This window comes from Sarcophilus harrisii, chromosome 6 (genome assembly GCF_902635505.1).
Source record: "Sarcophilus harrisii chromosome 6, mSarHar1.11, whole genome shotgun sequence".
Taxonomy (NCBI): Eukaryota; Metazoa; Chordata; class Mammalia; order Dasyuromorphia; family Dasyuridae; genus Sarcophilus; species Sarcophilus harrisii.
This window is the reverse complement of record NC_045431.1, coordinates 99035262-99107350: the sequence shown is the minus strand read 5'-3', so window position 1 is coordinate 99107350 and position 72089 is coordinate 99035262. Positions and strand designations below refer to the sequence as shown.

The following is a 72089-nucleotide window of genomic DNA, read 5'->3' as shown; positions in this document are numbered from 1 at the left end:
TTTTTCCATATGAACTTTGTTGTTATTTTTTTCTAGGTCATTAAAATAGTTTTTTGGGAGTCTGATTGGTATAGCGCTAAATAAATAGATTAGTTTAGGTAATATTGTCATCTTTATTATATTTGCTCGCCCTATCCAAGAGCATTTAATATTTTTCCAATTGGTTAGATCAGACTTAATTTGTGTGAAAAGTGGTCTGTAATTTTGCTCATAAAGTTTCTGATTTTCCCTTGGCAGATAGATTCCTAAATATTTTATATTATCAGTAGTTACTTTAAATGGAATTTCTCTTTGTAACTCTGACTGTTGGATTTTGTTAGTGATATATAAGAATGCTGATGACTTATGTGGGTTTATTTTATAACCAGCAACTTTGCTAAAGTTGTGGATTATTTCTAATAACTTTTTAGCAGAATCTCTGGGGTTCTCTAAGTATACCATCATGTCATCGGCAAAGAGTGATAATTTGGCTTCCTCATTGCCTATTCTTATTCCTTTAATCTCTTTCTCAGCTCTTATTGCTATAGCTAGCGTTTCTAATACAATATTAAATAGTAACGGTGATAGTGGGCAACCTTGTTTCACTCCAGATCTTATTGGGAATGGTTGCAGTTTGTTTCCAGACATTTTCTATTAGTTAAAAAATAAAATGCAATTAAAACAAAATAAAACAGAATTCCAGGGCAGTGGGTACAAAATATTGCTAGTTGCGCTTTCTTACAGTGACAAAGCACAAAAAACTAAGGAGGTGCACAGAAATTAAGGAATGAACAAATCATGACACATAATGGAATATTATTGTGTCATAAGAAATGAAAGATATAATTTCTCAGTGAAGCAAGTAGAATCAGGATAACAATTTATACAATATCCACAACATCACCAAAACAAACAACTTGTATGTGTGCAACAAAATAACCAACAAAATTTTCAGAGAACTGATAATGAATCATGATACTCCCTTCTAACAGAAAGGTGATGGACTCATGATGCAGAATGAGACAGACGTTTTTGGACATAGCCAATGTGAGAATTTATTTTGCTTAATGATATATATTTATTCAAATGATTCTGTTTTTCTTTCTTTTTTCCCAATAAGAGGTCAATGTAGGTGGAGGTGGAGAGATATACAGACAGACAGACAGGCAGGCAGAGACAGAGACTTAGAGGGTTAGAGACAGAGACAGAAAGACACCTACAGACAGAGACAGAGACAGAGAGACAATGAGAGAGAATGAGATAAAGAGAGACAGAGAATCAATATTGGTCATTGTCATCTTTTTTTTTAATGCACAGAGAACAGAAGTCCAGAAGGAATCATAGACAGCTATGAAATCTATAAGATGATTTTAAAATTTAAAAGAAAAGCAAATAATTAACAATGTGATTTACTCTCTTCCCCTGTCTGGAAGAAGCTATTATGAGATAATTCTATTATTAGATAATTCCCATATTATCTAGGAACAAACTGTTTAGCAACCTCCATTGTCCATCCCCCAACCTCTGGGTATCTTCAAACAACTTTTTAAGATGTTGATGAGCATTTCTTTAGACAGGTCTGAGATCTGGTCTGCCAGGTACATTTAATCTGTTCCCTGATTCCCCCACCTTTGAGCTCTATAGCACTTCCTCTCCTCCTTGATCCTCCCTTCCTCCTGAATTCCCACTTTTACACTTGGGAAACCCCAAGGCTATATTTCCCCTATAAAGGATCTGCTTGTGATGAAGAGGTTTGTGATCTGTGAAGCGCTCTCTCTCTCTCTCTCTCTCTCTTTCTGTCTGAATACAATTGATTTTTTCTATAACTCTGATTATATGGAAATGATCATCTTATTTGATGCTTGTTAAATTCAAATAAAAACAAATATGTGGTTTTTGTTTAATGAATGGAATGATTCTGTTTTCTTAAATCATTTAATTTTGGTTGCTGAGATGAAAATATCTATAGATTGTTATTATTTTTTCCTTTGTCCCATGGGAAAAGGTGTTGGGTTAGACTGCAACAGGAGGATAAAAAGTGATTAAATCAAGACAAAAAGTGGGGAGATGTCATTCATGGAGACAAAAACTATTGTCTCAAAGTGTCTCTGGATAGAATGACAAAAATCAGTTGTTGTGTGGTTAAAAAAAAAGACTTAGGTATAACATTTAGTAAACTACCAACCGAATTGTGTGTTTTTTGTAATCATCAAGAGGCACCAGAGGCAGCTAGGTGGTATAATAGATAAAAGTGCTGAATCTAAAATCAAGAAGACTTGAGTTCACAACCATCTTCAAACACTTACCAGTTGTTTTATCCTTGGCAAGTTACTAAACTTCTATTTTCCTTAGTTTTCTCAATTATAAAATGGTGACAATGATAACATCTACCTCCCAGGGTTGTTGTAAGGTTCTATATTAAGTGCTTGTCGCAGTGCCTGGCATATAGTAGATGTTATATAAACGCTTTCTCCCTTCCCTTATTTAAAAAAAAAAAAACTTCTCTGAAACTAGTTCTCTCTTCATTCTCATTCATATTCATAAAAATTCCAAGAAGTTTCTTTCCAGGGGCTGGATGACTGGCCGCATCTGAATGTCATGTTACCAATGAGACATGTCTGCTTTAGCATTAACATTCAGCCAATATGAATACTTTCCAAACTGTGGGATTGATGTTTGAATTTAAATTGGATCAAAAAATTCTTGTCCCAAATGATTCCCTGGCCTTTGAACATGTTAACTTAGTTTAAAGAAAAAAGAATCTAAACTTGAGATTCTTCCTTTGCTCAGAGTTTTGTAACCCTTTTAGCAGGTATGAAGTAAGCCTTCTACTTAACCTCAAAACTGGATGTCACCTTCAGGCTTTTTAAAGAAAGGTTCTACCTTCAGTCTTAAAAACCAGACTCACCTTCTGTGATGTCACAGAACTGATTTATCATTATAATTGTTGTTATTATCATAATAATTATCATTATTGCATCAATTATTATAGGAATGAGTTCTTCATTCCGAAGGAGCTTAAAGTGTGCTAAGTCCCTTCACTGATGCAAAAAAGCAGTATATCTGCAATATGGACATTAGAAAATTGTCCAGGGTCACTGAGGTGTAAAAGTAACCTCTAATTTTTCACATCAAAAAACTGAGGATCAAGTAGGTTTAAGTGATTTTCTCAAATTCATAGTCCTAGTTAAGTAGAGAGGAGTGAAAATCCCACTCATCTGATTGCCCAATCAATGCATTTTCCAGTCAATGATCAGGTATTTACTATGTATCTACTATATGCCAGACAATGTGCTAAGTGTTAGGGAAATAAAGAAAGACAAAAGACAGTCCTTGAGTTTATGGAGTTTACAATCTAATTTCTCAAGGAGTTTATAATCTAATTTCCACCATCCTAGTCACAGGCTAGACTTGAATGTAAATATTTCCTCCTTATTCCAAAGCTGGCCCTCCATCTACTACACCATATTGTTTCAAGTACTTTACAAAAGTTCAGACCATCAGAAAATATTTTATTTTATTGCATTTATTTATATCTCATATTAATATGCAAAACACTCACCTTCTCTATAAATTCTTAGCACATACCTTAGTTTATTTTCTGAATACAAGAGAAATCTTTTTTTTCTCTACTTCTCTTTTCCTGTTTCATGTGAAATTTCTCCAAACTTTTCTTACCAGCAAACTTTCACTGTGTTTTTTCTCCTCGGAGGATTCTCATTCTCATGTTTGCACTCTATCATTACAAGTCTGTTCTTCTACAGCCTGAAATTCTGGTTTCGATAGAAGCCTTCAGACAATGTTAAGTCACTACAAGAACTGTGAGTGCATTCATAACAAAGAAGATGCAGCCATAAGCTTTCTGGAAAGGGGGAATTCAGAAGGAGTCACTTGGGGGTGGTTCATCTTCTGGCTGCTACTTCTACCTCATGTCTTGAAATCTCCTGACAAGAGGGAAAAAAGAAAAAATAAAATAAAATAAAATGAGGCTTTATATTTAGAAATAATAATTCTAAGATGTTTTCTTTTCCCTAACATTCTATAAACCAAGAAAAGATATATAGAAACAACTTGGCATAAAAGACTGACACAGGTTTGGGGTTAACTAATCTGGGTTCAAATTCTGTCCATCCCTTTTACTTTATTGGTGACTTTGAACAATTCAATTAACCACCTGGGGCCTCAGTTTCCTCACTAGTAAAATGAGATGATTAGGTTAGATAATCTCTGCCAAAGATCCATCATACTATAAAAATGAAATAGTCACCTGGATCTGAAAGAGTCGCACCATTCTGAAATGTACATACAAGTATTTAATGTCCACAGATTATTTTTTAATGGAAGATTTATTCTCCAAAGTTTGAACAGTAACTTAGAATTTCCCTCCAATATCAATTCTGAATGACAATCTGAGGTTTTCTGCAATGGCATTTGTCTCAGGGTTTGTCAGGAAAAGTCACTTCATTTCTTATGATTCATTTCATTTATATTTTAGTGTATTAGCTGGATACATTATTGATCCTTGCTCCATCCAATTTGGGCTTCTACAGAATAGACAAAAATTTGGTTTGAAAGATGACTGCTCTAAACAGCTTGCTCCCGAGTGGTGATGAGATCTAACAGAGTTACGGCAGTAAAGGGGATGATGTTAAGGGGAAAGAAAAAGAATTACACTTTCAGAAAGATCATTTGTCATACAACTACACACATTGTGTACACATATGTAAAATACAAGAGCTTGTAAATATATCCTTTCTCCAAACTGTCCTACATAAAGCTAATAAATTGATATTCCTAGGACATGAATTTAATCACCATTCCCTTACTGAAAAAAACTTCAGTAGCTCCCTATTGCCTCATATAAAATCCAAAATCCTCCACCCAATATTTAAAACCTTATATAATGTGTTTCTTGTTCTTTCTCATCTCATCTTCACATATCCCTTCCAAGTGGTCTATTAGTCATGGGCACAATATGCTACTTCCTGCCTATGCGGCTTTTCACAAGTTGCCCCACTCCCAACTCATCCCACTCCATGTCTGGGATGTAATCCTTCCTCCCCTCCATCTCCCAGTATTCCAAACCTTTAAAGCATACCTCAGGAACCTCTTCCAAAGAACATTCCTGATTCCTCATTGTTGCCTTAGGTGCAGTTATATCTCTTAACAGAATGCTGGACCTTGACACTTCCATTCAAATCTAGTTTCAGACTCTTCCTAGGTCTGTACTTTTGGAGGAATCTCTTAATTCTATCTAAGTTTCCTCAATTATAAAATGGGGCTAATAAAAGAACCTTATAGGGCTGTTGCAAAGATCAAATAAAATATCCGTAGAGTGTTAAGTACAATGTCTGGTACATAGTAGGCACTTAATAAATGTTTGTTTTCTTCTTGCTTGTTAGAATTATTTTGTACTTGGCACTTACTTCCTTGTATACATGCTCTATCCGTCCAGGAGAAAGTAAACTCCTTGAAGGCAGAAGCATCTTCATCTTTCTTCCTGACCCAATCACAAGTGCCTTAACCTCACAAGTGCTTAATAAAGGTTTGTTTAATTGATTTGAATACATAGATGAATGTATGGGTGCATATGGGGGGGGGGGGCCTGTCAAGACTGGTGACTTCATAGATATATAGAGTTCTTGGTTGTAAGGGGTTGTCAACCCTCAGGTATCTTTGAACAACCGCACAGAATGCAATTCAGGTAAACTGAGGGCATTTGACAAGATGGCGCTGGGAGGAAGGAGCCCCACCCTGTGGACAACAAGATGGCATTGAGTGGAAGGATCCTCTCCCCTGTTGCTTACATGGCATATCTGAGATGAGCTTCAGTCCCTGGTAGTTTAGTATGATTGGCTTAGAGAGCTCTTGCTTTGCTGGAATAAACAGACTTTTGCACTATCTCTGCTCCCTGCCTTTTCATTACTCACTATCTCCGCATTATTAGGCCGTGAGTTTCTGCTAGTCAGATTAAGTATGGGACCTTAAAGAGGGCCCTAATACTTGGTCAAGAGTCTCACTCTACCAATTACTGATCAGCATCTGATTTATAGCTTGGCGTTAATTTGAGAGAGTTGCCTGGGAGCATTAAGGCTAAGCAATGACTTGCCTAGGATCACATAGTCTATATGAGTCTGAGGTAAGATCTGAATCAGGTCATCTGACTCAGAGAAATTATCACTAATTACTACTATACTCTGTAGACCAGAGAATACAAAAGAGAAAAAGAGACAGCCAGGACCAGAGAGAGCCAAGGAGTCAGAGAAAGAGATCCAAAGCCAGAAACAGAGAAAGAGGGAGGAGGAAGAGAAGAAAGAGTGGGGAGAGAAAGAGAGAGAGAAAGAAAGAGAGAGAGAGAGGAAAAGAGAAAAAGGGAGAAAATCCAGAGGAAGGGAGGGAGAAAGAAAGGGAGGGAGAGAGAAAAGGAGGGACAAGGAGAGAAAGGGCAAGACAGAGAGAGAGAGAGATGGGGAGACAGAGAAAGACATACACAAAGACAGAGAAAAGAGGAAGAGAAAAAGGAAGAGAGAAAGAGAGAGAGAGAGAGAGAGAGAGAGAGAGAGAGAGAGAGAGAGAGAGAGAGAGAGAGAGAGAGGAAGATAGGGAGGAGAGGAGGGAGAGACAGACAGAGACAAAGGAAGAATTCAAGGTGCTCAGGTCTTATACAGTTCAGGTTAAATCCCAGGATGTTAGACCCAAAAGCATGGGATAATTTTTTTTTAATCTGACAATATTCTACCTTGAAATAAGTGCAAGGAAATTTCTGAATCGAAGCTGAGGTAGGACTCGTGTCTAGAAGTTTCCCAAAATGTGGATAACAGGATACCTACTAGAAGAACTCCTCAATATGCAATATAGATGTTATAAAACAGGGATTTTTTTTTTTTTGGTTTGGGGTTTTTTCTCCACCATTACAGACACAAAACCTTATAAACAAATTTAAAGAAAACAGAAAATATTTTAAATTAGCCCATTAGATTTATTATATTTCTCCCCACAGAAAATAAAGACAACTTTGTAGGATTACTGAACTGATTTTTCACTTACCACTTATACTTACTATATCTAGCATGTCATAAGCACAGAACAACTGGCCAGACAGTAGGTTTTCTTTAGTTGATCTTGGTACTGGTACTAACCTCTAAGAATCATGATGTTAAGGAAATCATCTTCTCCTGATGTTCAGTTGACACCTAAATCCCAAGCTCAAGAATTCTCAGATACATCATAAACCCTAAGGATTGACAAAAGTTTCTAATCCATACTCAGGAAAGGAAGAGAAAGGCAGAAGATGGCAGACCAAGTTTCAGAGTCATGTAGACATATCACACTACCACATGCATCAAGTTGGTAGGTTGAAGGAGAGAAATTCTTTCCCCATATTCTTCCAGAAAAGATAGGACATATTTAACTTGAAAAGAGGATCTCCTCTTGATTACCAGACACCACTTATCTTTGTTAAAGCCTGTAACTGGGAACCAGTCAAGAACCAGGATTTTATCAAAAAAAAAAAAAAATATATATATATATATATATATATATATATATATATATATATATATGTCTCACCAAAGGAATAGATGGTATCCATGAAAGATATTCCAATTTAGTAAATTTGGGGAACCTCCAATAATCTCAGCTTTCCTACCAAGAAAACAAGTCATTTTCTAGAGGGGGGAGGGGAAAGATTTAAAAGAAGGAATATAATTTCTTAAAACCTAAAAAGAAACACTTTTTGGAACCACTGATTTTTAGGTGTCTATGTGAATTAATCTTTTTTTTAATCCAAGAAGTTACTAGCAAACTTTGCGTAAGAATATTTTCTTATCGTTGATTTTTAACTCAGTCAAAAATCTGCTTATTTTTTCTGGGCAACCAACAGTTAATATGTGTGTCTCAGGTCCATGACATCTCAGTAGCAATTTGTTCATTCCACTAGAATTAAAGTACCAAGCAAAACTCTCCAAGGTGCCTTCAAAAAGTGATACTTGGAGAAAAAGAGAGCATTAATCAGAACATTAGACCAAAACAAAGGTATGGGAGGCCTTCCCCATCATTACTGTGAATGAGCCAGCTACCATATAATCAAAGCACCTGCAAATGACTCTAGCAGAAAATTGTTCCAAGTAATTAAGGAAGGACAATAGGATAATTAGAAAGAAACTGTAGGAATACCATTAAAGGGAAAGAATCTTGATAAAATTTGTATATGTGGCCCACAAAAAGTTCCTTGGGATCTTTTTATGACATAAAAGAACTTGGCGGGAAACAAAGGACTCCAAACTATTCAGTCTACAAAGTTAATAATTTTCCAAATCGAAACTGGACTGCTAACTGCTACCTACTGGTATCATCATCTGATTCCTCTGGGTATCATCCACTTCAAAGTAAGTCTATTCTGGGCCCACTTCAAAGTAGAGGCTGCCACTTCCTATACTCATTAACTGAATGCAAATAGCCAAATAATCTCTGATGCAATTCTGAAGTTGAGTGATTCCAGCATCCTCCCCTACAAATTCTTCCCATATAAAAAACAGGAGAAGCCTCTAAACCATATTATTATTAGGAAGAACATATTTGCAGCCAACTAGATTAGGAAACAATTCGAGAAGTGATTCACCAGTTCAAACATAGTTTGAACTCAAGGAGTGATCAGGTAGAAGCATTTCTTCAAGAGGAGAAAAATATTTTAAATATTTTTGGAGGATGAGGAAGGCAGGTAGTGCATTTGGGATAGAGGATCTCTAGAGGAGTTATGGGAGGCCGTACTTAAGAATTTTATAATATAAGAAAATAGGGATGGGATATGAGATAGATTGATAAGGGCAGCATCACATAGATGAAACAATAAGATCCATTCCAGAGAACTTGTGTTCAAATTCTCCCTTGCCTTGTGTGATATTGGGCAAGACACTTAGCTTTCCTAGTTCTCAATATGCTCAATTGTAAAATGATAGTGGTAGGATTGCATAGCTTCTGGTGTTTTTGAATCATCCTAGTGATTATTAAGTATTGAAATATTGAGGAGAAACTGATGGGTAAAGACTAGCTATCTGGGGAGGAAAGCATTTCAAGTTTGAACAGAAGGCAAGGGCTCAAGCAGAGGCTACTGTGTAAATTCCTGAGATAACATTCAGTTATTGAAGGAACAATCAGTTCCAAGCACAAGTGTCCTAAAGCAATTCTACGGGGTAAATATAGGCAGGATCCTGCTCAGAGCTCAGTCAATTCTCTCTCTGAAAGGAAGAGAAAAGACGACATCTAGTGGTAATAATCAAAAAATTTCACTTCCAATCTTTAATGTCTCCTATTTAAAAAACACCTGGTACTGGTACTGTCCATTGTTCTTGTTCTACCTGAGAAGTGCTTATGATACAGAGAGTTCCCCATAGACACACAATCCCACAAATCTGTTTTCTCATATCTCACTCTTTTCCCAAGAGCGAGTCAATGACTGTGCAGGGAAACAAGCCATTCAGAATCATAGACTTATAAAACAAAATAATTCAAACATTTCAAAGATAAGCAAACTAAAAGCCTAAAGACCTGAAAGAATATTCCATGGCCATATATCTAATAAATGGTTGTTCTTAGCTACAAACACTTCCAGTTATTTCAGTCACATCCAACTCTTCATGACCCCCTATGGGGTTTTCTTGACAAAAATACTGGAGAGCTTTATCATTTCTTTCTCCAGCTCATTTTACATATAAGAAAATTGAGGCAAACAAATACAGGAATTTTCTCAAACTCACAAGGCCAGTAAGTGTCCACGGCCAGATTTGATCTCAGGAAAATGTATCTTGCCAACTCCAGGCCTATAACAAATGCATTATGGCACCATCTATCTGTTCATGGTAGGAATACTTTATCATCCTATCCATACATAATCAGATTATATATTCATATATACTGAACACTACTGGTAGAAGATATACAACTATACTGTATTCTACCTAAAATTATGTTTTCTAATCTCAAACGGGATCCTCACTATAGCACAGCAATCCATCTGGTATTCCCTGTTTTGATTCTATCACAGTCCCCGCAAAATCTATTCCACACTTTTCCTCTCTAGTCACATATACCACTATTTCTCAGTGGACTATGTCTTATATTTGACTGATAAAATTGAGACCATCAGTCCAGATCTCCATCTTCTAAATTCTATTTCTCAAATCAAAACCTATTTTTTTCATCCTTTGCTCTCATCTCAAAGAAAGAGGTAATCCTCCCTGACAAGTCCAACTCTTCTGTTTATGTTCTTGATCTTATTCCCTCTTGTCTTTCTACTCCAGGGATTTTGCCCCTTTTATCATTTGGCTTCTTTCCTCCTACAAAAAGCATAGATAACTTCCATCCTAAAAAAAATTCTCTTGATTCTACCACCTAAGTTATGATTTTATATATCTCTTACATATCACCTCTATTTCACAGTAAAACTCATAGAAAAAGCTGTCTAGATTTGCTTCTTATTCCTGCTTTTTCATCTCTCACTCTCTTCTTGATTTTTTGAAATTTGATTTTCCAGCCTTAAACTCAACTGAAACAGCTATCTCTAAGTTCATCAATCATCTCTTATTTTATCTTATGTCCTTTTTTTCAGTCCTCATCCTTCTTGACCTTTCTACAGAATCTGATACTATTAACTATCCATTCCATCTGGACACACTCTCCTCTTCTTGGTTTTTGTGACATTTCTCTTCTCTTCTCTTCTCTCCTATAAGTCTCGCTACTATTAAATTATAAGCTGCTCAAAGGCAGGAAATGTATTTTGCCTCTTTTTGTGTCCACAGCACATTGCCCAGTGCCTGGCACATAAAAGACCCTTAATAAGTTCTGACTGATTTATTGACTGTTCTTTCTCAATCTCCTTTTTTACTGTATCTTCAACCATACCTCACCCCCAAACTCTTGATGTACCTATAATTCTGTTCTGAGGCTTTTTCTCCTTTATGTACTCTCACTTAATAACCACAAGCCACCAGGTTTTTATTCCCAGGGTTTTAATAATCATCTCTTTGCAGATGTTTCCCAGATCCATATATCCATTCCTATTATCTTTCCCAAGCTCTAGTCAATCAATAATAAATAAATAAACATTTTAGGAGTCTACTATGTGCTAAGCACTGTACTAAGCACTGATTATTTCAAAAGGCGAGACAAAAAAAGCCCTTGCCTCCAAGGAGCTTACTCATTACCCACAATGGACATTTCAAACTGAATATCACATGGACATAGCAAATACAATATATTCAAAAGAGAATGCACCTTTCCTCCAAAATTCATCCTTCTTCAGAACTTCCTTATTATTGCTGAAAACATCACCATCCTTTCAGTTACTCAAGTACACAACCTTGGTTTAAGCTCAGCTTCTCCTTCTCACTCATTCTACATATCCAATCAGTTGCCAAATTTCTGTCTATCCAATAATTCTTGTTTCCAGCTGTTTTCCTAAAGCATTAATCTGACCACATTACACTCTTTCCCCCAACTCAAGAAGCTCCAATGGCTGGTCCTATCTACATTTACAGCTTGATTATACATTATTCCCATTCACAAACTCTATGCTCCATTCCAACTGGTCTTCTCTTTCTATGTCTCTATATTCAATTACTCACCAAATATCTCTTCAACATCTTTCTCAACTATTCTCTACTCAAACCACAACCAACCTAATCTACTTATTCCCACTTTTACCTCAGTAGCCTCCTAGTTGGTCTCCATGTATCCAGTCTTTTTCTTCTCACATCTGCTCTCTATAACTGCCAAATTAACATTACTAAATCCTAAGTCACACCATGTCATATCTCTTCTCAGTCAATTGCCTTTTACCTTTAAATTAAAATATAATCTACTCTGTTTGTGTTGATTCTACATAGCTCCTTTCCATAGTCTTTACAATCCAGTCAAACTGGTCTACTTGCAGTTGTCCATTCTTGACATTCCAGCTCCTGGCTCCTTGACTTTACACAAGTTTTTCATCATTTCTGAAATGTTCTCCCTCTTTCCACCTTTTAGAACTCCTAAATTTCCTTTAAAGTTTAGCTGAAAAGCTTCTTCCTACAAGAGACCTTTTCTGATTGCCCAATTTGTTATTGTCCCCACTATTCATTGAGAATTTGTTTTATACATAACTTGTATTTGTTTATCTGTGTTTGTGTTGTACCACTCAGTAGAATGTGAATCTCCCTGAATGCTAAGATTGTCTCACTTTTGTATTTGTACCCCCAATGCTTAGCCTGACACATTAAGCAGGCACTTAACAGATATTTCTTGATTAATTTGTTGATTGTTAGCTCTCTATACATACTAACTCTCATATTGATTTCACTACCTCCCATGGGTTCAATTATCTTCTCTATGTAAATGACTACAATAACTACATTTCTAATCTCTCCTGAGCTCCAAAACTGCTTCATTTTAAATATATAATTTATATTTACCTGTCTATACAGAGTCACCACACACTTACAAGTAGAAATTAAAGGGTAGAGGGTGGTTTTCATTTTTTGTCTTTATTTCCATTCCCTAGCCTAGCACTTAATGATTGATGGATAGCTTCACTGATGTAATTGTTGGGCTTCTCTGACACCATTATCAAAGCATATGAAAATATACCTTCATACTAAACAAGGGGATGCTGGTCAGTGCTAATTCAACACACCAACGCCTCACTTACCTTCCCCTCCCTCTATTTTCTCCTCCCAAAATGCATAAAAATCGAGTTTCATCCAAGATAGGCCAGCAGGAGTCCTCTTCTTTAAAAGCAATAATATCACCTTGATACAATATAGCTTTGAATTACATAAAATCATAATATCAGAATCACAAACCATCCAAGAGGCAATTAAAAGACATACAGATTAATGATCAGATGGAAGTTGTAACATGTTAGTAGCAATGACTTCCAGGCAAAAAGTCCATGTGGGACTATAAAAGATTTTTGAGAGCCATCAAAAAAAAAAACCCAAATGGTACATGGCACGAGAGAGAGAAACAGACAGAAGATGTAGAAAAACAGAGGGGAGAGAAGGGGAGGTATAAGAAGGTACATAAAGTAGATTTTCTAGAACAGTGATTTACAAACTCAAATAGAATTGGAGGCCATTAAACAATATATAATGATGTCCATGGATAAATTTTGACTTAGAAAACTACATATTAACATTATCTATGTTTTAGTGTATTATTTTGTTAAATATTTCTCAATTACATTTTAATCTCGATAAGTTGCACTGGAGATAGTTGTAGGTCCCATGTAGTCCTGCCAAGTGTTTGACTCATCTGTGCTAGGAAACCGTGGACCATAGAAGAACTTAGGGGTAATTCAGAAGTCATAAAGTCTATTTCTTTCAGTCTCAGGTTCCTCATCTGTAAGATGGGAATAATAGTAGCACTTACCTCCTAAGGTTGTTGTAAGGACTAAATGAAAGAACAGATGTAAATCTCTATGAATCTGAAGCACTATATAAATGCTATTATTATTGCTGGCTATGGTGACCATAAGTATGTCATTTAATTTTTCTGAAATTCAACTTCCTTCTCTGTAAAATGCATATAGTAATACAGATTGTGAAAATTGAACAAGGTGACATAAAATGCTTTGTAAAATTTAATGTGCTATATGTGAGTCATGATTCTATGGTGTTTTATGGCAAAATGTGGACAAATAATTGTATAAAATGAGAAGGCATGGAGCTTTGGTCATTTGCATTGGTGTAAAGAGTACAAACATTAAAAAAATCATGGATCATCAATATATAAAGTGCCAAAGCACCCCAGCTGTTATCCAATCTGTTTCTCTCAAATACCCTGGCTACAATCGCCCTAGGTGGAAATGGCAGTGCAGTGGTAACCCCAGCTGCTCCCTCTGCACATGTACTGGGTAAGCCTGAGCTCTCCAACCCTTTACATTTCCTTCCCCTGACTCTTCTGAAATTATATAAATCTTTTAGTAATTAAATATTCAAAATGAGACACATATTTGGACATGGCCAATGTAGTCATTTGTGTGGATTTTTAACTGTATATGTTAACTATATATATATGTATATATTTAACTATGTATATATTGTTTTATTTTTCTTTATTTTTCAGTAAGGGAAGAAAGACAGGAGGAAGAGAAAAGAAATACTTAGTAATTTAAAAAATTTAATTAAAATAGCCATAGAAAAATTGTAACGAGCTTTTTAAAATAGTTATTTTAAAATAGTTTTATGGAAAAGTAAAGAGTAATCTTTTAGTAAGTAACAAAAAAGAATAGTCTTTTGTAATGCAAATAATCACACACACCCAATTTATATGCCTAGTATTTTGAATGCTTCATAAATCAGATCTTCTTAAAGTAGAAAACAATATAAAAGATAGTTAATGCCCATTCAATCCATTAGGAACCAAAAAGGCAAGTTAAGGCTCTCTTTTCTATTTTGATTATTAAGCATTCCCCAGTTCCTCACTCATTATCTGTAAGGATTTTCTTTTTCTTTCTCATTTACCAACCCTATAATTCCCTCTTCAATCTATTCTAAATTAGGCTCATCCCCTTTACTGCTGCCAGTCAAACTTCTGATTTCTTTTGCATCCGCTGCACATTTTGCATCAGGATTCCCAAGGTACTGTGATCCACTTTTAGCAGCTCATGAATTCTTCACTTGGTCAATAACCCTTAATTGCTTGAAACTCTCGGGAATCCCAGCACAGACTCTAACTTGAAAAATGTTACATTTGGGATACATTTTTTTAAACTGTTGTATAAATTTACTCATTTATTCAATATATATTTGTTCATCTTACTATATGCAAAAGGATTGTATCAGAGATATCAGAAGCCTGACCTGAACTCTGGGAATAAAGAACATTATGCTACAGTGTTTTCATAGTCAAATATTGTGCACTGAGAAAAACCATTTTCTGTTCGGGTTCTGTTCAGGTGGGGAAGTGGATAGAACATTGGACCTGGAGTCAAGAAAGCCTGAATCCATATCCAAACAGTGTCAAGAAAACCCAGAGAGGAGAATAGCCAGGAGAAAAAGAGAGTCAAAATGATGCTGAAGAGATTCTAAGTAGTATCAGGAAGAAACAGATAAAATGGAAAGTCCAATGTCATGGAATAAATAAAGAGCAGAGATTAGAATCCATTCCTCTGACTCCAAACCCAATATTCCCTTTACTGTAATTTGCTGCCTCTGTTTCTTTAAGACAATGTAGCAGGAGTGGGGAGTTGGCTGGGGGAAAGGATGGTCAAAGCATGAATTTAATTCAAACAATTGCATTCCAATAACTGAATGTCTCTATAAATATATAAATGCAATCGAAAAGTACTCGTATTACTTTGCTGAAAACTCACATTAAAAGAATTACAAGTATAACTACAAATATAAAAAAGAAGGATCTGCTTTAGACTGATAAGTACAAATAAAGCTGACAAATTAAAATGATTGATAAGGGAATGGTTAATAGAGTTGGGTGTTCAGTATTATGCCCTTGCAGAAAATAGCTTATTGTTGTGACTATATATAACACTCACACAATGAAAGGAAAATTGTCTTACAACCAAAAATGAAATCCTGAATGTTCTTTTAGAAAACTATTATGAAAACACTTTTTAAAAGTGAGACTTTTATAGAAACTATTAGAAATTCCTTCAGGCCATGTTTCTACTGAGAACCTCAGCTTTTGAAAGAAACAATTCCTCCTCATAACTGACCCAGAGGAACTCCTCCTTTGAACCTGGAATTGTTGAGGCTTTTTTAAAACTGATATTTAAACCTCATTGATGTCTAAACCTTGGCTGAACGTATGAAAGCCCCTGTTTCCGTAGTCACTGAACAAATCATTGCTATGAGAGTTTGCCCTTTGATCTCTCTCTCTCAGTGGTTTTCCACTGAATTCCAGGAGATGATTCCCTGAAATTTACCTTTTGGTAAATTAAAAGAAGAATTTCTCATGATCCTTAGGTAACACAGCTCCCCACCAAGAAAGGTGCAGCCTAGTACTGAAGTGAAATGTGGAAAGGAGAGATGACTTCTGATTGATTGGGGAAAATGCTGTGGACCTTCAAATTTGTGGTGGTTATTTAGTCATAGCAATTGTGTTCCACAATTTGTGACCTCTCTTAGGAATTTTCCTTGCAAAGAAAATAGAATGATTTGCCATTTCCTTTAAATGGCATTATACAGCTGACTTATACAACCAATTATATAGATGACTAAGTGAGGCAGGCAGAGTTAAGTGATTTGGTCAGAATCATATAGCTAGTAAGCATTTGAGGCCAGATTTGAACTCAGGAAGATAGGATCTTTTGACTCCAGGTCTGCTGCTCCATCCCTTGTACCACCTAGCTGTCCCTAGACCCGCATAAGTGACTTACTTAATTGGTTCCAGAGATTCTTTGGGACAGAAAAGACTACAGGGAAAACAAAGAGAAAGACTTTGAAATGACAGAGTTTGCTAGGAAGCCAGCCACATTATGACTCTATTTGCTTGAAATTCTAGAGCCTGCTAAAACAGATCTCTTCTTCATGAGAATTTTCATTCTCTCCCCTGATTTAAGCTGAGTTATCATTCACCTTCCACTTGAATCCAGCTGATTCACTCTTGTGCATTCATTGGTATATTCTGATGGAGATATATATATATATACATATGTATATGTATATATATATATATATATATATATATATATCTTTGCTGTTTGGATAAATGGATTTATTCACTATTGACTATTTGGAATGGTCTTTTATGTAAACAATGGAAAAAAGCTAAGTTGGCAAATATAAGCTAGAACTACCCTCTCCCTTAAGAACAATTTTGCAACATTTGCCCTAACTTTCATACCCCAAATTTAGGCAGATATTTAAAGTGTGGCAAATGGGTATAATTTTAGTGTGATACCTCTTCTCAGAAACTGGAGCCAAGAGCAACTGGACTTGGTTCTGAAATATACAAGGTGCTAACTCTTCTCCACAGGGGTGCGTCAAGCTTCAGTTCATATACATCCATGCAACCTGTGAGCTACATCTATATATTTAGACAACCCATATTTCCAAAGTCCACTCCTCTCGTTTTACAGATCAGGAAATTGAGTCCCAGGAAAGTTTAAATGATTTTCCTAAAGTCACAGATTATAAGCATTCGAGGTGGGAGTCAAGTCCAGATGTTCTGACACTGGATTCAATCAACTAACATTTATTAAGTGCTTACTTTGTGCAAAGCTCTGGGAACACAAAGAAAGGCAAAAGACAATTCCTGTCCTCAAAGAGCTCACAATATAACAGGGATTGAGAGCTCTGTTCCCTGTCTCACACTGCCCTCTATTGTGCACCCTCTTCACAAAGCCAAGTAAAAGCTTCTTCCAGTTATCCCACTACTCATCCTAAGAGTTATGTGTTTGGAATTGTTCCCTTCCATAACAGAAGAGCTGGGACAGAGCCAGGAGGAAGGCTAGGACACAATGAGGGAGATTCTCCATAGGGAAATAGTTCATCTAGTTACCATTTCACTATCACACACAGCAAAGAAACTCCTGGGATCTATGAATGCTGTGGAAAGTGAACTGAAAGAACAAGTTGCATGTAAGGGATGTAGTTTCTTCTTCTATCAGACCAAGATAGTTCAAACTATGGCCCAATGATCTATTTTTCTGGCAATTGGAGATTTTGATGATCAATCACCTGCCAATTCACCAGGAGCCTTTACTCCCTGCTCCACTAATTTGAATCAGCCCCAGTTTCCAATGCTTGATCCTGCTAGACCTAGATAAGAACCCTATAAAACATATCTAGACTTGACTGATAGAGGTACCCCACTGCCCCTGGGGCCCCAGTGGGATGCCCAATTTCAGTTCAATGGACTTGATCTTTTTTTTTCATTCTCACTAACTTGACATTATAAGTATGTCCCCTCTCAATAAAGTTGTCCTGCTTTGTTTTATATTGTGCTCCATATTTCCTTGTTCTGGACCTTGCTTTCCATGTCTTCCAGTCTGCATTAAGACAATTCACTGCAACTTAGGGATTCCTAGCTAGCTTCAGACAAGAGTTCTCATATTTTAATCTTTTGAGTAATATTTCATTCACATCCTAGATTAAATTGGGCCCTGACAAGTAAGGGAGAAATTTATCAAAGCTACTCTGAGAGTGCTGTCATACATGTAGGTTGGGTAGTAGATGAGCTAAAGGGTGGCAAGGAAAGGATTAGCCTTGGCATTTGCAAGCTGGGCACCTTCTAGTGGCTTGGTAAAAAAAAAAAAAAAAAAAAAAAAGAATTTTTCCAACCTGTCCCTACCACAAACTTTTAACCTGCACTATAAAGAAAATAGCAAGGTCCAGGTGGGTATCTCATATAGAATAATACCTGGGAGTCCATGAAGAGCTTGCTTTCTATAAATTGTAGTCCTTTGTTGAATAATCAGCAGTGTCTTGTGTAGGCTTAACGAAGGCAGCACATGGGCCAAACAAGGAGCCCATGTGAGGGCCAGTGACAAACTAGGAATATTTTCGCCTAGAACAAAAGGAATTGAGACAGAGTAATGGAGGAGGGGGTTAAAAAGGAGGGGAAAGCCCATTTCTGCATAGTCTCTATTGAATCCAATCCTTATAAAAACTCAGGATGGGAAAGGAGTTCAAGGGAATAAATAACAGCAGCCTATGAACAAAGACGACTGAGTCAGTCTGTCTCTCTGAACTCAAACATCTGCCACATTCTGATTATCATTTTCCTCCATGTCTCTGCCATTGCTACTATCCCTAGTGAAGGGCAAGGTTCTCCTGGGTCAATTCCAGGAAGGACATGCATTCTTGTCGATTCTAAAAAAACAGAACTATTTCCCTTCAATTGAATATTGGATATCAAAGAAAAAAATTAATACTACATTCTTAATTCAAGCACCAGACTTCCTAAAACAATTTTATTTAAGTTTAATCTAATTCTAACTTATTTAATCTTTTTGCTTTAAATAAGTTTTTATTGATATCTTTCAATCACTTTTACTCCCCGTAATTTCCCCCAGTGGACCTTCCCTTCCTCTCTCCTTTCCAGAGAGCCAAACCATATAACAAAAAATGTTTTAGAGACAAAAAAAGAAAAAGAAGCAAAAGAAAAATCAATACAAATGGTAAATACACCAAATAAGTCTGAAAATATGTGCAATATTTAACACTTGTGGACATTCAACCTCTGCCAAGCGGTAGGATGGAAGTATCTTCTCATATCGCTTATATTGAATCAAGTTTGTTCTTTATGTAACCCCATTTTCATAAGACTCTCCTCATTGATAGAAATTGATTACTTACCAATTCTTCCCCTATGCCACAGGTTACATTCATAATTCTGCAACATTAACTTTTGATTATTTTTGTGATTTTTCTTCACATTTCTATTACTGTAGTCATTGTGAAAATTGTTTTCTTGGCTTGGCTTACTTCACTCTGAATTAGTCCCTGTAAATCTTTATAGACTTCTGTGTATTAACCACATTCATTATTTCTTACAGCACAATAATATTCCATTATATTCATGCACCACAATTTGTTTAGCCGTTCCCCAATTGTGGGCATTTACTTTCTTTCCAATTCTTGTCTACCACAAAAAATGCTGCTGTTAATATTTTGGTGTATATAGGATTTTCTTATTAATAGCTTCTTTGAGGTATAAGCTCAGTAATAGAAACTCCAGACCAAAGGGAATGGATACTTTAATCATTTTGCTTGCCTAATTGTTTTCCAAAATAGTTGTACTAATTCACACCAATAATGCACCAATGTACCTGTCTTCCTACACTCCCCACCCCAAATCTGACTACACCCATATTTTATAATACCTGCCTAATTTTAGGATGTAGAGTGAAACCTCATGGTTGTTTTGATTTGCATTTCTCTTACTAGTAACAATTTGAGCAAGTCATTTTTGATTTAGAAAAAAGTACAAAATGCATTTTCTCCATGCCTCCTATTCTGCTCCAAGGCAATTTTAGATAGCATTTTTAGGAATATAAGAAAGAAAGTCAAGATTTATAAGAATAGAACTCTGGATTAACACTCCTACTAACTGAGCAATCATATCTCTACCCTCTTCCTCCTGAGCTAGTCTTCATGAGTAATCAATGAAGACCCTCCCACAAATCTATATGGAGAATCTGATTTAAATAGGATGCCTTTGGAATCTTCAATGGAAAGGGTAATTCCCAAAGGATGGCCCCTAGTATAATTAGAGAATAAAAAGAAGTTATCCCTTAAATGGTCCAATTAGTGGTATCCTCTGAGAATAGAAAAAGATAATGTTCTTATCTAGTTTTTTTGTTAAGTTCATTATCCCACAATACATTCACTTAATGAAAAGATCCTTTGTCCTTTTCTCTGACCTATATCACCTTCAAATGAAGAAGTACAAAGAGAATTTTTTAAATAATATTTTTAGTTTTACAACTAAGGTGGTGGTAGTGGTTGTTTTAGTATGCTTCCACATGGTTTCATGCATTCCCTCCCAGAAAATTTTTGGGAAAAACATAGCCAGAGAAATTGTACAGCATACTGGATCTTGGAGCCAAAAAGTTCTCTCTCTGACACATACTGAACATGTGACTCTGGGCAAATCACTTCACCTGTCATTGCCATATCTAAGAATATAACTTTGCAGAGAAGGGTCAACTTACATTGGTAAAGGAAGTTTTCTCACTCTGAAGTTCCTTAAATATCAGCCAAATCAAAATTCATTGCAAAATATCTAATAAACATATGCTAAATCTGGACACAATCTAGATCCAACATTGCTATCCTTCTCAAGAGGAATACTTCTAATACAAAACTCATTTAGATATTGTATCTGGACTGATAACATGAGATTGAGATCTTTCTCTGAAGGAGTAATATTTTAAAATAGAATAAAGCAAGGGACACAAAATAAGATGAGGGAGATGACCTCTGAAGAGCTTCCTCATTCTTTAAAATCATTTGAATGAGTGGAAGATGTCGTTATGTAATTTTCCCTTGAGGCAGAAGACTATATTCCTATAATAAGAAGTTGAGATTAAAGGAATTTCTGATGTAGGAAAGCTAGTCATACCCAAGACTGTAATGAAAAAGTTAATGATCACAACAGCTATGACAAAATATCCCACTTTTAGAAGGACAAACTTAATACTTGTAGAGTGAAATCTCTTCTCCTTATGTTTTAATAATGTATAATAAAAAAGTGTGTTTTTTTTAATGTAGAGCCAAGTACTAGGTGACAGAAATTCACTTAACTTCTCTGTAGCCTAGGCAACTTTCTAAAATAATAAGGTACAGATCAGTTGCCAGTTTTCATTGATTGAGGAATTTTCCACATCAACAATTCCTTACATAGATTTTTTAAAAATCATAGGTCCAGAATCTGAAATTAGATTCTGAGGATCTGAATATGAATTCCAGGGTTCTGTCAATGACTGCCAATATGACCTTGAAAGTCTCTTAGCTTCTCTAAATCCAATTTTTTTTTTTATTTACAAAATGAGAAGTCTGGACTGCATGGCCCCAGAGACCTAGGAGAGTATGACTTTTATTCAAGTCCAAATTTAATCAAGGAAGGAATACATACTCTTCATTTGATCAGTGCTATTTTTCAATCAATTAACAAGTATTTATTGTTTGCTGTGTGTGAATCTCTGAGATAAGAAAGAAAGAAAGAAAGAAAGAAAGAAAGAAAGAAAGAAAGAGAAAGAAAGAGAAAGAAAGAAAGAAAGAAAGAAAGAAAGAAAGAAAGAAAGAAAGAAAAAAAGAAAGAAAGGAAAGAAGGAAAGAAAGAAAAGAAGGAAGGAAGGAAGGAAGGAAGGAAGGAAGGAAGGAAGGAAGGAAGGAAGGAAGGAAGGAAGGAAGGAAGGAAGGAAGGAAGGAAGGAAGGAAGGAAAAGGAGGGAGGAAGAGATGGGGGAAGAAGAGAAGGAAAGAACATTCCCAGAACTCAAATTTTCTTTTATTCTATTAGGGCAGAAAAGTACATATAATAGTACATACATACATATATAAATATTACCTATATGTATATGCATGTGTATATATTATACACTTGTTTGTGTGTGTGTTTACATGTGTGTATGTGTGTGTGTGGTACGTGTAAGATTTGAGAGGGGTAAGAAATTACAGGGGAAAAGAAGCTTAGGAAAGTACTAGTGAAAGGTGGCATTTAAACTGAGTTTTGAAAAAAAAAAAAACTGGGAATTCTCAAAGGCAAAGGTGAAGAGCATATGTAATCTGGACATAAGGTACAGCCTATACAAAAGCATATAGACCAAAAAATATAGAGCATATCATATGTAATGTGAAAGTTAGCTTAAAGTGAATGAAAGGAAAGACTATGTAATAAACCTAGAAAGGTAGGTTGGAGGTTCTGCAGGGTATTTTTTCCTTAAATCCTAAAGGTAGTAAAAGATTTGCTCATCTAAAAATTTTCCTTAATTTCCCCCTCTTCATTCAGCCATCGGTAATAATTGTTTTAAGATTTTGGCACAATGAAAGTCTGGAAATAGCTGTATTAATCAGAAAATCACTACATCAAAGTTGAAAATAATATTTCCCCATTTCTAATCAGACTTTGTTGTTGTTCAGTCTTCTCCATCTCTTAATGACCCTATTTGGAAGTTTTCTTGGCAAAGATACTGGGGTAGTTTTCTATTTCCTTCTCCAGCTTATTTTACAGGTGAGGAAACTGAGGCAAACAGGGTGATGTGACTTACCCAGGGTCACATAGCTAGCATCTGAGATTAGATTTGAACTCAAGTTTTCTTGACTTCAGGCCAGAGTTCTATGCAAGGAATACCTAGTTGCTCCTCAGACCTTGTTAGTAACTAATTTTAAGCCATTAATGTTGGACTTTTGAAAATTCACTTGTCCTTGCTGAGTCCCTTAAAATTAATCCTTGATGTTAGCTCTTATATATAAAATTTTCTACTGAGTTAAGATTTGATAGAGACAAAGTCTTGAAAATCTGCAAGTTTGTTGAATATCCATTTTTTTTTATCAATATTATGGTTAGTTTTGCTGGATATGGTTAGTTTTCGACACAGGCCTAGTTGTTTTGATGGTAGATATATATTATTCCAGGACTGTCATCTTTTATTGTAACTGCTTATAAATTCTGTACAATTCTAATTTTATTTTGTATATAATTTAATATTTATATTGTTTTTATTTATTTTTTGTAAAATTTCCTCTTTGATCTTCAAAATTCAGCCATAATATTCCTCTATGCTTTTCATGTAGTATCTCTTTGAAGTAATGATTAGTAAATTTTTTTTTATTTCTACTTTCTCCTCATGTTCTATTTCTCTGGGACAATTTTCTTTGATTATTTCTTTCATTATTGTGTCAAAGGTTTGGGGGTTTTTTTGTTTTTTTGTTTTTTTTTTTTTGCTCACAACTTTCAGGTAATTCAATTATTCTTATATTTTTCTCTTCTTGATCTGTTCTCCATATCTGTTGTTTTTGTTATGTTTCACATTCTATTTTTTTTTCATTCTTTATATTGTGTTTTATTTCTTTGTTTCTTATAATTTCACTGGCTTTCTCTTGCCCAATGCTAATTTTTAAAGTTATTTTCTTCTGTAAGATTGTGTATCTCCTTTTCTAGTTGGTTAATTCTTTTTCATAATTTTCTTGTTGGGTTTTTTTTTTTTTTAGTTTTTCATCAATCTCTTTCTTTTGATCTTTAAGGTCTTTTTTGAGTTCTTCAATAAATGTTTTCTGGGCAGGTAGAAATTTAACATTACTCCTTGGGATAGGCAAGGCTTCTTTTACTTCATTGTCCTCCTCTAAAGATGAACCCTGCTCTTCACTATTCCCATAGTAAGTTTCCATCTTTGGGTTCTTTCATCTTTGCCTATTCATTTTTTAATGACAAATATTAGTGTAAGCACTTCTGATTTGGGGGGGGGGGAAGAGGGAGAATGGTGCCTTCTAGTTTTAGTTCAATTCCCCCCTTTGACTCGAAATCCCAAACTAAAAGTTTCCCCCTCCTGCAAGTGCCAGCAGCATCTCTGTCCCTACCACTTCTGCATTTACCAGGTATTCTGGTTCCTTCTCACCCAGGGACAGGTCTCACCAACACAGCTGGGCATGGTGTTCTTAATCAGTAGAGGTTCCTTCAGTCTTCCTGGACTCAGACCCTCTCCCCCTCAATTCAATATCTGGTGTGAGGGGGGAGGGAGTTCTAGTGGTTCAGGCTGAGGATCCTTCTGATCACTGGTAGCCCCAGGGCTCTCTAATGCTGTTTCTGTGAAGCTAATCTGGTTGTATTTTCACCTCACTCCCCAGTCTTTTCAAGTTGTCCCAGGAGGACCCCTTTCTGCCCCAAATCTTATTTGTTTTTCAATCATCTATGTTTGCCCTGAAGCACAATTTTATTTTGTTTGTAGGGAAAATTTGAGAGCTTGAAATTTTCTGACCTATTTTGCCATCTTCCCAGAATCTTCCCCATTCCACTTTTCTGCATTTATAATGGTACTCCCCCACTACCACTTCTTCTATCCTCTCAGATATAACCTTTTATTTACTTGGACATCCTGATAACCCAGATACAGAAACAAATGATTTTTCATCTTTTCATACATGCAAAACTAAGAAAAAGTCCCAACCTTATTATCTCCTCCCCCCTCCAAAAAAAAAGCTCTTCCCTTTTTCTGATTGTGCTGGAGCCAAAGCCAATTGTTAAATTTTCATTGTGAGAACATTTATTCCTGGGAAATCTGCAAATGCATGGGAAAAAAATTTTAATAATGTTGGTTAAATTCAAAAGTGTATCCTCTGTGCATATTTTTTTCAGTCATTTGCTAAACATTTACTAACACAGCATTGCATCTTACCAATTTTTTCAATTACTGAGAAGGGCATCACCATTCTAAGTCACTCAGTCTCGAAGTCTCCAGATTATTCTTGATTCCTCATTCATCCTGCATATCTAATCTGTTGACAAATCTTGTCATTTCTACTTTCAGAAGAACTCTGCTAAATATCCCTTTCTTGCCAGTCATACAACTAAAACCCTTTATCAGTCTTCATCACCTCTAATCCAGCCTATATACAGACACCTAGGTGATACAGTAAATAACACTTTGGTCCTGAAATCAGTTCAAATTTGGTCTCAAGACAAATTTGGCCTCAAGTATTTACTAGCTGTGTGACTCTACTCAACTAACTTAATTTCTCATCCATAAAATAAGACAATAGTAGCACCTACCCCATAAGATTGTTCTGAGAATCAAATGAATTGATGTTTTTAAATGCTTATTTCTTTCCCTCCTTCCTATTGGTCTCCCAAATCAACTGTCTCTCTACTCTGATCCATCTTCCACTAGGCTGCCAAGGTGATTTTCCTAACGTGCAGTTCTGACCATATCATCCACCCCTACTCAATAAATTCCAGTGGCTCGATATTACAGAAGAAAAAGGTGAAGAGAAAAGAAATTAGAGAAGAGGAAAGAAGAAGGGAGGGAGAGGAAAAGAGGAAAGGGGAGAGAAGGAAAGGGGAAGGGAGGGGATCCTTTCTATGTATTTGGATGAGATTATAATGTCAGGCTAAAGAGGGGGAAAGGTTCACTACACTAGATGTTGGATTGACTTCCAGGAGTTCCGGGATGATATTGATCAGAAATGATTTTTCAGAAAGACTGGGAATGCTCAGTTCCCATCAGGATATTCAATAGAACTGAGCTTCTTGGGATCACTCACAGTTCAGTAGATTGCAAGGATATAGGCAAAAATGAAGTAGCCTTCAATGAACTTACATTCTTTTGGACATAGAAGATGATCCAGCAAAGGACACTGAGTTGAAACAGCCAGATAGGTAGAAAGAGAAACAAGAGGGGAGATAGTTACTGAGAGGAAAGAAAAGTTAGTGTGAAATATTGCCAAGGATTTAAGAAAAATAAGTACTGAGAAAAGGTCATTTGATTGGGCAATTAAAGGATCATGGGTTGTAAGTTATGAAAATACAGGCACTGTATAGGGAACTGTGAAGGAACTATGAAGTGGTAGAATCACTCTGGAAAGCAATTTAGAATTATAAGAAAATGACTAAAACAGCCACAGCTTTGACCCCAAAATCCTACTGCTATGAAGTTATTGAAAAGAGGGCAAATACAGAAATGTTCTACATGCACCAAAATATTAATAACAGCATTTTCTTTTAGCAGCAAAACTAGAAACAAAGGAATGTCTATTTATTGGGGAATGGCTGAACAAGTTATGCAACTTTATGACTATGCTTTAAGAAATGATGGCTATTAGGATATAGAACTGCATAGGAAGATTGGTGAACTGGTATAAAATGAAGTCAGCAGTATGAGCAAAGCAATATATACAATGATTACAACCTTGTAAAACAAAAGAACAAGAACAAAATAATCAAAATTGAAAACTATATCATTTTTACCACTATACACCTATCAGATTAGCTAGAATAATAGGAAAAGATAATGCTAAATGTTGGAGGGGATGTGGGAAAACAGGCACACTGATACATTGTTGGTGGAATTGCGAATACATCCAGCCATTCTGGAGAACAATTTGGAACTATGCTCAAAAAGTTATCAAACTGTACATACCCTTTGATCCAGCAGTATTTCTACTGGGCTTATATCCCAAAGAGATCTTAAAGAAGGGAAAGGGACCTGTATATGCAAGAATGTTTGTGGCAGGTCTCTTTGTAGTGGCCAGAAAGTGGAAACTGAGTGGATGCCCATCAATTAGAGAATGGCTGAATAAATTGTGGTATATGAATATTATGGAATATTATTGTGGTAAGAAATGACCAGCAGGAGGATTTCAGAAAGACCTGGAGAGACTTACATGATCTGATGCTGAGTAAAATGAGCAGGATCAGGAGATCATTGTATACTTCAACAACAATACTATATGATGATCAATTCTGATGGACGTGGCCATCTCTAGCAATGAGATGAACCAAATTCCAGTTCCAATAGAGCAGTAATGAATTGAACCAGCTACACCCAGCGAAAAAACTCTGGGAGATGACTATGAACCAGTACATAGAATTCCCAATCCCTTTATTTTTGTCCGCCTGTATTTTTGATTTCCTTCACAGGCTAATGGTACAATATTTCAAAATCTGATTCTTTTTGTACAGCAAAATAACTGTTTGGACATGTATACTTATATTGTATTTAATTTATACTTTAACATATTTAACATGTATTGGTCAACCTGCCATCTTGGAGAGGGGATGGGGGAAAGGAGGGGAAAAATTGGAACAAAAGGTTTGGTAATTGTCAGTGCTGTAAAATTACCCATGCATATAACCTGTAAATAAAAAGGTATAGTAAAAAAATTTTTTAAAAAACTATGTCATTTTAATTACCAACCTTGGCCTGTAAGAAGAGATAGTATAACGTATTTCCCTCCCTTGTCTGAAGAGATAAAAGTATTATGGACATAGAACAATGTAGATAGTTGCCTTTAGTTGAAATGTGGGTTAGTTTTGCTGAACTGCTTTCTTTTCTTTCTTTTTTATTCTTTATTAGAAGGAATCACTATAGAAGGTGTAAGGAGAAGGAGGGACAAAACAAAAGATATCAGTAAAATTATTTCTAAAATCTCACTAGAATACAAATGAGGGGCAGAGGAAGAATAGATATAGAGGCATTAGAGGGGGTAGTAAGGCTCCTAGTTCTGAAAACCAACTCACATCTGGAATGAGTTCAATAGGCAACACTACATATGTATCATGAAAGGTATAGCACCCTCCAAAATCCATAAAGAAATATTGAAGGAGGAATGGGTGGATGGGGAAGCAAAGGGTAAGAGAAGACAAGAGAGGAATCTTTGGGTGAGGGAAGATTAAGTAATAAGGCAAGTTATGAAGCAGAAATTAATTCAAGAGTCATCAGGGACTGAAAAAATGTGTGTATGTCGGTGGGAGGTATGAATGTGTGTATGTATGTAGATATCTACATATACATATATATCTACATATACATATATATATATATAATATACCTGAATATAATTTTCTTAACTGTGCTTGCTTGGGGATAGGGGGTGGAATGAAAGGGGGAAAAAGAATAAAGTAAATAAGGTACACGGCAGAGAGTCAACAGTTTACAAGGACGTAAAGAAAAAAAATGGGCATTTGAGAATATAATTTCTTCTACTACTAGATATACTTTCTTGATCTGGTAATTTGTCCTGATATATTTTGGATACTCCCTGATGTTCTGCTGAGTACAAGACAATGTTCTCTTTTGTTTTGCTTTATTTTGTTTTGTATTCCTTTTCTGTTTTTCTTTTTTTTTCTTACTTTTTTTCCCAATACAATAAATAAAATCTCAGTAACTTTGGAAAAAGCAATTTCTATTTTAAAAAAGTTAAGTTGAAAGGGGTTAAAATGAGTGAGAGAAGAGGAGACAATGGATTTAGACAACTTTTTCTATGCGTCTGGCAGTGAATTATTCAAACAGCATCTAATAATAAGCATTATTTGCCAGATAGTATATTAAATTGGAGATTCAACGCATAACCCAAAACTGCAGCTATTAACCCTAAAATTCGCTAACCCTAAATTCGCGCTATTAAGGAGTTTATGTGTCTAATAGAGGATGGGAGGTTGGGAGAGACAACATGCGCATAATAAGTAGATGCAAGATCCTAAGGTAATTTGGGGGAGGGAGGGAAAGGCATCAGCGAACCTCCTACAAAAGATAGTGTTTGAGCTGGAGTCCCTGAGAGAGACAGGAATTTAATTTAGTTTAATTCGGAGAAGCAGAGGTGACCAGGAAGGGCATCCCAGTCACGGGGTTCAGTTCGTGAAAAGGCACAGGATAGGGTGCGCTGGGTGCGAGAATGGCTAGTATCTCCAGCATAAACTGTACGGTGGTGTGCAAGAGGAGAGGAACATGTAAAGAGACTTCGAATCCCTACCCATCCCACCTTCAGATGACCCAGTCCTGCTCTCGAAATTATCGCGTATTACCCAGACACACGTCTGCCCCCTTAATAGGCGCTTACTGTATACTCATTGTCTCTACTATTGCCTCCACCTCCCTCCCCTCTTCATGGCGCCTTCTGTGGACCTATTAGATCCCACCCTTCTTCCAGTCAGCTAGGTGAGGGCAGGACACGTTTTGCCTTTGGGGAGGGAAGAGGAGGAAGGGGAGAGAGAGGGAGGGGAGAGGAGGAAGGGGAGAGAGAGGGAGGAGAAGGGAGGAGGGAGGGGAGGGAGAGAGGGAGGGAGAGAGAGAGGGAGGAAAGGGGAGGGGGAGGGGGAGAGGGAGAGGAGAGGGGAGGGGGGAGGGGAGGGAAAGGAGCAAGGGGAGGGAGGGAGAGGAGGAAGAGGAGGGAGAGGGAGGGGAGAGGAGGAAGAGGAGGGGAGAGGAGGGAGGGGGAGGAGGGGAAGAGGAAGAGGGAGGAGGAGGGAGAGGGAGGGGAGAGGAGGAGAGGGAAGAGGAGGAGGGGGAGGGGAAAGGGGGAAAGGGACCCGGCACCCCCGGCTCTGGGCTCTGAGCAAAACAGGAGCAAAATCGCCGGTTAGAAGGATTAAGATGAATTGCAGGAACTCAGGGAGGCAGGCGCTGCTTTCCCCGCCACAGCCGGCAGATGGCAGGGAAGGATCGCAGAGCGTCCGCGGCGCCAGCCAGCAAGGCCTTTCTGCCCGCCCCCAGGAGTGGACACTTTCTTTGGTCTGCCCCGGGACGGACCGCGGCCTCCCACTGCGAGCTGCCCCCTCGGCAGGAGGAGACCATCGCTGGGCGCGCACTCCCGGGTAGAGGTAAAAATTTCTTTTAATATTTTGCTTTACAATCAGAGGGGTCCCGTGCCCAGGTGTGCTGAGCTGGGTGGGGAAGCCATTTAGCAAAATGAACCTAGATACCCCCCCTACCCCTTCCTTCCTCCTTTGTACCTTCTTTTCTCTTTCCCTTTCTCTCTTTCTCCCCCTCCCCCACCTCAGCCGGGGGGGGGGGGGGAAACGCCATATTCCTCGGGCACGTGGCTACGTGAGGAGGTGGGGAACCCAGGGCCGCACGCCATTGGCCAGAGCAGGGGGGGCGGGGAGGGGGCGTTGCGGCTCGGGGGCGGTGCTAAGGGGGCGGGAATCCGAACAGCCCACGGGGTTGGCTCTTCCACGCTCCCGCCCTCCTCCCTCAGCCAGCCCAGAAAAGGCGCTAATAGCGGTGGTTATCCTCGGACCGCAGGGCAGGAGAGCACAATTAACGCTTGCTGCGAACTGATGCCGACTTGCACGAGCAGGTCTGTGGCTCAGCTTCGTACGGCGGCTGGAAGAGACTCCAGCAGCCACTAAAACGTGTTCTACATTTGGGGAAATCTAAGAGGACCTCAGGGACTCGGCGGGAGTCCTGCAAGGAACTGATAACAGAACCAGGACTGAAACTCGCCTCCTTCAACTCTAGATACAGCCCCCGGCCCCTTGCCACTGCCTAAATAATCCCAGTTCTCATACAGACTTTTAAAAGTGGCTGCTAATCCACAGATTGTATATATGTAGATGTATTGTCCGCGTAAAATCTTGTGACGCTGAGAAAATCACTTTACCCCGTTTGCTTCAGTTTCTTGGATTTTAAAACAGCACCTCCCTCTCAGGGTCGTTAGGAGAAACAAAAGGCTTTGCAAGCCTTACAAATGCTAGCTGTTAATATTAATATTGAATAAATAATTCTGATATTTAATAAATAACTTAATGATTCACAAAATAGTTTTAAATAATGATTTCTGTGTCATTGTCTTCCTTTGAAAGATTGTGTTATTTCCTTCCTCCATCATTTACGAGTTAGGTCACCTACTGCTTGACTTAGGACAGAGGTTATAAAAATACTATAAAAGTATTAATTATCAGTTGCTGTTTCACCAAACCAAACTGAACACAAAGCAGCTATGTGTAGAATAAAGTTTGGGAGCCTAACTTGGCATTCATATACTAGGAGGTTCACTGTTTTGTTTTTCTAGCCTTGAATGCTTTTCTGATCACTCAAAAACATGAATTACGCCCGATTCCTCACAGCGCTGAGTGCTGCAAGAAAACCTTCTCCAATACGACTCCTGAGTGAGTGTGGTTTCTTTGTTATCAGATGCTTGCGACTGTTGTTTCCGACAATTAGACAAGTACATTCAAGTCTTAATTATTTAGTTTCCTGGATCATAAATTGATTATTCTAGGTTTTTATTTCTCTTCCTCATCACTGCCATGAACATTTTACTCAGGTCACTCACTTATTCCCACATCTTTAAAAGGTGGGTAGGGGAAAACATAAATTAAATCAAAATATTTTACCAAAACTGTTTTAAAAAAAGGTTTTATTCAATTGAACAAACACTTGTGATGCTACATATATGAGAAACTATTCTAGGCATTGGATTTATATAAAAAACAAAATGAAAACTGCTTCCCTCAAGAAAACTGAATCTACCAGGAGGAAACAATGTCACATTGCCTTTATGATCTTGGGAAAATTGCTTAATTTTTATGGACCTCATTTGTCTGGAAAATGAGATATTTGAATTAAATGACTTTTAATAACCCTTTCAGCTCCAGATCTTTCATCCTGTATACACAGTAAATAAATAAAGCAGTATAATTTATAAATGCATATATACATATCAATTTATAAATTAAAAAGTAAATAAAGGACAATACAAAATGATTTCAAGACAGAGAGATCTGAGGACTTGAGGAGATCAAGAAAGATCTCCTGTAAGCAGTGGTATTTAAGTTAATGGAGATTATCCAAAGTGTAATCAAGTAGGAAGTTTTCGGATTATCTTATTTCATTTGTAAATTAAAAGCATCAGGTAAAGACCACCTAATAATAGCTGACATTATTTAGCTTTTAACTAACTGCAATCTCATTTTATCCTCACAACAACCCCATGGAGTAAGAACTAGAATTGTCAATGAGGAAACTAAACTACTCCAAGTATAGATGAGGAAATAAGACATTTAAATGTGAAGGGAGAAGTGATTTGCCCATAGTCATAATATTATTGGTGAGTCTACCGTTCTATTACCAAAGGGTAGAGGGATCTCAATCAGCTTTGCTGAAAAGATCATTCTTTCCAATGAAATTGAGAGTTCTTTATCTTGAAAAAGGAAAAAGGCAATTTCTCAGTCTATAACATGTTTTGTACTTTCCATGACAAAGAGTGATATCCTGTAATGAAAGATTTTTTGTCATTTCCTCCTCTCCATGTTTCCCCTAGCTGAACTGATGCAGAAATCACCACCTTCACTCATTTCCTTGGCTGGAGGAGCTCCAAATCCTAACACTTTCCCCTTTAAAACTGCAAAAATCACCATAGAAGATGGAACTGCCATTGAATTTGGGGAAGATTTAATGAAGAGAGCACTTCAATATTCTGCCTCAGCAGGGTAGCTATCAAAAAATGACATGGTAACTTTGTGCCCTAATTTTCAAGCGTTATCAGCAATATAGTAAATTCTGTGCTTAGCAGAGCTAATTATATTATTTTCTAACAGTCTTCTATCTAGGTTAGATTGAAGGATTGGGGGAACAGAAACAGAAGGGGAAATATTGGAAAATAGTGATAGCTTAGCATGAATGAGTTTCAGTATGAATCAGTAGAGAGGACCACAATAGTGAGTTCTGAAATCCACTAAATTACCCAAGCAACCCTCATTCACAAAAACAGAATGAACCTTTGGGATCAGGAATTAAATTGAATTTAACAGGTGTTTAAATGCTACAATGTGCTACATATTAGAACACCACAGACAAAAATGACCTCGATAGGGGTTGGCAATAGAGGGAATAAATAATAATAATAACAATAACTAATACGCTAACATTTACATATATATATATATAGCACCTACTATGTGCCAAGCACTATGCTAAATGCTTTAAAATTGCCAAGCATTATGAGTAATATAAAACTGAATAAGATTATCTTTGTTCCTTATTTTTTCATTGAAACTTTTCTAATTCTGAATTTTCCAAATGAAGTATTTGCTCATAATCTAGACTTCTGTTTTATATTCATATTACTGACTACTCATTAAAATAACATTTATTAAGTACAAGTGAAATTGTTACTACAAAAACAATCTATTTTCTTTTTTCTAAATGTCATTTCTATGTAGCTGAGTTTGAAGTTTCTTATAGTAGAATGACCATTTCTGTAATTTATGCTGCCATGTAGTTAGGTAAAAAACACAGACATTCTAAGCTTTGTTAAAAATCCTTCAGAATGACACTTAAAGTCATTCTATATCTTTGCTCCTCACTAAAAATAGACACCCCTTTGGGCACTAGACTTGTAGGTGGTGGATATAATAGTATTTAAGAGAATCACAAGATTGATTTCAAATACAGCTTATTGAAAGGTTGGTAAAGTCCCAGCTTTCAGCCTAAGAGACTGAAAATCTTGCATAATTGATTAGAAATCCAATCTAGCAGTCACAAAACCTGAGTTCAAGTTGTACCCACAACACATACTAGCTGTATGACCCTGAACAAGACACATTTTAACCTTGGGGAAATCCTTTAAGGTTATATGTTACTGGGTTGTTGCTAATATAGAGTTTTCCATATCATCCATGAAGAGCCTGGTCTGGACAAAAAAACTAAACAAAACCAAAAAATTTAGAAGAGGAGATTATAGTTTACATATATAATAAATGTTGCTGTATTTTGCTTTTTTAATCATAAAGAGGGACAACACACATATATACTGACTTAAAACAAACTGAGATGTTTTAAGCTAAATTAGAAAATAGTGAGTTATTGGCTAGTGAAATACAAGAATAATTTCTTGTTTCTAGTTTCCTAGAAACAATTGTGTCTAACAATTGTATATATAGTACAGCTATGTAGTAGTTTAACCTTCCTTGGCCTTAGATTCTATTCTCTATAACAAAAAAAAAAAAAAAAAAAAAAAAAAGAATTAGACTAGATGGTCCCTAAGATCTTTTTGCCTCAAGACACTGTGATCCTCAATGTTGTGGGGGGAAAGTGAGCTGTTAATCTTATATTAAACCATCATTTCATGAGATTGTATAAAGTAGTTCCTTTCAATGTCTTCGAAAGCTACCAATGAATGATTCTCATTAAGGAGATGAAAGCAACTAGCAAATGAGATAAGTCTAGTGTTTTGAATGGGGAAAAGAATCTGTCTTCTTCAGTACAATACCTTGCTTTTCCTTCCTTTCTAGTTCTTTCCTTCCTGACTTCTCACTTTTTTTTTTTTTTTTTTTTTGCCTTTGCTGAGGCAATTGGGGCTAAGTGACTTGCTCAGGGTCACATATCTAGGAAATGTTAAGTGTCTGAGGCCAGATTTGAACTCAGGTTCTCCTGACTTCAGGGCTGCTCCTCTATCCACTGTACTACCTAGCTGCCCATGACTTTTCACTCTTATTCCTTGCTTGTTTTGGTCTCTTTCTATAATCCCACTTGATTGCATTCAATTCTTTCTGGATTGCTTTCTCTGGATTTCCCTTCAACATTGACCTAGGGACATAGTTGGGATACAATGTGCTACCAAACTAGATTTGCTATGAGGAAACCTCTATTCAAATCCCAGTTCTGCTACATCATTTCTGTCACTTCAGGGTAGTCATTTAATTTCTCTGAGTCTCTTTTTCTATAAAATGAGGAAGTTCGAATAGATCAAGAGCTTTTTAAATTTTTTCCACTTGTGACACCCCTTTTTGCCTGAGAAATTTTTATATAGCACTGGGTATATAGATATATAAAATAGCTATACAAATCAAGCATATACTGACAATAAATCATAATTTACAACTCCCATATTCAGTTACAAGACTGTAGATGAGGTCCCAAATCACAGTTTAAAAAGAACTAAGGACTAGCTGACCTCTAAAAGTCCTTTCCATCTTTGAATGTCTTATGCTGTGACCTTATTCAAGATGATAATTAAAATAATGGTCAGTTGTTTTCTGTAAAAGCATACATGAGGACAAGGAGAAATAAAGAGTTTGAGAATGGAAATACAGGAGCAGGAGACTCTTGAGAATACCTCCCACTCACCACAGGAACAATTTTAACTTTCCTTCCATTCCCAGCATTTCTTTTTTGTGACTAGGTGTACCAAAAGATAAAATAGGCTTTCTGGAGATTTCTACATAGCTCAAAAGTTTCATTTTGACCAAATGATAACTAAATAATTTTGAGATCCTCTTCAACCTGTTTCCCAAGAATTCTCCAATAATTAACTATGTTCTTTTTTTTTTCTTTCAACACTGGGAGAGACTCCAAAATGCAATTCAGAACACTGTGTTCTGCAGAATTATTCATTTTGTCTCTGTAAAATTTGAGGGTTAAAAACCCATCCTTGCTTCTTTCAACACTAAGAACATGCTGTCCTTGACCATAACACCACACTCTCAGCACACTCCTATAGTCCTTTAAGGGATCAAATGTGGTATGATTGGCCAAGCCAGAATTTTTTACTTGACTCTGAAGCCCGAGGATAGAATAATAATGACAATACCTAGAATAACTGACATGTACATAGTGTCTTGATGCCCTTTACAAATATTATGTATTGAAGTTTAGGAAATAGTTCACACTATAACCTTGAATGAGTCAGGAATGAGGTTTAATGAATAAATAGAGAATTGGAATTGAATCTAGGAATCCCATCACTGATACTCAAGGGATAGATGACCTTGGAAGAATTAATTTGCCTAAAAGTGTTCTAAAGGCAAAGGTATCAAATTCAGATAGAAATAGGGACCATTAAACTGTATATAAGGATCCCGGTAGCCATATATTTACCTAGAAAACTACATTGTAACAATTATCTATGTTCTGTTATGTTTTTATTTATTTTCTAAAATTTTCCCAATTATATTTTAGTGTTGTTGGAGATTATACTCAGGAGTACTGGGCCTGTGGCCTGGCCCATGTTTAACACTTCTGCTCTAGGCAAAAATTTTATATTACAAAATGCTTCCTACTACTTTAATTGAGGCAGCTGGGTTGCTCAGTGGATAGAGCAGTGGCCCTGGAATCTGGAGGCACCGAATTCAAATGTGGCCTTAGACACTTACTAGTTGTGTGACTCTGGGAAAATCATTTAACCTCTGTTTACCTTAATCTTAATCAGAAGGAAATAGCAAACCATTCTAATACCTTCTGCCAAGAAAACCCCGTAAACAGTACTAATATGTTGTGGTTCACAAGAGTGGATTCACAAAGAGTCAAAGTTTGACTCACAAAGAGTCAAACATGGCTGAACAGCAACTTTGACAGAGAGAGTTTCTTCACCCAGAGCTCCCTAGGCGAATGAAGTCAAAAATCCAGGCCCTATCCCTGTCTTACTCAACCTTACTTACTTACTTACTTACAACTTACTTACAACCTTACTCAACCTGTTGTCTTGACAACACTTTGGATGTAGGATTTGTGGATGAAGACATTGCATATGATGCAATGAAGTTATCTCAGCCTACTCTGCAACAAAAAGACCTCCCTAACTGGACTTTTGCCCCTGTCTCTTAGTTAACTTTCAGCTGCCACCACTCATGATTAAAATTAAGAGAAGTGCAATGGTGAGAAGAGGCTCCTCTAAAGATCTTGTCCCTGGCATTCATGGCTTTCTTCCATTTCCATCTTTTTTCCCTCTGAGGCAATTGGGATTAAGTGACTTGACCAGGATCACACAGCAAGAAATGTTAAATGTCTGAAGTCAGATTTGAACTTGAGTCTTCCTGACTTCAGGGTTGGTGCTCTGTCTATTGTGCCATCTAGCTGTCCTCATTTCCACCTTCTTTAATGTCCACTATATTCGACGCCCACACAGTCTGTTCAAGATTATAAAATGATTGTTTTTTGGTAACACTGACATTTCTTTCTTGAAAATCAGCCCTTATAACAGAAAACTAAAATTTAAAAAAAAAAAAAAAAAAGGTAATCCACAACACATTGAAAAAGCCTGACACTAAATGCAATATTCTCCACCCAAAATCATCCACCTCTGCAAAGGAGAGGAAGGTACGTAAGTATTTTTACTAATGTCTGAAAGAATTGAACAGTACAGATTGTATAGAGACAAAGTAGGGGACAGGGCCAGTCTTCCATTACTCAGATGACTTGGCACAGGTTAAAAGGATTAAAAAGTTCCTTCCAGGCATTGTGTTGCCCCTCCCCTTTCAGTCTCTACATTCTGTTTCAGTTCATTCTGTTTCAGGGTTTTTCCCAAATTGTTTTTTGTTGTTTTTTTTTCCCCTCCCTGAATTCACAGGTCATCTTAAGGTCTCCTGTTTCATCACAATTCCATCACACCCTCCCTTGCATCATCAATCCACTTGGGTGGCCCAAAGCTCCCAACCATCTCTCAGGAACCCTCACAACTCCCTGCCTAGACAGTGCAACCTCACCCACCTCAGACATGGGAGTAAATCATCATCCAATGCACTTGTACTGCTCAGGAACACCCCGGCCTTATTCTTTCCTTTGCAACATCTGCACATTCAAAACCCTCCATTTGCATTTTCTTACAACTGTTCTACAATCTGAGGCCTCCCACAAGTTCACAGTTAATTTGGGTGGCAGGGATTTTGTTACATGGAAACATATTGATAGTTAAGGGACACAGTGATTACAATGCCAGACTTGGAATCAAAGACCTGAAGTCAGATCCCACCTTAGACACTTTCTAGCTTTTTTGTTCTAAGCAAGTCACTTAACCTCACTTAACATCAGTAGTTTTCTCAATAAAATGAAAATAATAATATGACCTACCTCATAGCATTATTTTTAAAGATAATGTTTTAGACATACATATATATGTATCTAAATATGTATACACACATACACACAAACATATAATTTTATAGGATATAAATAATTATCTTTTATTAAAAGATACCTATCATTTTATATCTTATCTATAGCTATAACTTTTCAAACCATAAAACGCTATATAAATGTTAGCTATCGTTATTTATGTAGAATATCGGGATTGAGAGTCTTATCTAAGACTATTTTTCCTCCTGGGATTCCACCACTGATAGATTATATTAATTTAATCTCTCTGTTTATTTCCTCATTCAACTGTCCATCTAAGGAAGACTGATAATCTATAATCCACGAATGTTGGTAATCCCCTTTATGGATTTTCAGAAACAAGAAAAAGTACCATTGTGATTAGAAGTAAATTTTATTACAAGTTCAGAACAGCAACTTAATTCTCCAAAAGTAATATACCTGACTGCTTATATAAGCAGATGACTTACCCACAGAAACTTTCTTTAAATGAAGCTGATGAATTAAAATACTTTTGTTGTTTCCTAAATGGAATAGCAAGAAATTATCAAAAGTAAAATCAGTTTAATAGAATACAGTGATATTGCAAGCACATGTAAAAAGAGAGAAATAATACATCATTTATATAAATATATTATATATTATATTATATTAAATATATAATATTATATATTAAAAATGAAAAGTCATTGGTTCAGGAACCACAAATAAAAGACAGAACCAAAAGAAAATTTAACAATAACGAGTGGGTCAAAGAACAAATCATAGAAACAATAATTATATGGGGGAAAATGATAATGATGAAACAATATATCAAAATTTCTAAGATGTGGCATTCCTCAAGGGGAAAAAAAACATTTCTACAAACATATTAGCAAAATGGAAAAAGAGAGAATTAATGAACTTAATATGTATTTTTAAAATTAGGAAGCCAAGAAATAAAACTAAAATAAGCACAAAAGAGGAGATATTAAAACTAAAACAAGCAAAAGAGCTATTAATAGCTAGAGGGGAAATCAACACATTAGAAAAGATAAGTAAATCTGCTTTTTTAAAGAAACAAAACTAATAATCTGTTAAAAAAAAAAAAAAAGGAAAACACCAAAACTAAAATCAAAAAAATAGCAAATAAACAAGATGAGATGACCACAGATAAAAGAATAAAAAAAAAAAAAAAAAGAAGAAGAAGAATCATACACATAGTATGCACGGTTTGTTGTTACTTAGTCATGTCGCACTCTTCATGACCCCATTGACCATAGCATGCTAAACTTTATCTCTCAAAGTCTGTCCGAGCTCATATTTGCTGCTTCCATGGCACTATCTATCGCTCTCATCCTCTACCATTCCCTTTTTTTGCTTTCAGTCTTTCCCAGCATCAGGGTCTTTTCTATTGACTCTCATCTTCACATTATGTAGACAAAATATTTAAGTTTCAGCTTCAGTATTTTCCCTTCCAAGAAATAACTTGAATTAATTTTTTTAAACAATGACTAATTTGATTTTCCAAGCTGCAAGGGACTCTCAAGTTTTCTCCAGCACTACAATTTGAAAGTATTAATTTTGTGTTGCTCAACTTTCTTTATAAGTACAACTCTTAGAGCCATAAATTAGTATTGGAAAAATCATAACTTTGATTATTAAGACCTTTGTCGGCAAAGTGATGTCAGCTTTTTAAGTAAGCTATCCAAACAGTCCATAGTTTTCCTTCCAAAGAGCAAACACCTTTCAATTCAATGGCAAAATCCTCTATTTGCCAAAAAGTGATAGGACCATTACTACACTCTTAGGGTTTTTTGTTTGTTTGATTGGTTTTTGGTTTTGGTTTGGTTTTTTTGTTTGTTTATTTGGTTGGGTTTTACTGTTAAGCTTGCCATTGCTAACAAAACTGAGAACATAAAAGAAATAAAGGAATTATCTTCAAAAATATAAAATACCCAAATTATCAGAAGGCCAAATAGGGGTTTTAGATAATGCAATCTCAGAAATGGAAATAGATGTAGCTGAAAAGCAATTACCAAAGAAAAAACTCCTGATTCTGTTTGGATTCACCAGAGAAATCTATCAAACTTTTTAAAAAATAATTAGTACCAATTTGTCAAATTACTTTCAAAAATGGAGAAAGAAATCACCCTACCAAAATCCTTTTGTGAGACAAATGTTATCCTAATACCTAAACCAGGGAAATATTAAGCACAAAAGGAGAATTATCAGCTTGTATCATCAATAGATATTGACTCAAAACTTTTAAAATACCTTATCAAACAGACTATAGGAATTTGTCCAAAATATCATTTATTATGGCCAACTATAAACAAGCAACTCTCTAAAATCAAAAGCAAGCATCATAAGAAGTGGGGATACAATTAAAGATCTTCCCTAATACAAAAATGCAGCAAAGATATCCATTCTCCCCACTGTTATTGACATAGTTTTGGAAATGCTAGCAACAGCAAAAAGATTAGAAATTAAATGCAGAAAGAAAAGTTAAAAAGAAGAGAAAAATCATCCCTATTTGCTAATTTACTTGGAAAATTCTAGGAAATCAGCAAAAATACTAAATGAGATAATTAGTAATTTCAACAGTTACACAAAATAAGTCCACACACACACACACACACAAAATAGATCTTCAAAAATCAACAGTTTTTATATAAGACAATAACAAAAGCCAAGAAGCAAAAATAGAAAGGGAAATCCCATTCCAAATAACTACAAAATGCATAAAGTACCTGGGGATGGACCTCCAAAGCACACAAAAGACTTAGATAAATTAAGTTATATAAATGAAGTTGTAAAGTTGTATATCTTTTTGGTCTTTATTAAAGTGTTCCCTTTGCTCTTTGATTAAAATCACTACCTCCATAAATCAATTTCCACCTCCCTTTTCATTCTTATTTCTATTACTCCCCTTCTTTCACTCTTTAGTACAGTCAAACTGACTTGCTGGTGTCCTACACATTAACATTACAATGAATTCATGTCATTTTATAGATTGAAATGTACTCCCTTAAGAGCTATGACTAGTAGAATCCCTATTACAACTTCTTTCAAAACATAGCTCAGGGGCCATCACTTACATGAGGTCTTTCATAATCTCTTCTAATCATTAGCATTCTCTCCACTCACCTTGAAATTACATGAGCACCCTATATATACTGACTTTGTATTTACTTATGGAGTTGAAGTCAGAAAATAGGCTTGAATTCTGTCAGTGACACTATCTGTTGTGATGTTGGGCAAGTCACAACCTCATGAGCTTCATATTCCTCATCTTAAAAAAGAGGGAGTGGAACAAGAAAGTTCCTTTCAGTTTCTAAATCCTGTCTTCAGTGGCAAAATAAACTAATCCATTCCTCCAATGCAATATAAATTCCTTGAAAGCAGGTCAGGAACTCTTCTGTTTTTATCTTTAACCACACTATGCCTCACTCATCTTAGGTGATTAACAAACATTTGTTGAGTTGAATTGAAAACATTTTTCGCTGCAAGGTGCCCAAAGGCAATTTCGAGGTAACCTGTATAAGCCTGTCTCTGAATAATATAGAATGAATTATGCATTGAGGAAAAACAAATATTGAAATTTAATTTATGTTTTAGGATTCCAGAATTGTTGTCGTGGCTGAAAAAGTTCCAGACTAGCCTCCACAAGCCCCACACTGCCCAGTTCAGTCCTGCCCAAGGGCAAATGGATGTATGTGTCACTACTGGAAGTCAAGAAGGCCTTTGTAAAGTAAGACTGAAAAGAATATGGATCCTATAGGTAGAATTGAATATATTTATAAACATGTGCACCTCTTGGTTATCCATAAATGGAATGTTGTAGATTCTGGAGAATGCCATTTACTCATTTAGGCTTTGACATTAAGACTAAGGAATGAGACAAATGAGGGGTGTGTATATTGCCCACTGTCTATCTAAACCAAATAGAAATGACTTTTGAATTGATTCTCTATACTTTTTCTTCCTTTCATCAAATAATACAAATTTTTTTTAGAATATTATCATTACTGAATAAATATGATTCAGTATATCCTTAAGTCATTAATATGGGCAAATCACAGATTTTCTCATTCTTTCTGCTTCTTGTTCATGCATGGCCTTCCCCATATCCTCTATTATCTTCCCATCTGCTGTACTGAAGCTCTTCTTCTAGTTCAGGGGTTCTTGGTCTGAGTGTCAATGAACTCTGAAACTCTGAACAATGAAAAATATTTGGGAAATTATTTTTCAATGTAACTGCCTTTTCCTTTCCCTTTAAAATCTTATGCATTTTATTTTATGAACTTAAAAATATTCATCTCTCTGAAATATACAACAGTTTATAGCCTTTGCCAGTCTGCCAAAAAGATCCATGATACAAAAAGAACCTCTGCTCTAGATACTTTAACAACTTCTGGCATTGGTGACTCATTTCCTATATCTGTTACTTTTTCATTTTTTTTTTCTTATTACTCCCCTATTTCTTTCTTCAGTGATACATGGTTTATCTTTTATACCACCAACTCTTCCTTGATAATTTGTTATAATTTGACTCATTTCCAACAAGTGTATCACTATCACCTTTTGAGTCACTCTCAATTTTGATTCTTTGGAGTTTATGTTGTTCCATAAGAGTGCTGCAGTTTTTCTAATACAGCCAAACTCATCCTTCTTATAGGCCTACTTCATGATGGCCATCAGTCAGGATTTTTGAAGCTATTTATGCGGTAAACTAATCCAAGGACTACTCATCAAACTGCTCATCATTCTATGGGCATTCTTCTTTCACTTAGCTCTTCCTAATATTACTTACTAAATTAGTTTCTTTTGAGAAGTTGTTGTAGATCTCATAGAGGAGTCCCCATGATATTGAGGGATTTAATGTAAAGAACACAATGACATCTAAAAACTAGAATATTTGGAAAACCTCACTAGCTGTAAGAAATCTCTCTCATACTATTGTAGAAGCCATTCTGTATAGTATTGATGAACACTTTGAAGTCTGTATTTCCTTATTTTATAGTTTGTATGATTTTATAATCAAAAAATCATTAATCAAAGCTATATTTTGTCATTGTATCTAGCAAAGAATCTTGAACGATCTTAACAAATTGCATAGGAAACACCTTATTGGGGAACAACTTTTAAGGTACATTTTGTTCTGAGTCACTTTTTTTTAAATCTAAAAACAATAGTAACAGTGAAGTCTTGTATTCTGACCCTCTTCTTGAATAAATTGTTTATGATTTACAAATGTGAGTCTTCTGAGTTAGCAGGAAATTTCTGGCTGCCTTTAATTTTTAGGCTCAAACCATATTTTCCAACATAATTTTTCACCATGCTTAAACATGCTCACTTTTATAATAAAGTTTCTGAATATTTATGTATATGTTGGCATATAGGATGATCTAATTGGAAGGATCTAATCAACTTTTTCATAAAATTTCTTTATTTCTTTGTTACTTGCAATAGATCTTACCTTAAACTACAATTGTCTTATAGCTTAGACTTATCATGAGCTTTCCACAAGAAATGACCAATAGTAGATGATCAAAAGATAGCCAGGACTATGAGTGAAATTTATTTTCCTTTGGCTATATGATGGCATGTCACCATGTCTTTTATTTGCATTGCATTTTTTGCATGTTATTTGCATTTGTTTTCAAGAGAATATATGAACATTGTTCCATTTGTCTGCATCTTCTTTATATTTTCTGATATTATGTACAAGAATATCAGTATTGAGACTAATCAGTTCCCTTATCTTTAGTCACTGGATGATACTCTCACTTTTAAATATCCATGGTTAAATGAATGTTTCTAATTTGCCTAAAATCCATATAATTTTTGTTACCCTCTGCCCCTTTTCTGTCACTCTGTCACCATCACTGCCTATATGGACACTCCCTGAGGGCTATTATCTTAGGTCTCTCTGTTTCATAGCCAAATGATCCACCCTTTAGGGCTCAGTCTAGTGTCATTGAGCTTCTTCACAATTATGTTGTTTCCAGCATAGCAAACTCAATTTGTCACCGTAACTATATTTGAAGCCTTTCCAACTTGGTGGAATCTTCCAGAACTTGTGCTTAATTAGTATAGCCTCTGAGAGCTCATAGTTATTTCCACAGCATGGTAAAGCATTGGAAAGGATTTTTGCAGTGTGGCTCACTTAAGGGCCTAAATCCTTTTAACTATATCATGTAGTCTGAGGATGATATAAGGCTGATCATGGCTTCCAGTACTGCTAGAAAAGGACTTCTCAAAATAAGATCATTTGTAAGTGAAATGGTAATAAGTAAATTGTAAACTATATCTCAACTGATTAGTCAACATGTACCAGAAAGAAAAATGAAAAAGAAATAAATATAAAAATGAAGGCTCATTTTACCTCATATTATTAATACTATGCTATATATTCTAACAGTAGCTTGAAATCTGTGATTTCATAATTCTATTTCATTCCAGTTTCTATTGTTATAGTATGCCAAAGAATTTTTTAAATGACTGAAGGGATTTTAATTTTCCCCAAGCTCACTTTTCTGATGCTTCTTATTTAACATTCAGTTGGTTGGAGACCAGTTAGGTGACAGAATGACTAGACTTTGGAGACAATTAACTGAAAAGCCCCACTGAAGACTCAATGGAGCACATGCTTATTTCCATCTACCCCATGAGACCTCTGAAAAGAAATAGAATCTCTATTTCTGCAGAGTTAGAAGACCATGACAAGGTTTTAGCTAATTATCAGGAATAAAGGATTCTAGCACAGCAAAGAGGGAACTGTTACTCAAGTCCATCTCACTACCTGCCTTTACCTTTGTCTCTTTACTTCTGTGATTCTCAACTGAAATTTTTTTCCTATACACTGGCAGCCTTTAATTTAAAAAAAAAAATTCACTTTCCTTAGTGTAGAATTTAGTTATTCTCTATGGGACTAAATTGTTTCTTGTACTAATAAATTGCTTAGAAATTCAGAAGACATATAGTTGTAAGCTAAAGGATGCTTGTTTTATTAGGTATTTGAGATGCTCATTAACCCTGGAGATAATGTCCTCTTGGATGCACCTGCTTATCCAGGAACCCTGGCAGCTGTGAGTGTGTTTGATAATAACTGTATTTCCTTCTTTTTTAAGTTATGAAATCCACTTACTTTTTTGTTCTTCCTTATAAAACCAGTGTGGCACCATGCTGGGTGTACTGACTTAGAGGTCACATAGCATAATTTCAGGTTGTAGTTTGCCAGTTCTTAGCAGTATGATTTAAGACAAGTCACATAACCTCTCTGAATTTTAATGTCTTCATTTCTGAATTGGGGGTAACAATACTTATATATTTTGGGGTTATAGGACTTAGATGTGATAAAGCATGCAAAAGCATTTTCCAGATTGTGATAGATGTGTAAGGTTTGATTATTTTGGGGGATTTTCCTCTGAACATTGCAACAACAAAACTTGATACCTTTTACCCAGAATCAGTAAGGCTAAGTATTAATATCTGAAAAAAGTAAATGTTTTTGAACATCTACTTCAAAGATTTATATTGAACAATATGAAAAATTGAAAAGAGTATCATCTGAAAAAAGCAGATATTATAGGTTCAAATAATTATAAGGAAATTTATTTAGAGCTATAAAAATACTATAGAAATAGTATGATTGATATCATTGAAAGTAAGTAATTTACTATATTAGGATGGACTTATTAGAATGACTTAACCATGGTAGGTCTGATCAATGGCCCTAAGATTCCTGCCATTACAAAGAAAGCATAAATGGTTATCTGTTGGTATATAATTTTACATTTAACTAATAGAAGGAATATTTGCTTTTCTTTTGTTAGTATGTATCTGGGAAGGTAACTTGATCAATGTATCTCTTGGAATTCAAATCATTTTCCCTGATTTCTTTTTATTTATTGGATACCATAAGGCATCTATAAAACTACATTCATCCTTGAAAGTAATTAATGAGTCATCAAAACAACATAGCTGGGTAGAAAGAGCATGGGCTTGATGTTAAAATTAGTCCAGGATTTGAAGCATCTCTCTATCACTTACTCACCATGTGCCTGTGCACAACTTAGTGAATTTATTTGTGTTGGAGAAATGGAAAATGGGGGAAGGAGGGATACCAATATCTAAAGTGCCCTATAAGTGTGAGCCATTGTATTGGCATATGGAACATTTCACATAGTTAATTGTGCATTACAATTGGCCCAAATAAGTGTTCACTGGGATTCTACTATGTCCAAAAAACTTTAGCAAAAAGAGGATGCTGGAAAAAGAAGAGACATGGACTCAGTCATTCAACAGGACTCCAGATTTAGAGCTAGAAGACAAAGATCAAGACCAATTCCCCTCATTTCATAAGTGAAGTAACTGAGACCCAGCTGAGAAGTGACTTGTCTAAGGCCCAATTATAAAAGAATTCAAGTCCTAGATAATGAGCACAAAGCTCTCATTAATATCACACTCGAACACCGTGGCCATTCATTTTTTTAAACTGTGAATTGTTCGACTGGATCTTGGATTTCCTTTGTTCATGTCTTCTCAACAGCTGAGACCATTGGGCTGCAACATTATCGGTGTTGGCAGTGACCAATATGGGGTTATTCCAGATTCTCTCCGAGCAGCACTTTCCAGATGGAGACCAGAGGATGCACAGAACCCTGAAAGACAGACTCCCAAATTCCTTTACACGGTTCCCAATGGCAGCAATCCTACAGGAACATCATTAACATATGAACGCAAAAAGGAAATATATGAGGTACTTCAAGAGACTCTCTCTTACCACTTGAGCCTCTATTCCTGTTTCTATTCTGTTAGTTTCCAGAAGCAGCATGGCATGGTTAATAGTAAGCTGGTTTTATAAACAGGAATACCAGAGTTCACTTCTTGACTAACTCATACTGGATATGTAACCATGAGCAAGTCAGTATCTCAGGCAATTCTCTAAGATTATAATTATAAATGAGTTAACAGTCTGCATTTGGGAGAGGGAGTTTACACACTGGGATTGAAATCTTAGTACTGGATTCTCTTGAAAAGAATGTTAGCTACTTCCTTCCTCCAGAAATACAACTTTATACCTCATGATGAATAGACATAATGGAAAGAAAAGGAATAAGGAAGAGAAAATGTCATTTTTCTAATAAGATGAAAAGTTCTGAGTAAGAGAAGATTTCTAAATCTGAGTACACACGAATAGCTATCACCTGGTGAGTGTCTGAATGCTAAGACAGGGGACAAATATTATCAGGAAGAAATCCCCTGTTTGCTATATTATTGCTAAGTCCATAAACTAGCTATAACCAAAATGACAAATAATTAAACCAGTACAAATCTACAATTGAATATTTATGAAGTTTTTCCCCCTTTCTGTTTTCTGTGGATGACTTGGTCTATGTCTGAGGTACATACTTATGAGGTCATTCATTATTAATTGCCCCCAAGTTTACTTTGTAATATATTGTTGTATTTTATATTTTTAACCTTCCTTCTCTCCTGACAACTCTGTGATTCTCTTGTCATTAAGAATTATCTCTATTAAAAAATAAAGATGATACATTCTTTAGGGTTTTTTCCTATTTGTTTTATTCTTTACATACAACAAATGTTGTGTGTAAAATAGTCATATTTCCCTAAATATAACTTAGAACAGAAGAGGATAATAAATGAAACCATGGTCTCTATTATATATAGCTTCCTCTTTTTTGTTCAAGTTCAACCTGTAGCTTTCCAATTAAAATATATACTTTGTAATATTAGTCTTAGGCACCCATCAGTTCTCCGTGGTTTTTCAGTGAACATTTTTAAAGGAAAAATGAAAAGTAAAAATGTAAGTAACTTAAAATAAGTTAGTAAAAAGAAAAATCTCCCATTAGGTTATGAGTACCACAGTATGGACTTCTTTTACTTTTCTTTATATCCCCTGTACTTTGCTCACTATCTGGCATATAGTAGACTTATTGACTAACTGGCAATATTGGATTGGAATGGAATATCTAGCCCTATATTTATTTATTTATATGTGCATATACATATATATGCATGTATGTTTTAAAGAGGGTGCCTTTTTACTAATACTAATTTTTCTGTTTGAAAAAGAATCTCATTAAGAGTTTTTCACACCTCATAGGATAGATACAGATGTAGGAAATTGACTTGCTAATTAAGTTTAACTTCCAAATAGCTCTTAAAAAATAATTCTATTACTTTAATATTTTTAGCTGGCAAGAAAATATGATTTTCTCATCATAGAAGACGATCCATACTATTTTCTTCAATTTAACAAGGTAGGTTCTCATGTATAGTTATTTCATAGTAATAACTACTTCTATAACTTAGATTCCTTATTTTTTGTCAGCCATCTGATTCCTAAATCTAATAATGTAATGGAAAGAACACTGGTCCCAGAGTGAGAAAATCTAGATTCTATTACCATCCAGTTCTGCCACTTATGAGCAATGTGACCTTGATTAAATAGCTTAATCCCTTGAAGCTGTAGTTTTGTCACTTGTTAAAAAAAAAATATGTCTATGACTGGGCAACTAGATGGCACAGTGGATAGAGCACTACTCCTGGAGTCAGGGGAACCTAAGGTTAAAAAAAAAAAAAAAAAAATATATATATATATATATATATATATATATATATATATATATGTCGATGATAAAATCTTCATTGTCTGTCCCAATGGACAATTATTTTGAAGATCACAAAAGATATTGTGTTTTGGAAATTTCTATAATGTCAAGTGAATGTTATGACTAAGCCCAGGTCCCCTTCATCAACAGCTATAACAAATAAAATACAATGACAACCAAAAAAATAGAGGATAAAGGAAAGAAATTTTAAAGGTATGGGTAATAGGAACCACTTCACAGAAAAATGAATGAATGAAAAATTAAGTTATGAGAAAAATATTTCCAGTAGAGGGAAGAAATTTTGTGAGATAAAAGAAAACAGAAAAAGGACAGAAGGATAGAATATAACAGTGGCAACAAACCCTTCAAAAGTGAAATTGGATTTTCCAGATGAACTTTAAGTTCAACAAGAATTATTCTGATTATCTATAAAAACCTAATTGAAATCATTAAAAAGGAAAACAAAATAAATATAAGATTTAACTATTTGGAACATTCTGGGGGAAATTTTAACTAAAAGGTAGATTGTATAATAATGAAATTGTTCAATCTAAGATAAAACTACAGAAAATACCAGTTCAAATTGTACATGATTTCTAATTGATGATGAGAAATTAAATTAGAGGAAAAGAAATAATACATTTTATAAAGCAAGAAAAATTTGTGTATTTCCAAAAGTCCTAATACAAGAGAGAGAGAGAGAAAGAGAGAGAGAGAGTAGTTTTTTTTTAATATGACTGAAAATTTTCAGCGTTTTTTGGAGAAGAATCCAGTACTAGAGTTTTTTCTATGCAAACCTTAAGATGTTAAATGGGATTTTAAAGCAATAATACCAAACTCAAATAAAAACAAGAACCAATAAGTCATAGGTAAGGATTCTTATGGACTGCATATTGATTTAGAAAACCATACATTTTCATATATATATATATATATATATATATATATATATATATATATATATTTTACTAATACATAAACATATTAAAAATCATTTTAATCTGGTTCTGGCCACACATTTGAAGGAGTAGAAAGTTGTCATCTCTTCAGTGTTTTACCTTTGATGTTTCACTTGATGACGGATAGGAAGGAACCAGTGGCTAGAATTATGGTAGAACCCCTCATAGAAGGGAAACAATGAAGAAGATGAGTTTGTAGGACAGCTTAGAGGAGACCATTATTTTTGCTTGAATGGAGAAGCCTCTGGTTAAATTCATCATCTTTCTGGCGGATAATCATGAAAAGCATGAAAAGATTTGTCAGTATTATAGAAACTGAAGGTCCGTATTTTGTGTGGATATGGATATATACATTTGTACAGTCAAAAGATTCAGTTGATACTAGTGAAATTATAAATGCAAATAATAAAAATTGTATAGAGGAGATATAAAGAGAACCAAATCTAACTTTTCTCTGAATTTAAATGGATTTAACTAGAGACTGAGAGAAAATATTTATATCAAAAATCTCTAATATAATTTTAGCATCCAAAATCTATTTAGAAGTAATTCATATTTAGAATATTAAGAAACACTTCCCAATAGATAAGTGGCCTAAGGATATGAATTGATATTTTCTGAAAGTACAAAAAATGTTAACAACCACATGAAAAATAATCAAAATTGCTGCTAATCAGAGAAATATAGATTTAAGTCAACTTATAATATCATATTATATCACCACACTCTTAGTATGTATGATGAATATGAACAATTCAAAGATTTGTAGAAAGACATTTGAAATTATGCAAAATGGGAAAAGAACAAAAATAAGAATATGTACACTAATTACAACTATTTAAACAAATAAATTTCAGGTTAAGTACCAACAATGATAATGGTATTAGTTAAAATTAAAATTTGCAAATTTCCTTTATTTTCACAAAAAGTAAATAACAAAATTTTATGGTTTAGTATGTAAGAATTCACTAGTCACTTTTTTGGTGGTATTTTGTGTAATTGTTCTCAAATATTATATTGGGGGTAGGTAATCCCTTACTTTTTTGATTTATTGAAACAAAATGTATTAAACAAAGAAAACTTAAAGTGTCCTGAACTTGTAAATTATTATTACCTTTGCATTAAAAATATTTATTAAATTTAAATTATTCACATTCCATTCCTTTCTTGTGTCTTACAAATTGTGAAGTCTATATTATTCTACATCGTTCTTATTATTATCAATCAAAATACTTCCACCACAGAATACACAGTGTGTTCCTATTATGGGATACCACAATTGTATTATTCACCAAGTAATTCCATAACACCTTAATTTTAGAAGAATCAAAATGGTACATTATGTAAAGAACAAGGGAAAGACACGAATTTAATTAGTTTACAGTTATGTTACCATAGATTACTTAGGTGCAGAAGTTGCATAAGAAACTTCATCAGAGATGTATGTTGTGGGGCAGGTGTGTATGTAGGGGGAGGTAGTGTTAACTCAAGAATGAGTAATAACACGAAGTATAAAAGACCTGGAAGATCACATTGAGTAAAGCCTTTGTGAAAGATTTATGGAAAGAAATAAATGGGCTATAGTCATTATGAATAAAAGCTCTATACAAGTCAAAGATATCAAAGAATCAGTGACAGGTAACTCAAATATTTAGAGCAAAATTTTATAAGGTTTATAGAGTACTTTCTTCTCAATGCCCCAAAACAGTGGGTGATATGAGTATTACTCTCTATAACAGATAAGAAAACTAAAACACAGAAATATAAAATGACTTGCCCATGATCATACAATCAGGACATGTGATTTATCTGAGATGAACAATATTATCTCTCTATCCTGAAATAGCTATCTATTTATATAGCATTTTTTATTTATTATAAGGTTCTTATTTACCTATCAAATAGGAACCAACATGTGTTTCTGAACTTGAGTTTCTGATTAGTTCATCTAGTTTTCCATAAATTTTGATTTGCAGAATGAACCAGAGCTGATATTTTATGGATCCTAAAGTAGGATCTATGCTTCATAGTTTCTTAAACATTACACCATGGTCAATATTTTGGCCTAAAGGTGTGCTCATTAATTAGCTCCAAAGGCCACTGCTCTTCATTGCCATGTCAAAGTCAGAGTCCTCCAAGAATCCTGAAGCTCTTAATCATAGGTGTGAGTTTCAGAAATAACAGGAGCTAATTTGAACGATGGCATACACTCATAGATTATATGGTGATCTCCATACTCCAGGGACTTCAATTTTGACATCCCTACCACAACAGAGGAGGTAGTTGCAACCAGGAATGCAAAATCACACAGGGGTTAATGCCAGAGCTATTTAACCAAGGAGAGAGACCTCCACAGATGGCATTCCAAGGCAGGTGTCTAACTAGGAAGGAGATTTTGTGACTAGCAATAAAGGAAGACAATAAGGACCTCTGATTGTGGAGAAATTGAACCATTGGTCACAACAGTAAGGACTTAAGTTTTTGTGACTTTGGAAGACTACAACTCTCTGGATGAGGTCATTATTCAAAAATATCATCATGTTACAATGTTACAACAAAAGTGAGAAAGGGCCAATCTAAGCAAGTAATTGCTATTGATTTTCTCTACCAACATACTAACAGAAGTTCTGGGGACTTGGTAAGAATGAGGATGATAATACTTCATAAGGTTGTTAGATAAGCTAATATTTGTGCAGAACTTTGCAAACTTTAAAGTGATTTATGAATGCTAGCTATTATTATAGTTGTTATTTTGCTAAAACATATAGTTTGGGGTTTTTTAAGCAGTAAGGAGTGGCAGGGGTTAAAATCGAGACAGTTACCAAGAAACAAAGTTTAGTAAAAGCTCTGCATTATGATATTCTCTAGCTAAGCAAGCACACTGGTAAAGAGAAAGAGAAAGAAAAGGAAGGAAAAAAGGAAGGAGAGGAAAGGAAAGGAGAGGAGAGCAGAGGGAAAAAGATGGGAGAGGGGAGGAGAAGGAAGGGGAGGGGAGGGTAAGGGAGGGAAGAGGAAAGAAAAGGAGGGGAAAAGAAGAGAGGAGAGGGGAGGGGAGGAAAGGAGAAAGGAAGGAAGGAAGGAAGGAAGGAAGGAAGGAAGGAAGGAAGAAAGGAAGGAAGAAAGGAAGGAAGGAAGGAAGGAAGGAAGGAAGGAAGGAAGGAAGGAAGGAAGGAAGGAAGGGAGGGAGGGAAGGAGAAAGGAAGATAGAAATCCATCTTTCATTTTATTTGTACATGCTATTAAGTTAACATTAACTTTTACTCTGAGTTTACTGTTTGTGTAAGATAACAGCCAATTCCCAGATCCCCAGGTTGCTTTCTCATCTGTAAAACTGGAGTTATAATACTCTTACTACCTACTTCACTGAGTAAAATGCTTTTAAGTCGTTCAAGCACTTTGTAAATATAAATTATTGCTCCCTAAAGTTTGCCTATGAATGCCTTCCTTTGCCTATCCCCTTTGTATTCTCATTGTAACTGTGGACCCCTTTATCTTTTGCATCCAATTAAGGTGGTCCTAGGCCCATTCCACAAATTATGCTAATTCCAGTTTCCATTTTCCTTATTCTGTTTGTCTAGTTGATTTTTCACTACTCTGTATGAACCCATCAAATTTGTTCCCATAGCCCTTTTTCTTGATCTGATTCTTTCCTGAGCGAGGAGAAACTATTTGGAATTTCATAAAAATTGTGTTTCATCTACAACTGGAATTTCTGCCTAGCCTCACTCCTGTACAAATAGTATGTTGCTAAAGAAACCATGAACAAGGCCAAGTTTTTACAAGAGAATGTGAAGTCCAGTTTCTCTTTCCCAGCAGGAGCTGAGATAATGATAATGGAAATGATAGCAAGAGAGGGAGATGTTAGGAAGGGATTCCTATCTCAGAAGAAAAAAAAAAGTTTAAAGAAAGCACTTAGCTAGGGCCTAGTACAATTCCATAATTACTTTTGGTTTTGTTTTTCAGCCTTGGGCACCAACATTTCTTTCTATGGACACCGATGGTCGTGTCATCAGAACAGATTCTTTCTCAAAAATTCTGTCTTCGGGGTAAGATTATTTTTATATGCATGTTGAACTCCCATTGTTTGTTTTTTCTGTGCCAACTTCTGCTAGGGGACTCTTTCATCTTGTTGCTTCCTCAAACATCCTCATTTCCCAGTTTCTCAACCTGCTTAATTCCCCATGACTCCCTCATCCACTTCACCTCAGTTACACATACCTGCAGTCATTCTTCTTTCTTTCTTGATCAAGAGCTCTGGAATTCCCTTATGTAATTATAACCTCTTCTTATAAAGATGCTCCAAGTCATTATTAATCAGAGAAATGCAAATTAAGACAACTCTGAGATACCACTACACACCTGTCAGATTGGCTAGAATGACAGGGAAAGATAATGCGGAATGTTGGAGGGGATGTGGGAAAACAGGGACACTGATACATTGTTGGTGGAGTTGTGAATACATCCAACCATTCTGGAGAGCAATTTGGAACTATGCTCAAAAAGTTATCAAACTGTACATACTCTTTGATCCAGCAGTGTTACTACTGGACTTATATCCCAAAGAGAAACTAAAGAAGGGAAAGGGACCCACATGTGCACGAATGTTTGCGGCAGCCCTTTTTGTAGTGGCCAGAAACTGGAAACTGAGTGGATGCCCATCAGTTGGAGAATGGCTTAATAAATTGTGGTATATGAATATTATGGAATATTATTGTTCTGTAAGAAATGACCAACAGGAAGATTTCAGAAAGGCCTGGAGAGACTTACATGAACTGATGCTGAGTGAAACAAACAGGGCCAAGAGATCATGATATACTTCAACAACAATACTATATGATGACCAATTCTGATAGACTTGGCTATCCTCAGCAATGAGATCAACCAAATCATTTCCAATGGATCAGTAATGAACTGAACCAGCTAGGCCCAGAGAAAGAACTCTGGGAGATGACTAAGAACCATTACATTGAATTCCCAATCCCTATATTTTTGCCCACCTGCATTTTTGATTTCCTTCACAAGCTAATTGTACAATGTTTCAGAGTCTGATTCTTTTTGTACAGCAAAATAACGGTTTGGTCATGTAAAAAAAAAAAAAAAAAAAAAAAAAAAGATTTCTTTGGGGAAAAAAAAAAATAACCTCTTCTTATTCCCAATTTTCCATTGCCTCACCACCCTCATTCTTTGACTTTACCTTTATCTTTCTAAGTCTTGGCACTTTCCCAGGCCATCACTCCTGCTCTGCAAGGACTTTGTTCCCAATATGAATCCTTTAGTTAACCAGCTTTACTCCTCCACTCTCAAATCCCTATAACTTAGATCTATCACCAGTCACACCTTGCTGACTCCCCACCCTATGTTATTCACACCATCTTATCTCTTCCTCTCCTACTTACCTGGAGCCAAATAAAGCTGAAAGAAATCCCAATAGGATAGACTGGATCTACTACATACTCCTGTTATCTAATCTCAATTGGAATCTTAAGCAACAAGACTCTCATTTTACTTCCTCCTAAAAGATATACCTAAAAGAAGGTATTCCAGATATCTTCTCTCCAACCTTCTTCTCTCCACCCCTTTCAGCTCAAGACTTCTCCTTCACAGCAATGGTCTCCATTCCCTAAAAGTTTTCTCGATCTTTCTATACTAAATCATATCACTTACTGCCCTTATATCCCCTTTCTCTTTCTGTCCTCCTTTCTGAAGAGGGGATCACCTTTCTCACCAAGACCAAGCACTAATCCTTGACTCCCATTTCCTCATATTGTTTCCAACACATATTCCCCATTAGCCTTCCCACTTTCTATATAATTTTCAATCTCTCCCCATCTACTATTTCCTTTCCTGCTTCCTATATCCAGCCTAAGTCTCCCACTCCTTAAGAAGCTTTCACTAGATGTTATCATTGTAAAGTTGTTTTCTTTCTTAACTACATAAATGTCTACATTCATTGTTTCTACTTCCATTTAAGTCTCTCAAAGTTTGCTTTTGCTATTGTGTAAATTGTTCTGCTTAGTTTACTCTGGATCAGATCATACAAGTCTTTGCTGGTTTCTCTGAAACTGCCTTTCATTATTTCTTATGGCAAAAAATAATCATGCTCTATTATGTTTGCATACCATAAATTGTTCCTTTAATCCTCCTCCTTCTTGGCCTCTCTGTGGTATCCAACCTCCCTCTTCTCCTGGATACTCACCTCTCTATGTCTTATCAACGTGGGTCCCTTTTAGTTCTCCTACTTATTTGACAACTCCTTCTGAGTCACCTTTCCTAGATAAACATCCACATCACACTTCCTACCATTCTCTTCTCTTCTTTCTCTATGGTCCATTGTCAGTTCCCTTAGGTTCAATGATCATTTCCATTTATAAAACTGCTAATTTTATATATTCTGTCCTAAACTGTCTCCTGAGCTCCAGTTCTCAATACCAAAATGTTCCTATTGAACATTTTGACTCTGCCTATATATATTATATAGGCTTTTTAAACACAACATGTCCAAAATAGAACTCATTCTCTTTTCCCTTACACTATTTCCTCTCCCAAATATCTTTTGAAGGTACCATCATTCTACTCATCCAGCTTCAAAATCTCAGTGGCATCCTTGACTCATTATTCTTACCCCCCTTTCAAATGACCAGTTATTCTCTCTGTAACGGCACCCACATCCTTCCTCTTCATTCACACAGCCACCACTTTATTTCAACTTTTATTATCTCTCACACTAATGCAGTAGCCTTATATCTAATCTCTCTTCAACAAGTCTCTCCCCTTCAATCTTTCCTCCATAAAATTGCCAAAATGATCTTTCTGAAATGTGAGTCTGACCATGTCTCTCCCCTATTCCAGTGATGACCTGCTATGTCTGGATCATATAGTAAATGCTATGTTTAACATTCAAAGCTTTTCACAACCTGGCCCAATTTACCTTTCCATACTTCTTCCACATTAGTCCCTTGATGCCTTCTCTCCTCTGGCCATATTGGCCTTCCTACATTTCCTTATACATGACACTCTCTATTCTTTGTCTCTGTGCCTCTTCACCAGCTGTCCCCTATTCCTGGAATGTTCTCTTTCCTTATCCACCTTTTAAAATATTTCATTTCCTTCAATTTCCTTCCTTGATTCAAATTCTCCCTTCTCCAAGAGAACTTTCCTGATCTTTCTACAGCTACAAGTGCATTCCCCCCTCAGAAATTGCCTTGTCTATGTTTTGTATCTATGTATATGTCTGTGTTTTCAAGTAGAATATAAACTCCTTGATGTTAAGAATGGTTTCACTATTGCCTTTATATCCTCAGCACCTAGCACATAGAAGCATTTAATAAATGAGTTTTGATCATGCGATCTATTGATTTGCTACTTAAATATTACTTTTAAAAGAAAGTTCTTGTTAAGCATTTTGAAATTGTCTTAGTGGACATACACCCAAGTCTTGTTCCAGTGCCTCATTGTGACCTGGAGTGACCCTGGATTCTCAAACCACATGCTTACAAAATACAACCTCTTACAAGTTTTGACAGGTCTGGGTTCAGCAAACCCAATGAAGTCTGTTGTCTGAAAACCTTCCAGATTAATCTCAGAGTCTCATTACCTGAGGAAGGATCACAAGAGATGAATTTTTCTGGCCAAAGAAACTCATAAGAACTTCCAACCAAGAACTTTGAGGGCTTGTGATCTGCTTTGATAGAAAAAATACACACACCAACAGCTAGGGGCACAGCCTCCCACGGGTCTGGGGTCAGTAAGATATAGATTCAAATCCAGCCTCAGACACTTACTGTTTGTGTATTTTGGATACTTAAACTCTGTTATTCCAACTGAAAAAACTGGTGTAAGACTCAAATGAGATAATATTTGTAATGTACTAAGACAACGATGCTTTATACATAGTAGGTGCTACATACACGCTTGCTTTCTTTTGTTATTATATTCGATGCTAATGAAATCTATAAGCCTGTCTTAGTGATGCCCAAGCCTTATGGCTATGGAAGCCTCCTTGCCTCCTTTTTAATCACCTTGAAATAAGAAAAGAAGGGGGCTTAGAAACCTGACCAGGTTTTCTTTTCTTTTTCTTTTTTTTTTTTTTTATAAAAGTCAACCATGAAAATGCTTTTCATTTAGTTTGCACATTTTATAAACCACTTATCTTAATAAAATATCCTGAGAATGGAAATGCCAACTTTGTGAGCTAATTATTAATATCTACCTTTTCTTCCTTAATGAGCTTACATTTTTCAGAATGGCTATTAATTATTTTTAAATCATTGAGAAAAATTTATAAAAACTCATCTTTAGAATACTTTAACAGCTAGATTTTTCATCTTCATGTATATTTGATGGACTTCTTTGAGAAACGCTGGATCATAGTTTAACCATTCATTAAAAATTTATACTTAAATTTAAATTTATCCTTTAAATGAGAAGTGAAATAATATGATTAGGATGCCTTACACTTCTAGAATCCATACCCTTGAAGCCACTGTGTGGCCTTACGGTCAAAATGGGCCTTCTAAAGGATGCAGTAACTAATTAAGTTACGAAAGTAATGACTAGAATTTTTGTCATTTGTGTAATATTTTTTCTATACTTCCACAGGTTGAGAATAGGTTTTATAACTGGTCCCAAACCTCTGATTGATCAAATTGTTTTACACATACAAGTTTCAACAATGCACACCAGTACTTTTACACAGGTAAGGAACCATTGGCTAAATGGAATATCTTTTTCGTGATGAACATGGAAAATAGATTTTTTTGCAAATAGAGGAAGGTGGAAAAGACAGGTTGGAAGAGTTCCAGGAAGAGCCCTGGCACACATGAGAACATTTGGGTTCTAGTCCCTGCCCTACCACTTGTAAGCCATGGGATCTTGGGGAAGTGAGGGTAACATAGGGTAGTGGATAGGCTTGGAGTCACGAAGATCTGGATTGAAATCCCATCTGTGACATTTACTAGTTTGACCAAGTATGATCATGGTCAAGTCATTTAAAAACTCTAAGTCTCTCTTTTTTATCCGTAATATGTAGACAATGATACCTATATAGTGCTTTCTTTACAGAGTTATCATGAAGCATAAATGAGACAATCTTTGTAAAGCTTCTTTGCAAACTTTATAGGTGCTATGTGTGCCCCAGTCACTAAACTCTGCTTCCTTATCTTTAAAAAGAAAGGGGTGGACTAGTTGATCCCCATGATCCTTTGCAGCCCTAAACGTTACTCTAAAATAATCTTTTCTCTAGGATCAATTAATTAATTGAAAGATCTTAATTAAGATATGGGATCTAAAGCAAAAATAAAGCTATGGTGAATAGATAATTTTGAATTAAATCTGAAGCAATGTTGCTTGAGGTTCTTTCTGTCTTTGAATCTTAAATAATTTTGTAATTGTGGTATCTCCCTTTTTATTTTATTTAATCACACACACTTAAACTCCTGTCTTCTCCTAAGAATGCCGTAACAGATGTTTATTTAATTTAAAATAAGGGGAATTAAGGTTGGTTTTGATTCTATGAATTTCATGACATGCTAAGAAATAATTGCATTCGTTCCACTGTCACCTAACCAAAACACATAACCATTAGAGAGACAAACATTCCTGAAGAATGTAGATTGAAGAGACAAGAGGATTGTGGAATTAGATCTGGAAGGAACCTTAGAGGTTAATTAGTTTCTCTCTCATTTTACAGCTGAGAAAACTGAGGTCCACAGTGATTGTGACCCACAGAGACCAGCTTTCAGTTCTGTGTGCTCTGATACCATGCTAGAGTAGTATCTTTGCAAGTTTCTCTACATTCCAGAAGAATAGTATCTCATTAGTTTTTCATTTTTGTAACATTTAGACATTCCTTATATATTTCTCCATCATTTTTTATAAAATATACCCATCTGCTTAATAATATCTAGCCATTCCAGTTTGGAACATCATCTCCCAGGAAGCTAATATAATTATCATCTTATGTCAAAACTAATAGAATTATCACCTAATGTTAATGTTGTTCTAGGTGGTAGACACTATATATGAGACAAAGAAATAATAAAATTATTACTAACTGATATTTTGATCCTCACCTGTACTGCAAGTGATATTTTCCTCATTCTGTAGATTAAAAAACTGAGGTTCTGAAGGACAAGATAATTCTAGGTTGAGGAGCTAGTAAATGTGTGGTTGAAATGCAAATATCATCTTCCTCAATTGTAAGATGAGGGAACCAAGGCATAGAGATTATGACTTGTCTATGGTCAACACATCTTTGAAGGAATGGTATAGTAGAGAGATTTTTAAAAGCATAGAAAGATAGAAAAAAGAAAAGAAAGAAAATGGGTAAAATTTGTTAACATTTAACAGACTCCTGAACCCTTTTAATAATAATATCTACTTTGTATGATTTCCCTCAAGCAGAGGTTTCCAGAGCTGCCTTTCAATCTTTCTTCCTCTTCCTGTGTAAGGATGAGGTGAACCACTCTCTACAGGCTCAGGTGTAATGATCACTTAACAGCCACCATCAAATCCAGGTTGAGTCAGGAAGCCAGAGCAAATTAGGAAGTCTTCTCCCAATCTCTCTTAATTCTAATGCCTTCATTTTCTTAATTATTTTCTATTCATCCTGTATATGGCTTGGTTCATATATATTTATTTTCATGTTATTTCTTCCATAATTAGATTATAAGCTCCTCCAGGGAAGGGATTATATTTTTGCTTCTTTTTGTATCCCCAGAACTTAGCACAATGACTGGCACATAGTTAACTCTTAATAAATATTTATCGATTAACTGATTGTGTATGAATTTTAACCCTTGAGTCATTGGTCTCCATCCTTTTATTAATAGCTTCTAAAGAGATGTTTATTGAATTTGAGGCATCTGTGAAAAGCTCACACATATCTCAGCTAGACTGTTAGCTGTTATCAATTTCTCATTGGAAAGATAATTCTCATGGAAATTACCTAAAAAACTGGGAATTTTTCCTTATCATAATGAGCTTACCAGTGCAACCCCAGTTCTCTCCCATGACCCATACAACAATGGAAAATGACTCAAAGGTCTCATTCAAGCATACAGTCCAACAGACTATTCCTGAGGAACAGCTAGCTATATGACTCCTTCACACTGATATGTGTTAAGTAATTTCAGTTCTTTAAGTTTAGGATAGAACATGATTTTAGATTTTATATTTAAAGATTTAAGAACATTAATAGACTGGAGAGTAGTTGGAAGAAGACAATCAAGGTAGTGAATTCATATCATGTGAGAAGTGTTTGAAGGAACTGGCCATGGTTAACCTGGAGAAAACAAGACATGGGGGGAGAGGAGACAAAAAGCTGTGTTCCAGTAGTTGAAGAGATTAGATTTTGTCTGATTTCAGAAGATAAGATCAGGAACATTTGATGAACGTGGCAAAGAGGCTGATTTAGGCTTCGCATCAGGAAAAATTTTCCTGACATATGACTTTAAGATGAGGATGAAAGACCACTTGTCACATCAATCATCATGAGATTCCTCTCCTAGATGGCTTGGACAAGATGGTAGCTAAGTTCCTTTTAAACACTCCATACCTATCACATTCTTTGCTACTCCAAGAAGATCAGAGGAGAAAAAAGAAAATGCTTCCAGAACAGTAGGCATGATAACAAAAAAATGGAATAGGAAGATAGAAAGGAGCCTTGCAGATGGAGTTTGCCCCCTTTAACTTTGTGTTTTGTTTTGTTTCTCTCTAATGTACTGAGCATCTGTTATTGGGATTTACACTGAATTGTATGTCATATTCCCCTACTACTAAGCTCTATAAAGATTTTCTGTGATAATTTTGCATCTTCCTTGGCAGCTAACCCTGTGTAGGAGGCACACACTAGATTGGGTGGGTTGAAATAAGAAGCTGAGGGACTGTTCCTAGCCAAGGAGTGTTCCTCACTACCTCAGAAGCTCTCCAAGTTCCCTCCTTTCCAAATCTACTCTACACAAATGAAGCAAAAACTCATTATCTCATCTTACTTTTATTTATCTTTAAGTTTTTTAATTAAAATCTGCTTTCTCTTCCTCCCACCACTTCCTATTGAAAAAGAAAGGAAAAGAAATCCTCATGATAAATATACATAGTCAAGCAAAGGAACTTCCCACAATGGAATTCCAAAAAAAAAAAAAAAAAAAAAAAAAAAAAAAAAAAAACTTTCCATCTCAAACCTAAATTTCAGTGGGGTTTTTTCCTTAGGCATTACTTCCCTATGTTAACAACAATAATATGAAAGTGATAGTAATATAATTAGCTTTCATATTATTGTTGTCAATAATCCTGACATCTTTCCTTAGCCTTATTTCAAAAACTATTCTAGCTTTAAGCCAGGAACAAGCACTTGATCTTGTTAACTTCATTTAAAGAATCTGAGTTTAGATATTGACTTTGCTACACTTGCTATCTGTATGATTTTGGCCTAATGTCCTATCCTCCATGGGCTTAAGTTTTCTGATGGGTAAAATGAGCAGATTAAACTCCAAAAACCTATAAAGTAAGCAGTCCTGTCACAGAAAGGTATAGGCAAATTTAGTCAGTTAAATATTTGTTAGATGCCTACTGTATGCCATGACCCTAACCATTATTTTCTCTTTTAGCTGCTGATAGCCCAGCTTCTGCAACAGTGGGGAGAAGAGGGCTTCCTGAAGCATGTAGATAGGTATTGACATTTTGATTAAGAGATTTGTAAGCCAGGGGTTTAGCACTTATAATGGGATGGTTTCCCCTGTGTGATAGAACACACATTGAACATTTGCACGTATTATAGAGGTTCAGATTACTTGAAAATTGTTTTGGATTTCTATTTGAGTCTTTTAACACCTCTTTGAAAGTTCTTTTTGTTGTTCTTCCTTGCTGTATGTAGAGAGGACAGCCAAAATAATCCAGAAACTGCATAGAAGTTCATTTTAAGGGAATAACACACGGCATTTCGTATCAGATACCACTAAAACACTGGGACAATTTTTTTTGTTTTTTTTTTTTATTGGATCTTTTTTATCTGGACCTATGAATTGTTCAGTGTGGGGACCTCCATATTAACTTAATTAGTATGGAAACACTCTCTACTGATGCATGTTCACAACTTTTTCTCTCAGAGAGTTACCTGGGGCACCAAATATTTAAATAACTTGTCCAGGATTAGTCATCCAGCAGGTATCTGTCAGAGGCAAGATTTGAACTCAGGTTTTCCTGACCTTCTCTCTCCACTACTCCATACTGCATGTCCTAATAATATGAAAAGGGAATTTTTAAAATGTCAGTTGATGGAATGTCTTAAAGGCAGATCCAGTAGATGGTTTTTCCATGCTTAATTGGAAACTCTTAACATCCAAAGGATGATGGACTCTCATCCCTGAGTTCATGATATAACTTTTAAGAACTTAAAATGGCATTAGAAATTCTGAAGCACATTCTTTGTGGCTGTGAGTGCTATACACACAGAAATTTATATAAAAGCAAGCTGGAGAAAGTGGACTAAGGAGACAGACTGTCTGATTCATCAGGGTAATTACTTTGTTTACGTAGACCTGTTTTCTAAGTTACTCATGTCACTAGTTATTAGCCTGAGAACATAACAGTTTCCTTCATTGCCCTACTAGGATTGATTCTGTTGCTTCTAATGTGACCTTGTTTTCAGCATCCACATTTTACTCTTTGCTTCATGATTTGAGGGCTATTCCATAGACAAATAGAATTGTTACCTTATTTTGCCAAGCAGTCTATGCTTTGATGAAACCTGAGCAATTTCTTATCAACTATGCTCCAGAGACCTGTTAGCCTCTTTAACCTTTTCCAAGAACATTCTGACTTTTTCATATTGACTTTTGGCTTCTAGGGTGATAACCTTCTATAAGGAGCAGCGGGATGCCATGTTGGCGGCTGCAGACAAGTGGCTCAAAGGTCAGTGGACTGTGCATAGTGCTCTTAGAAATAAACAATAACTATCTCCTGTAACTGAGCTCAGCTCTCCATTGTTATTAACTGTTGACCCAAACAAAAAGGTCAGCTAGAGCTTCAACCACAAAATTTCCTTTTCTCAAAATTATCTAAAAATTAATAAAGAATAAATTTCTAACCCAATCACATTCATTTGTGCTTTATCTTTCATTTACTTAGACTTTCTAGCTTTTTATTTCAAAAAAATTTTTTACAATTGTTAGTCTGAAGAGAAATCTAAGACATTTACTAAAATTTAACTAGAACCACAGGTTCTAAAAAAGGTTCTTTTTAAAAAATTAGGTTCAGTAGCTCTTGCTAGAATTTGGGGCTTTCTTTTTCATTACTTCAAGTAGAAGATGAAATATGAGAGAGCATTTGACTCTGGTACTTATCAGAAGACATAAGGTAAGGTGTCCAAGACTAGAGTGGTAACAATCCCATTGTACTCTGCACCACTGAGATTATGTGTGAAATATTGAATTTGCATCTGGGAACTACATTATATGATTACAAGCCTTGATAGCCTGTAGTACAACCAGAATTATTAAAGTAATCCAGAAGAGGGCAGCCAGGATGGTGAATGACCTTAAAATCAAGTGTATGGGGATCAGATAAAGGAACTAGGAATGTTCAAAGTAGAAAGCAGAAGATATAGAAGGGATGTGGTAGTTGTCTTAAATATGTAAAGGGCTACCCATGAGAAAGAGGGACTAGATTCATTATACATGGCCCCAGAGAGCTGCAGAAAAATTGTGGGAACAAATTTAGACTTGATTTAAGGTATCAACAATTAGAGCTGGCCAGAAGAAGAATGGACTGCTTCTAAGTCAGTGTGCCTTCTCTCCTTGCAGAAAATATTAGAAAAGTCTGGATTACCCCTTGATGGTTATGTTACAGGGGTACAGGGTGAATTAGGGGTCTTTCACATCCCTTCCAGCTGTGAGAACCTATGACTGTGAGGTTAAAGAAGGTGCTTCTACTCTGAGTTGTAAAAAGTAGTTTGTATCTCTTCCTAGAACCTTAGGCAACAGTCCAATTTATGTTAACTGTCGAGAATTTTCATTCCAAAGAGATTTAAATCCTGCTAGCCTATTTACATCTCATGTCAAACATTAAATGCATATGTGTATCTGCTAATCTTTGTTGGTATGTCATTAAAATATCATTTGAGTCACATTTTCCAACAAGAGGGTGAGTTGACTGATTGAGGGTTGAGAGTGATTGATATGATGGACCATCTATGATGCACTTAAAAAATAAAACCTTTCTCTCAATTATAGTTAAGTCCTAAACTTGAGGGAACCAATTTTGTAGCATTAAATCCCCAAGGAAATCTTGATAATGATAGAAGTCTTTCCTACTTGAAAAGAATAATGATGTTGCTCTGATAAGTTTGAATGACAGGCGTGGGAGAAGAGAAAACACAACACATTTTCATGAAAGCCAAGATTTTCTTTTTTGAAAGAGTCATTATTTTAAAGTGGATTTTTTTATCCTTGAACTATTTGTTCCAATACTTAGGGAAAAAATAAATGAACTAATATAAAACCCAAATGGTTTAATTGTTTCTCTTGGATAATGGACTCATACAAGATGATTTAAATACTAATTGAAATGAAAGCTAGGATGTCAATTATCAGAACTTTGGAAATTATGTTTTTTAATCTTATATTTGGAGGAAAAGCTTTGGAAAACAAAGTAAATGTTAATTAGCTTATTATTTGCATCATCAAGTAGGTTTCCTGATAATGCAGATAATGAAGAAAGGGAATTTAACCTTCCTCCTTTTTTCCTAGGTTTGGCAGAATGGCATGTCCCTGTTGCTGGGATGTTTTTGTGGATCAAGATTAAAGGTATTTCTGATACAAAGCAGCTGATTATGGAAAAGGCCTTGCAAAAAGAGGTAAAAATAATAATAATCTCAACAAAAAATTTAAATCTTTTATTCAAGTGACCATATAATTTCTCATTTTTCCCAGCTTTACAGTTCTAAGTTCTAAAACAGTTATTGCTCAGTGAGATTATTAAGTGCTTTCAGACACATGTGGGAAAGTATGTAGAGTATTACACATGGAGCCAAGCCAGGAAGACCTGCATTCAAATCCCATGTTGAACATTTACTAACTTGTGAGACCCTTGGCAAGTACTTAACTTATCAAGTTGCATGTCCACACTTTGGTTTTAATAAGTATAAAGGAAAGAACTTAGATTTAATTATCTATGAGATTCCTCTAGCATCAAAGTCTATGATCTGTGGTCCTTGAAAGAATGAAAGAACAAAGGAAAAGTAGAGAGGGAAGGTACCATTAGGAGAATTAGGATGGTGGAGAATTATGGAAACTAAATAATAGAATTTCAAGAAGGAATTGATGCTAGATGGTGCTACTTGAAGCAGAGAGCTTAAGGACAATGATAGTTGGAATTGACTATTGGTTTATTATTGCTAGAAGATCATAAATATTAATTTAGAGTAAAAAGAAACATCAGATATAACTTCTTTTTACAGATGAGACACCTAAAAGATGTTCAGGTGTGACACATGTTCAGTGACTTGTCCTTGACCAGATAGCTAATAAAGGTCAAAAGTGGGTTTTGAACTCTGGTCTTTCTGACTGCAAGTCCAGCAAAATACTCTTTACTGCATTACACTCATTTTATTGTCAGGTTGGGGGTGAAAGCCAAATTGCAAAAAGAGTGGGAGGGTAGAAAGTAATGACATGCAATGTAGAATATTCTTCCTCCAAGTCTGCTCAAATTATAGTTTAACTGTGGAGCATCTAACTCACTGCAACTTAAGCTTCCTTCAAGCATTCCAACAATTCCTGAAATTTGCCCCTCAACATTTACCTGGAAGAAAAGTACCAAGTGCCTCGACTCCCTGTTTGTGCATTCACCCAGTTAACAGTTCTTCTTTCAGTACTTAGTCGCTTAGTTTTTGACATTCACCATAAATGTCCCAAAGATATTTGTGAACTTCATTTATCTTAATTCATAAATTCTGCATGGGAGTCAACTTCAAATGGTATTTAGCAAATCATGATTTACCACAAATAAATGCTTTTGTTGATCATGTAATTTCTAATATGACTTAATTTTGGACAAGTTTTCATAACCTTAAATTATGTTTAAGCTTTGAACTTCGGAGGTCTGAGTATTTGAATTCAGATGCTATAACTTAAATTTTTTTTATTTTCTCCAAAATGTTGCTTTTCTAATAGAACCCCTTTTGAAAGATCATACTCAGTTGAGTCATTTAAATTAACATAAAGCTACTTTTCTAGGTGTTACTAGTTCCTGGAGATGCATTCAACATTGATAACTCAAAACCTAGTTCCTACGTCAGAGCATCCTTCTCTCTGTCTTCTCCAGAACAAATGAACCAGGTAAATTCTATTTATTAGGTAAGCCAAGGATTCTTAACCTGATATCTGTGGACTGCCTCCTAAGGAGAGATTTTCAGGGGTTTTGTGAACTTGGATGGGGAAAAAAATACATCTTTATTTTCATTCACCTCTAAACCAAATTTAGCATTTCCTCCATTATGAATAAACACATGGAAAAGCATTTATTAAGTGTTTAATGAGCACTAAACACTATGCTAAGTAAGCACTGAAGATACAAACAGATAAGTAAGACAGTCTCTTAAGAAGCTCACATCCTAATTAGCAGAGGAGACAACACATATGGAAGGCTTCATTTCCAAATCAAATAGGAAGATCCCATGAGCAACTGGGAACAGCCAATAAAGATTCTTTTTGAGAAAGAATCTATAGAATCCCCCAGATTGCCAAAGAATTCTATTACACACACAAAAAGGTTATTAACCTATGCTGAACATAAAATAACTTTATCTCAGTCCTATTTATTATAAATATGTAGCCCCATTGGATGTTTTCTGAGTTTTCTGATAAAATGAAAATATTAATTGATGCATGAATAACATGAAACATCCACACGGCACTTCTTTGTTATATTGATCTGAGGAGAAGATCAGAAAGCATAAGTACATTGTTTATTAAAGTCCTCTGTCAATGATTCTTCATAATGTCAAGGTGGCCCTGGGTTCCTGAAGGCTAGAGCAATAGAGCTCCAACTCTGGTCAGTTTTGCTAAGCTAGGAAGGCTTTGACTATGGAGTTCAATATAGATTGTATTTCCAGTGATCTTTATTGCTATTTCAGTTGCCAAAACAATTGACATCAGTTGTTCCCCAAAGGAACTCTACCCATGAGGTAGAGTTCAGAGTGAAAGAACTCAAGATACCTCTCATTTTCTTCTACAGATATGGTTCATGGAAGGATCCTACCCTCCCCAACCTTAATATGTGTGTGCATGTGTGTGTGTTTTACAGATGTGGAAACTGAGGTTAAGGGTTATCGAGGGTCACACAATTACAAACTCAGGTGTTCCTAAGTACAGAGAAAGGAAAAGGAAAGAAGAAAAAGAAAGGGAAGTCAAGGATAGGGAAGTGAAAAAAGAGATGGAAAGAAGGCAAGGGAAAGGAAGAGAAGGGAAGGAAAGAGAGGAAAAGGGAGGGAAGAGAAAGGAAAAGAAAACAAGGAAAGTCAAGATAAGGCAAGAGAAGAAAAGGGAAGGGAAAGAAACTTTCCTAGTTGTATGTACAAAGTTATGACAGAGCTCTTGCCTCTGACAATCTCTTTTTTTTTTTTCTTTTAGGCTTTTCAGAGACTGGCTGAACTTATAAAAGAATCTTTATGAAGGGAGAAAAAAAGAATCATTGTACTCATGGATTTTCACTGTCAATTTTTATATTTCACAAAGAAGAAATTGGTTGTGATATTATACCCATGCTTTGTTAGAGATTTAATCATGGATGTTACATTCCTGAATGGCCTTTTAGTGACTGCCAAAAATTACAATGCACCATTATGATTTTTTCTTATAAAATGGCTGACTGCAAAGTTATTTTTTGTTGTTGTAATTTCTTGCAATTAGATTACATTCCAAATCCCTTTTTAAGATGCTTGGTAGTTCTTAAGAATTTTTATATAAGATTGAAATTTCTTGTGCCACAGTCACCTAGTGAACTTTAGAGCAAGAATTTATTTTGAAAATAGATTTAGTCAGTCTCAACTTAGGAAACTTTGAAAGAGATCATTTTTACTTCCATCAAAATTCCTCAATTCAATATAGTTTGTGTTTTTTTTAAAACATGGCTTATTTAGGCTTGAGACCTGTGACTTCACTGGTAGAAGGTTAGGATAACTCCTACCATTATAAATTAGAACTTTCTCTGCAACTCTTAGTCTTAGAGAGTTGCTTGGGGCAGTGAATTAAATGACTTGGCCAGGGTTACACAATCAGTGTGTGTCAGAGACAGGATGTGAACCCAGATCTTCCTGGCCAGGACATAGACTCGCTCTCCGCTATCCCATATTGCCCCTCAGTAATCATTATTGTGCTAATAACTGGTGAGTCCCAAAGATTTCCCCCCAAATCTAGGATGGTGCCAGCTATTAAGTGTATCAAATGAACTAGATACATATGATGTAATTCCAGACATTTCATGGCCAGAGTGAAATCCTGGAGTTGAGAAAGTCCTCTAGAAGTTTCACAATGGTTTGCCCTACATAGCACAGGGCTGGCCATCTCTTTTCTACCAGAGATTCGCAACTGGAAAATCTTATGCCTGATTTTCATAACCATCAACAATGAAGAAAAATAAGAATTTATTCTTATAGAATTAATTCACAGAAATGTGTTTATAGACAGTTTTTCCACAGCACATCTGCTCCAAGCTAAGGATAATTGTTAATCTCACAGAATACTACTAACCATACTAGGAAAGTCTCATAGGCTTTCATAGTCAAAGTATTCTTACCAGAAGGTAAGAATCATGTCATCTGTCATTCAATAATTTCAAAGTCATTATAAACATTTTAGAAATCATCAACACATACTTCTTATAGAAAGTTTGATTCAAAGAAAAATAGTGTAAGAAAGTTAATAACTTCGAGTCATTATTTTGAGATTAAGATCCCGCAAAATTAATTTTGAATTAAATGGGGTTAAAATTATCCAGTATTTCTTTTTCAAACAATAGAGATTCCAATAAGTTTGTTTCTTTAGCCAGAGAATCTCTGAACTATTTTGGTTATTTATCAGGAACTGGAAGAGGAAAAGGAGAAGCAAATTAGAGGATAACTTTGTTTACAATTATCTGTTCTTAATGTCAGGTGCCTACAAATAGATCTGTACTGAAACAGAAATTCGATTTTGTATTTGTATCTTATATCTGTTCTAGACTGTAAGCCCTATGAGGGTAGGAACTGTGCCTTTTCTAAACCTTGCATCTCTCCCTATCCCTAATGTAACTTTCTTAAATGTTTGATGAATGAATAAATAAATGAATGGCTTTTAAAAATTTATTTGCTTGCTTACTTTATAGCAAGTATTATTAATATTTGTAAGGAATAGCTGACAACAACAATTACATGTAATTAGTTCTAGAAAAACAGGTTTCCCAAGCTCTAAAAATAAAAACTGAATGAATGGTCAGAGAAGGTAGAAAGGATGTCCTACAGGAATAAACAAGGTAACCCAATGTTCTTTTGTTAATATAAAAATAAAGCAACAGAGGAATGTGTTCTCCATCAACAAGCCCTACCCTGTGCCTCAGAGCAGGGGAAATATATTTTACTCAAGCCCCATCCAACGAAGGCCTTATCATCTGATAAAACATTTAATGAAACATATTAAAAATAAATAAATAATAGGAAGAACCATGCTATTCTAATATCACTGAAGGGAGAGCTGCCTTGTGTTGTCATTAAAACAATTCTGCCCCCACTCTCCAGGAAGGCAGGACAGAGGCATACTCTGAATTGCTGCTGTAAAACCTTTCCTGCAGCTCTCTGTCCCTCCAAAGCTTTAGGCAAGGCTCTGGCTGTTGATCACAGCTAACTCTACCTCAGTAACTGCTGCTCTGTCCTGAAGGCACCTCAAAAGCACCACCCTTTACCACCATTACAGCATCCTGGAGCTGCCCAAGCTATCACCTCTATTATCTTGGTTATTACACCTTGTTGAAAGAACAAAGACAGCTCCTGATTGGATCTCTAAGACTGAGGTTTCCATAAGTTCAATTGACTGATGGCTCTGAGCACTTTTAAGTGTATTTGGTGCCTTTTGCATTTTATGCGGTTTGAAATAAAGGCTTACTCTAACCCAATATACATGTTACACAGATATTTGTACAGGAGCTGGGAATTCTTTTTTTTTTTTTTTTAATTTATTTAATAGCCTTTTATTTACAGGATATATGCATGGGTAACTTTACAGCATTAACAATTGCCAAACCTCTTGTTCCAATTTTTTACCTCTTACCCTTCCACCCCCTCCCCTAGATGGCAGGATGACCAGTAGATGTTAAATATATTAAAATATAAATTAGATACACAATAAGTATACATGACCAAAACGTTATTTTGCTGTACAAAAAGAATCAGACTCTGAAATATTGTACAATTAGCTTGTGAAGGAAATCAAAAATGCAGGTGTGCATAAATATAGGGATTGGGAATTCAATGTAATAGTTTTTCGTCATCTCCCAGAGTTCTTTTTCTGGGCATAGGAGCTGGGAATTCTGAAACCGCATTTCAGATATAGAATTATAAATAAATTATATACTATATTTATATAGGTATATTATTTATATACTATTATATTATATACTACATGTGCTATATATATACTATTATATACTACATACATATACAACTTATAGAATTATATACTATATATGTATAAATATTGCATATGTTATTATACCATATATATACTAATATAGTACATATATTATATACTGTATATACTACATGCTATTATATACTATATACAAACTATAAACAAATAATATTAATTTTACTTAGCCATCATAAGAAATATAGTAAATATATTATTTACAACACAAATAAAACTAGTCTGTTATAAATATGAACTAACATATAGAGATAGCTTTAGCATAGTGGATAGAGTCGGTTCAAGTTTTGCCACTTTTAAACATTGCCTCTAAGCAATTTTCTTTTTTAAAAAATATTTATTTATTTTAAATTTAAGTACAAAATAGAAAAAGAAAAAAAAAAAAGAAAATGTCATGTGCACAGTGGAACATAAAAGAGAATTCAAAATATGTAACAATTAATTTCCACGTCAAGAAAGTATATATAATAATGAAAAACCTTGTATTCAGAACTGCTCAATTTTCTTTGATTCCTTATAGGTTTTTATTTGTTCTCTGCAGTGTACTTTTTACTTTATTCTTTTTTTTTCCACTTTTCTTCTCCCCACCTCCCCCAAGAGGACTACAGTTAAGCATAGATAGATATTTGTGTGTATTTATATGTGTGAGTATGTGTGTATGTATGCAGGCACACACATATATACATATATATACCTACAAATCTACATACGCATATACACACAAACACACACACATATATATACACATATATCTAAAAACAGTATTAATATGAGTGACATAATGTAGATCTCTTTCTTTTGATTGAACATTTTTTAACATTGCCTTTGTCTGAGATCAATGATTACTACCCCCTACTTTTTTTTATAAATTCTACTCCAGATTATTATTATGCTAATATATACATATTTTGTGTTTTCTCTAAGCAATTTTCAAAGACAAGAATTCTTAACTTAGATTACATAAACTTTTTAAAGTTTTGATAATTATTTCAATATAATTGGTTCCCTGCATTTAAAAGACAATTCTGAGAAGGGGTTTATAGACTTCACTAGAATGCCAAAGGGGTCCCAGGATACCAAGACAATTCAAGTTCTGACTCCTCTAAGGAGAG

General features: G+C 35.4%; 1 protein-coding gene across 2 annotated transcripts; it reads left to right on the top strand.

Annotated features, from left to right (window-relative positions):
* Positions 1-29446: 29446 nt before the first annotated feature.
* On the top strand, positions 29447-68776 carry AADAT (aminoadipate aminotransferase). Of its 2 annotated transcripts, XM_031944158.1 has the most exons (14): positions 29651-29732; positions 30926-31022; positions 32177-32345; positions 41326-41458; positions 44724-44798; positions 46262-46471; positions 47934-47999; positions 53273-53355; positions 57908-58004; positions 61915-61976; positions 63153-63217; positions 65053-65159; positions 66538-66639; positions 67933-68776. In XM_031944158.1, exons 2-14 carry the CDS (start codon positions 30956-30958, stop codon positions 67972-67974), a joined length of 1278 nt encoding a protein of 425 aa, XP_031800018.1. In that variant the 5' UTR covers positions 29651-29732; positions 30926-30955; the 3' UTR covers positions 67975-68776. The 2 variants fall into 2 exon arrangements, with proteins under 2 accessions (XP_031800017.1, XP_031800018.1); XM_031944157.1 differs by lacking the exon at positions 32177-32345 and having other exon boundaries at positions 29447-29732.
* The last annotated feature ends 3313 nt before the right edge of the window (positions 68777-72089 follow it).

What these genes read in the sequence shown, in the direction of transcription:
- AADAT (XM_031944157.1), top strand. Translation starts at nt 29,561, where the DNA reads ATGGCAGGGAAGGATCGCAGAGCGTCCGCGGCGCCAGCCAGCAAGGCC. An exon ending in ATTTTCTTCAATTTAACAAG is followed by an intron (nt 48,000 to 53,272) that starts GTAGGTTCTCAT and finishes TTTGTTTTTCAG; the next exon opens with CCTTGGGCACCAACATTTCT. An exon ending in TGCAGACAAGTGGCTCAAAG is followed by an intron (nt 63,218 to 65,052) that starts GTCAGTGGACTG and finishes CTTTTTTCCTAG; the next exon opens with GTTTGGCAGAATGGCATGTC.